General features: G+C 37.4%; 1 protein-coding gene across 2 annotated transcripts; it reads left to right on the top strand.

Annotated features, from left to right (window-relative positions):
- Positions 1–12,333: 12,333 nt before the first annotated feature.
- On the top strand, positions 12,334–58,226 carry LOC145987594 (uncharacterized). 2 transcript variants are annotated; one of them, XM_083121951.1, is made up of 12 exons: positions 12,334–12,421; positions 15,398–15,580; positions 22,538–22,741; positions 29,715–35,605; positions 41,079–41,319; positions 42,617–42,794; positions 44,368–44,559; positions 45,054–45,217; positions 46,286–46,460; positions 47,266–47,457; positions 48,894–49,292; positions 52,359–58,226. In XM_083121951.1, exons 2-12 carry the CDS (start codon positions 15,456–15,458, stop codon positions 53,520–53,522), a joined length of 8,925 nt encoding a protein of 2,974 aa, XP_082978077.1. In that variant the 5' UTR covers positions 12,334–12,421; positions 15,398–15,455; the 3' UTR covers positions 53,523–58,226. The 2 variants fall into 2 exon arrangements, with proteins under 2 accessions (XP_082978077.1, XP_082978078.1); XM_083121952.1 differs by lacking the exon at positions 12,334–12,421 and adding an exon at positions 18,997–19,086 and having other exon boundaries at positions 15,507–15,580; positions 22,538–22,619.
- Positions 58,227–60,948: the final 2,722 nt, after the last annotated feature.

Consider the following 60,948-nt stretch of genomic DNA (forward strand, 5'->3'; position numbering starts at 1 on the left):
AAGAAGGACCACGTATAATTCAATACGTTAGCAGATCTCTTAAAGGCAATGAGTTATCATACAATACTCACGAGATTGAATGCTTAGCGATATTATTTGCTTTCGAAAAATTCTACATTTACATAGCTGGAACTAAGGTGAAATTGTTTACCGATCACCAATCTTTATCTTGGCTAGAATCTACTAAAACTTTGAATCCACGATTAAATCGTTGGAGTTTGAAATTACAAATGTTTGATTATAATGTATATCACGTGCCGGGAAAATCTAATGAAGCTGCAGATGCTTTAAGCAGATATCCTGATTTAAGTACAGGTTTTCCAACTGTATCGGAACTATATGTAAATAACATAAGTCTTGATTTTCTTGACGAAGATAGTGTAACATTTTGGCAAGAAAGTCAAAATTCGGATTCTTATTGCAGTGCCATTGTACAAAAGTTACAAAATGGGAATTTGTCGAAGAATATAAAAAGGCAATATTCGATTCAAGATAATATATTATTCCTGAAACATTTGAAAGAAGACAAGTGGAAACTTGTAGTACCTATTATTGTTGTACCCAAAATTCTTCATAAATTACATGACTTACAAGGTCATTTTGGATACTATAAACTATTTAATAAGTGCAGAAGTTTATATTATTGGCCTAAAATGAAAGTTAGTATCAAGCAGTATTTGAACGACTGTCTAACATGCGCAAAAACTAAACAAGCTCACACAAAAATTAGTAAGGATGAATTGCATGTATATTCTACTACTCCACATGATATGTTATCAATAGATCTTGTTGGACCGTTACCCAAATCACAAGGATATAGTTACATATTAACAATAGTTGACACGATGTCCAAATTTCTAATGGCTTATCCGTTAAGGAAGGCAACGTCACGTGAAATAATTAACAAATTCAAGCTCCAGTATTTTTACCACTATCCAGCATGTAAGGTAATATTATCAGATAACGGTTCCCAATTTAAATCACAAGAGTGGAAGTTATATATGGATGACTGTAACATAAAACATATCACCACGTCAGTTTATTCGCCTTTCGCAAATCCTGTGGAAAGGTACAACAAAGAGTTAATACGATTGTTACGATTATATACTTCGCAAAATCATCAGGACTGGGTAAAATATTTGAATCATGTAACAGGACTTCTTAATAATTCCGTTTCGGAAATAACAAGTTTCACACCTAGTGAACTTTTTCTTCATCACGAATTAAAAGATTCAATTATCAGTCAAATTAACTGGCCAGATGATTTAAAGTTTGTGCCCTGGAAACATAAGTATTTTATCGCCAAAGGACGTATTAAGGAAAGATATAAGCCCAAAACTATTGAGTGTGATGCTAATAAATTAAAGATAGTCCCAGGTGATATTGTTTTAGTGAAAAATCATGAACATAGTAGTGCAATTAACAAGAAAATTCATAAGTTTATGGAATTATGGCTTGGACCCTATATAGTTGATGCTGTGAAAAACAATTATACAATTTTGATGTCTATGGACGGAAAGAAGATAACAACAAGGCAGAACTTGTCAAATATCAAGAAATTTAATTGTTCTGATGAGAAAAAAGAAGAATTGATTAAACTAATGTAATTGTCATGAAGTGATGCATAAGTAGCTGTAAATTCGAACACTAAGATGACATTTTCAGAACTTTAGTAAAAAGAGTATTGTAAATTTGTGAATTGGTTCATTATGTCAAGTGACCTCTTTCATTATCCTGACGAGTGTATATTAAAAGCAGGACTCAAATCTTATATATTATATAAAAAAAAAAATGTTATGTTCATTTTTTTTTCCAGGAGAAGGGGAGAGATTGAGACTGTCCTATTCTCAAACTGTCATGTTCAAAGTTAATATTATTTATGTTATTGATGTTGTTTTTAACTTATGCATGTTTATTTTATATATATTGTTATAATCATCTTATCACGCTGTATAAAATACAAGAAATGAAACTGATGTAACCATAGCAACGAAAAATAATAAGTACTAAATATGGTGATGGAAGTTGTGAGATTTTCTGCGCCTGTATTGTATTTATTTTAAATATAACGGTTATCGTTAATTACGCAATTTTATTTGCATTGATAATTGTTCTGCAAGTTTAAGCGCAGCGACGGTTATCAAGAGACAGCTAGGAGGGGCAGCGTGTGGCATGAAATCAAAGGATAAAGATTTGCCACAGTTATTCAAAACATGAGATGCATTTTCTTCTGTACGTAATCGTGATACAAAAATACATACATTAAAAAGATGCAGTTAGCTGATGTTAGCTGTGTTTCAGAATAAAAACAGAACAGTGGTTCCTTCAATTAAAGTTTTCAGTTAATACTGGTCGGCTATGGAGAACAGAAAGAGGAAAATATACATGCTTGACCAGAAAGTAATATTTATGCAGGAAGTGTATTCTTTAAATGTAATGTATTTATGAATCAAACTCTTAGATTCATTAATTTTGCACTTTATGACAGAAATAACCTATATTATACTGTATCTCATTCTTCAAAATAGATACAATTTCAGTATTTTAATAATAATATGACATGGTATATAAATCTGATTTGTAAGTAATTCTCAGTTATACATATTATTTTATCTTCACCTTGACATACGTATAGCTCAGGTTCAACTGTATATGCAGTATTATTATGAATGGCTTGGGAGTAAAACTCCATTCAAAATTGAGTTAACATTGGATTCAGTTGCTGCAGAGTCTCCAGTTGCTGTTCCATAGTTAATAAAGTTCCTTCAGTAGCCGGTGATAATCAAAAACATGCAGGAACATCTGGGTCCCCATAAGCCACAATGCAATGAAGGAACTTTCACCTGCGATTTTCTCAGTTTCATACTTTTGTGAGTTGTCAAGTTTTACTCCTGAGCCAATCTTGTATGTTTACACCATATATTATGAAATGAAAAAGCTTATATCACAAAAATTAGCTACATAGCAACCTTCTTTTTTTCCCCCTCTAGTTACCAAACCTACGGACCATAATTTCTTTCAAAAGAGAATTGATGCCAACCAGTGATTTCACTAACAAAGGAGGTTATCTAAGTGTCCCCCTCCGATTTCCATGAAACTTGGCAGGTATATAGATGGGCCCAAAGGAAGAAATACGTGTTTTTTTTTTTTGTTTCGGCTAAAAAACTGTTTTAGGGGGCAAAACCTCCCCTCTAATGTCAAGATGAGTACAAAATGAAGTGGGGATCTGACCCCTGTTCCCCTCCGATTTCCATGAAACTTGGAAGATGTATAGAAGGGCCCAAAGGAAGAAATAAGTGGTTTTTTTTGTTTTGGCTAAAAATACGGTTTTAGGGGGCAAAACCCCCCTCAAATGTCAAGATGAGGACAAATTGAAGTGGGGAACTGACCCCTGTGTCCCCCTCAGATTTCATGAAACATGTCAGATGTATAGAGGGGCCCAATGGAAGAAATACATGTTTTTTGTTTCAGCTAAAAACAGTTTTAGGGGGCAACCCCCCCCCCTCAAATGTCAAGATGAGGACAGATTGAAGTGGGGATCTGACCCCTGTCTCCCTCCTCAGGTTTCCATGCTCTGCTATTGGATTCGTGGAGTGGACATAGTGATATTGTTATGCGAGAGACGACACCACGGAACAAAAACATTATTCTGTTGACAATACCTAAAGGATTGACTGGCACTCTCCAACCATTAGATGTGTATGGATTTAGGATTTGCAAAAATTTCGTGTGACGGTTTTTCCGATCTTGTCCTGTTACTACACAGTGACATTAATCTCCAACTACGCAATAACATTATCAAACTACATTCACTCACACATAACCAGTTGTCCTCAGCCAGGTTTTGACACGTCTTCCAATACCCATGGTATAAGAGTTGGTATCTTCCCGAAAGGCCACCTCCATTTGAGAATCCGATGGCATTCTGTTTTGGTGGTGACAGTAATCCGATATGTGATGTTTGTGGTGCAGTGGCAGTAATCAGATGTGCATGGTGTAACCGAACATTATGTTTAAATCATTTTTTTAGGAGTACCATTACTGTGACGAGTATGTACATTGACACTGTGGAAGCAACAATAGGGTTGGTTTTCAATGTGATGCATGGGTGCTTGTCTTTACTTTGTGTTGGCAGATCGGTTACCGTAACGTTGTTTCGTGTTACTTCCTGGTGGTAATAAACGTTTTATACATGCTGTGTATTCATCTGTGGAACTATCCTCTTGTGTCCTTGGCTATGGATATCACCTATATGATATCTAGGTCATGCTTGATAGGGTTATGGTTCCCGTGTGCGGTTATTTTGATGCTCCGTTACCCTGCTTTAATCCATCTATTGTTATGCCCATGCCTATCCGGGAACAACGGTGTCTATGAATTCGGCATCTCTCTACATTTGCACTGCGTTTGGTACCAACAATCCTACAGTTCTGTGCTGTGTGTGTTCCAATTGCAATTATATGAGCGTGTTGTTCCTATGCCAGATTTACGTGGTTTCGGAGTCAGATCCCCACTTCAATCTGGCCTCATCTTTACATTTGAGGGCAGTGTTTAACCCCTAAAACAATTTTTTAGCCGAAACAAAAAAACAGGTATTTCTTCCTTTGGCTCCCTCTATACACCTGCCACGTTTCATGGAAATCGGAGGGTGACACAGGGGTCAGATCCGCACTTCACTTTGTCCTCATCTTGATATTAGAGGGGAAGTTTTGTCCCCTAAAACAGTTTTTTAGCCGAAACAAAATAACACATATTTCTTCCTTTGGGCCCCTCTATACACCTGCCAAGTGCTTAATCCCAGCATTTGCGAGTGTCCCTTCATCAATTTCACCACATCAACACTCGTCCTCATCTTTGCGATTAGCCAAAAGTGGCAGCAAAGCGAAATAAAATAAACCAAATCAAGCAATCAATGTTTTGCTACAGCTACATTTCTTCTCAGTGTTTTCAGGTAAATTTTGTATGTGGCAACAGTATCAAAAAACTGTCAACAATGATGCTTGCTTACTTATGCAGGAAGCTCATGAAGGGCTATTACAAGATAATGGCAATACGGAAACATAGATGGTAGATAGTCTGATATCCCAAATTATAGATATCTGTGTAATCAAAGTATTGAGAGGAGCTGGGCGGTTGACCCCCCCCCCCCTGAGGCAGAAAGCTTCTTTTTTTATTGTTAATAACAGAAAATAATTCAGTTTGTTAGTACTTTAAAAGAATAACATAGTAAAATATGTGTTAGATAAAAAAAGTGGGTGTAAAATGCAAGTACTCAATTAATCCAAAGAATAAATGGCTCCATACTTTACAAAATTAAAAAAAAATTACAGTTTTATGCGAGAGGTCACATAACTTTATGCTTAAATTTCCCCCTAACTGTTAATGTTTATTCTTGTATGATGTGTGTAAAAAAAATGTCAAAACAAAATAGAATAATTAGCAAAGATAATAAAGAATGTCAATAATATAAATTGTCAAGTATAATATCTTTATATGCAAGGGTTATAAAACACCAATGTATATGTGTGTATCTTATGTTAAAATTACCAAACTTTATTATCATTTACTTCTATTTGACATGTCCTATACTACAGATGTACCTACTTGTACAAAATTGATTGGACGCAAATAAATCATATTATATGAACATAGGACAACATTATCAAGAAAAATAAAGCAAGAAAATAACAATTACCAAACTTCAACAACTGAAACTTATTACTAATAACATAACTTTGGAATTACATAAGAATGGGCAAACATTTTCCCATTTTTTAAATCCTTGTCCCACCAGCTGATATATGAACTTGCATGTCAAAAAATATGATAATTCAACATATTACAATCATTCAAGTGTGATTACTCTCATCTATGTAATTTGATAAGCAATTTGTAATTAAATACTTCTTAAATGAACATTTTTTCTCCTGAATAGGAAACCGTTGTTAATAAAATTAATGCTTGTACTGCGGGCAGTGCGTGTGACAGCCAAACTGATAAAAATCACAATATGCAATTTCACTTTTATTTCTGGAAATTAAATATTATTGTGTAAATAAAATATATTGACTGAACACACCTGTTTCCAACTTTTGAAAGCCCTCTTCTGTTTGACACACATTTACCTGCAATTCTTTGGTTCTAGATGATTCTTTTGTTTCATTTTTTTCATCTGAAAATATAAGAATCAAATACATATATGTGCCACTATTTTCTGTCAGAGCTGTTAAAATCACAATCATACTACAAACAACTTTATTAGCTGAGAACGTTGAATGGTGGATTCCAGGTTTGAATTCTGGCCAGGGTGTGGGCACTCCTGTGTGAATTTACCTTTATTAAGGTATTATCATTTGTCCTCATCGTCATGTATCAGAAGAAATAACAAAAGAAGAAAAATATTATATATATACTCTATGTGATCAAAAGTATCCGGACACACCACTAAACGTGTGTTTATCAAAGAGGGCGAGACAGTACTGCGATCTACCATGTGGAACACATAGTGAGCGAACTCAGTAGTCTGCAGACAGTGTGAGACAGCAGTATGGGATGGTCTGAGGAACTCACAGACTTTCAACATGGTCAGTTGGTTGGGTGCCACTTGTGTAGGAAGTCTGTGTGTGAGATTTCCACCCCCCTAAACATCCCTCTGTCCACTGTTTCCAATGTTATAGTGAAGTAATGTGTACAACCCAAAAGCATGCAGGCCAAACTCCCATGTTGACCTCCAGAGACCATCGAGTGTTGAAGAGGCCCCTTACAGCATTATCGTCAATCATCCATCGCCACCATCACACAGGAATTCCGAACTGCATCAGGGTCTACTCCAAGCACCATTACTGTTTGGTGCAAGGTGCGGCAACTTGGTTTCCATGGCTGAGCAGCTGCCCATAAGTCAAACATCACACAGACAAATGCCAAACCCTGCCTTGTGTGGTGCAAGGAGCGTGGAAACTGGACCGTAGAACAGTGGAAAACTGTTGTGTGGAGCGATGAATCATAGTACACAATGTGGCGATCCGATGGTAGGGTGTGGGTATTGCGAATGCCAGGTGAACGACATCTACCAGCCTGTAAAGTGCCGACAGTGAAATTCGAAGGTTTTTGGGTTACAGTGTGGTCATGTTTCTCCTGGAGGGGGCTTGGCCCCCCTGTTGCTTTACATGGCAGTGCCACGGCACAAGCTTACATTGACATTTTAACAGCTTTCATGCTGCCTACCGTCGAAGACCAGTTCGGGGATGACCATTGTGTCTTTCAACACTACCGAGCACCTGTCAATACTGCAGGGCTTGTGGGGGAGTGGTTTGATGACAACATCATTCCACTAATGGACTGGCCTGCGCAGAGTCCTGATTTGAATCCCACAAAACATCTCTGGGATGTTTTGGAATGCCGACTTCGTGCTACACCACACCGATCCACCACATCAATACCTCTTCTCATTTTGGTGTCCTGCTTGGAATGGGCTGCCGTTCCTCAGGAAACCTTCCGGCACCTGATTGAAAGTATGCCTGTGAGAGTGAACACTGTCATGATACTAAGGGTGGGCCAACATTGTGTTGACTGCCAGTGTCCCCTATAGAGAGTTGCCCAAACTTATACTTTATTTTCAGGTGGGTGTCTGGATATTTCTGATCACATAGAGTATATATATTATTTGAAACATGGGGACACAAATAAGACACATATATGGCAATACCAAATCTTTTATTTTCTCTTGGGGGAAGTATGTTTCCTATTAATCCATGAGTAACATCTCGCATGTTGTTTGATGAAATAAGTTGCATCATGCTAATTAAGTGACATTCATTCACTAAGTAGATATACATGGTGAGTCAAAAGTCTGGTTACATAGGGATGTATAGTATATCTTAAATGTGTGGACCTTGAACATCAATGCATTTATGCATGCGACATATGCATAAATGTTTGGCATAATCATGTCTTCACAATACACATTGCATTCCTTTAGATGCTGGATGTTCTGAATCTTAACTGAGTAGACAAGCACCTTTAAATGACCCCAGAGGACAAAATCCATTGGTCTGGAGACCACAGTGGCCACTCAACAACACCATGGTGACCAATCCATGCCCAGGAAACTGGACATTCAACCATACACAGACAATTAACGAGACAAGAAAAACTTCCCGTGTAACTTGACTTTTGACTCACCCTGTATATGATATGGACACTCAACACAATTACAAGAACTCATATATACTATATCTTCAAGAAATCAACGATCTATTATCTGCAAATATTGCAATGCTGCAGTCACAATGCATAATACTGAGTTTGTTGATTCTCTGGCATGGATGCCATTTGCAGACACTTGAACAGCGTTGATACATCATGCGGAGTGTTTATAATATTTAAGTAAATCAAGAAACCCGCAGCATGTGAATGAAGTCAGTAAATTGTTTCTTGAACAAGGAACATTAAATGGACTGAAATTTACCGTCAATTTTTGAGCTGTATGAAGAACATGCCACAAGGGATCCAATGGTATGGTTCAAGTCCTGATTTGAATGCCACTTTACTTCAAGGAAAGTTCTGAAAGCTCAGTTTTTCTCTGACAATCATATATCAAGTCCACGTGGAGCCCAGTAAGTCCTCCCCTCAAACCTTTCCCACCAATAGCATTTGTTTTAGGAACTAACAGCTCTTGACAAGTCACGTGGAGTAAATGTGAAGAAAACAGGTGCTGGCTCAAAACCAGATATACGTCTGGTTGGCTTCCTCTAGGGGTGTGTCAAAGATACTGAACTGGAGTTCAAATCAGGACTCGAACTTTACAGAGATGGGTGTGACTCTTAAATGAATGATATGGAAATATGCATAATGATCCGTGCAACAGCCCACATCTGGTGGCAACAGGTTCTTCGGAGAAGTTATTAGGGCAGGCTCCAACAAGATTGAAGCTGAAGGATGACGTAAAATTTCTCTGGATGAAAGAACTTAATTTGAATAAGTTTTCTTCAAAGCAATGCTCAAGAACATTTGATTTCTTTTCATCAGAATATATTAATACCATTCCTTTATAGCTTGTGATGAAACAGTTTAGGCCATTTTGGTAGCCAACGAACTCATCAAGTGTTCAACTATTTCACCACTGAATGTTCTGGATTGGAGTTTCAGTTCAGGCAAGTTTGTTCTTTTGTGTTAGTTCAGGATTTAAACTTCATCTGATCATTCATTTTCACTGTCATATTTTCCTTAAGAAGTTAGAAAGTTGATACCCAACACAAGGGTTGATTTATGGGCAGACCCATTGCTCATTCTGAGTATATCATTAATAATAAAATCTGCATAGGCGATGGGAGGAGAGTGTGTCAAACCGGTCCATCGATTCCCTGGAAATTTGCATAATTTATTCCAAGTTTTAAAGAAATGTTACTTTTTACTCTTGATAACATAATAAGTATACAGTTGGTTAGTATTAAAAAAGAATAACCAAAAAACTGCATTAGATTGAAAAAAAATGAGTGCAAAATACATGAACCAGGTTACGTTTTCATATTCTACCATTTAATCACAAAGAATAAGTGGTTCCTCAGTTTTCAAAAATTAAAATAAAAATAGAGTTTCAGACAACATAAACTTTGGTAAAAATTTCCCTCAAACTTTTGAAGCTTTTTCTCGAACGAGGTGTGTTAAAGTTAATAACAGAATAGAATAACTATGCATTTCAATACACTCTACCTGTATGAATTATTTTTTAAAATAACAGTTGTGCTGCATGTTCACTCATCTGGTGGATCAAGTAGAATAGTGTCGTCAAGGATGTAATAATAAATTTGGAATAAAATTTTCATATTTTTATTAGTTTACAATAATCATTATTGTAGAATACGAATCATAATCATTATTATTTCTGCTAATCAATTTTTATTAATTTCCTGACCATGTCTACAAAAATTTCTGGCAACATCCATGCATTATGCAGATAGTAAACAGACCAGTCCTACAGGTTGAAGTGCAAACTGGCCAAGTGACTAATTGCATTACAAGCAGATGTTGAAAATCGTTTGCTTACGTTACAACAAAGGATAATTGAAGGTCTCATCTCATAACACCGTCAGCTGTGGTGATTTGTTAGGAGTGCCATGGCTAGCTTATGCTTAGAATATGCTGTTAGGAAGGTAAAAGAAACTAAATAAGGACTAAAATTAAATGGTGTGACTCAGTTGTTAGCATATGCAGATGATGTAGACTTACTGGGGGATGATGTGAATACAATTAAGAATAATGCTAAAATATTTTTTAAAACTGCTAAAGAGATAGGTTTGGAAGTTAACGAAGAGAAAACTAAATATATATGCTTATAGGCCTAAACCAAGTGTTAGGTAATAATCAAAATCGAATTATTGATAACAACTCGTTTGAACCAGTTTCCAAATTCAAATACTTAGGAGTAATATTAACAAATGAAAATTATATTAAAGAGGAAATAAAAAGTAGGCTTAATTCAGGAAATGCATGTTACTTCTCTCTTCATAAACTTTTGTCTTCTCATTTAATATCTAAGAAACTAAAAGTTAAAATATACAAAACCGTAATTTTGCCTGTAGTATTATATGGATGTGAAACTTGGTCCTTTACATTGAAAGAGGAACATAAATTGAGAGTATTTGAAAATAAGATCCTTAGGAAAATCTTTGGACCTAAAAGGGATGAGGAGACAGGTGAGTGGAGAAGGTTACATAATTTAGAACTACATAATTTGTATCCATGTCCAGATATTATTAGAATAATTAAATCAAGAAGACTTAGGTGGGCAGTTCACGTGGCACGAATTGGAGAGGAAAGAAGAGTTTACAGGATTCTTGTTGGGAAACCTGATGGTAAGAGACCTGTAGGAAGGCCAAGACGAAGATGGAGGGACAACTTTGAGATGGACCTAAAGGAAATCGGTAGGGATGGAAAAGAGTATATAGATCTGGCTCAAGATAGGAAAAGATGGAAGGCCTGTGTTGCTGCAGCCATGAACCTTCGGGTTTAAGAAGGCTAGAGAGTTAGTTAGTTAGCCATGGCTGTCTAGAGCAGTGGCACTACAAGTAGCATGCTACTTCCAACAACTGTATGGCTTCATCAGAATGGGAATGCTCCAAAGGATAATTGAAGGTCTCATCTCATAACACCCTCAGCTGTGGTAATTTAGTACCATGAATAAAATGTAAAACCATGATTGAAATATATAGGATATAATATAGGTAACCATTGAGGATCTATCGAGTGAGAGCTTTAACAAGCAACTACAGGAAATAATTTACTATCTTGGGGCTCGCCATGCATACTTTTCTGGATGTGCCATTGATTTGAAAGTCCAGTTTATGCACAAAGACAAATCAAGACAGCCTTACAGTAACTAGGATCCAAAGCAGGAAATACCATTTGAACCTAAAACCAAACAAGCAAAATAAACAAACAGAATAAATACTTAAATAAAATATATGCACAGCAATGTCTTTGTGTACGTGCGTGTGCGCGCATGGAGGGGAAAGAGGGAGATGGCTTGCATAGCAATAAAAAATGTATATTTACTCTACGCCTTCCTAACTTACCGTTTTTTTGGTCTGAGTAGCAACACAATGTAGATGTAAGTGCTCGTTGAAACCCACGTAAACAAGCACCGCAAGGCATGATAAAAATTAATAAATTTGATTCTTTTGTAAATATAATAGAAATGCTGTACTAATAGGAGGTCCAACTTATTCCCCGCAGGGAAAAGCTTACAGATGTTTAGGTCCACAGCAGATTATTTTAGTAACATAGCAACACAAATTAAATTATTCTAAACTAACGATGTTTATTTTTTCTTAGTCAAAGAGCTCATACTATGTAAGAGTTGCGTTGTACGAATAAAATTCGAATTTGAATTAGCGGGGAAATTTAGAGGCGCGAGCTATTTGTGATTAAACAGTGTGAAGGTTTAATAAAGCTTTGATATTCCATTTAGATATTGCTAATTAGCTATAATTACATGTTCTAAATAGTGAAATAATTGTTTTTTTCAAATTATATTGGATTTGCAATAAAGGAAAGGTAAAGAAAAGAGAACAAAAGTTGCACCAGACAAGAAACACGTCGTAGCTTAGAGCTCTGTGTTTTTTCCGGCCATAGCAGGCAACACTGTTAAACGGAAATAGTCAAAATATAACTTCCCTTCCTGCATATAAAGCTCACTCACTATCAATAAATATTATTAGTATAAAGAAAATTGATGCTAATTAATTTTCTTGTAATATTGATATTATTTAAATAATTTCTATGTTAATTTTCTGATAAAATGTGAAAGATATTTGATTAACGTTGTAGCGCAGACGGCTTATGTCAAAATGAAGGTAGCAGACAGAAATTAATAATGTGTTAAATTAATGTGTGCGGAATATGTGGTGCCCTTGGGATTTGTGTAAGTTTGCATATTTATGTAGCATAACATTTCCTATATACGATATTATTTGGCTTGTAGTCGCTAATTATAGACTGATAACAATCTACCAAAAACATGACAGTTTTCGCTGTCATTGATTACATTCACTCAAAAGGAGTGTTGGTAAAATTGTGATCTTATTCGTTATTCTGATAAATTGTTTCGCCGTCGTTTTCATTAGTTTCGTGTACGAATTATGTACCATTTTACAATATTATTTTCGCTATAATTTGAATCGCATTTGAACGAGATTATTATTTTTTTGCGGACACATGGGGAAAGGAGGGGGTGGATGTTGGTTGTTAGGCACGCATACTATTACAATTAATATGAAATGTTGGTATTTCGCCCCACAGTTCTTTGAGAGTTTGGAGGTTGGTTTTCTGATGTGCAAAACTGAATCGCAACTTGAAACTTCATTATTCACGAACCCTATGCAGTAGCTGCCTTGGTGTTTTAATGGTCGACCCACCACTGATTGAAAGTTACATGATCGAGTACCGCCAGTGCTCAAAGTGGAAATTGTTAGGCAAAGAGATGTATGTTTGATGCCAACTGGATATGGGTGGCGGAGGGGGTCGAGCTTCCACTTCAATCATAGAGCATCAACATAGGTGTTCCTTTGTGAATGTTCCATTCATTTTATCGGTATCAATTACAACTCCGAACAACACCTCTCACTCGTTTATTTCGTCATGTTTTACTTTCGTACTTACAGATTGATTGTGCATTGTGGAACATTGTGTAGTGTGTCATTTTACTTTTCTCACGAAAATAATGTCCATAACAGTAATTATTGTTCGTCCTTTTTTCGCTTCTGTAACACACACTATGGCGGGCACAGCATCGTGGATCAGTGGCTGTACAGTGTTTCCAACCTTCTTAACCGAAAAATGCCCCAAAAAACCATTGATGGATAGCCCCAAATACCATTCACGCATAGCCCCAAAAATCATTCACGGATAGCCCCGAAAAACATTTACGATATCCCCAGGAACCATTTCCGGCAAGGTTAGGTTCAGTTCGGTTAGGCAAACATAGTTAAAATTTTGAGTCGTCGTTATATCAGGAATGTATATTTTTGTTTTTTTCATCTTCTTGCATCACAACGGTGTAGTTGGAAACACTGACAGGAGGTTACGTCATCAAACGGGAGCAACATCCGGCTCTCGTACAGGAAGGAAAGAGCAGCAATGGCAATTGTGCGTCGGAGAGATATTTTTCGTGAAAAACACATGAATTCCTGCCCAAGCACATTCAACGACGAAAGAAAATTCCTCCAGGAACTATCTAAATGCTAGAAAAACTCATTTCAGTAAGTACTTTCTTGTGTAAAAATGAAGAAATCCGTTGTTTGGAGATGCAAATGTTACCATTTTATCTAACCACAATTTATCCACATCATCATGGTTAGCCAGAACTGGCAGGAAAAAAATGTGAAATAAGCAATATGTAGACAGGCCGAGTGTGATGGCCACGGTGGCTCAGTCGGTAACGTGTCTGACTACCATGCTATAGGTTCCGGGTTCGATCCCCGGCCGGTTCAAATCCGGGAACTTTTCTAAACGATGGAAGCGGCCCCGGTGCTGGGGGAAACCCTGGGGGGTAAAGGCGGTCAGGGGCGTGATGCTGATCACATCACCCCCACTCACGACCGGATCAAGAAAGTGTGGGGCGTTACCCCCACACCCCCTATACGCCTTCATGGCGTGGTGCTATGCACAGGGGAGCGCTTTACCTTTTTAGACAGGCCGAGTGTAGATATACAGGGTATCTGTAAAGGAACTCATGTGTTTTGAATTCATGTTATTTTATTACATTCCGAATCAAATGTGTATTTAACATATTGTTATCGAACTACCATGTTCGAAGTTTCATTATCTTTGGTATAATTCAATGTGTGCACATTTACAACCCTACAGACATCAAGCCACACTTCATTCCACACACTGATAAGCATATCTATAGGAATTTCATCTGTAGTTGTGGTTATCCTTTGGTGCAGGTGGTCAAATGACTGGATTTTTTTATTGATACGCAATGCCTTTTACTTAACCCCAAAAAGGATAGCGCTAAATCGGGACTTCACAGTGCCCAAGAAAATGGGACCTGCCGTCGCTATACATTTTCCTGGGAATTGGTTGCATGGCTTCAATGATCAACTTAGCCTCTAGAGCTATATGACTGTTGTTGCTATCTGGTGAGGATTGTGTTAAGTAAAAATTGTTTGTTGACGCTTCATGATTATACTCAAAATACCATTGTATACTTCAGCAAAAATGATGCATGTGTCTTTGAAACCCAGGAGTTCTTTTTCAGACATACTGAGCACATAGACAGGCCAAGGAATTTATATTAAATTTGCAAAATTTTTGAGTAGAGCAATGATGGTAATTTGAGTGAGTCCATCAAATACAAGAGGTTTTTAATCTGTAGGTTTCTGCGTTTCACTTTGTGGAAAGCACTAGTACTTGTGGAAGATACAGGCCTGCGAAGAAACACCCGTTGCATAAAATAAGGATGATAAATATTAAATATCGCTAACTTAGCCAACTCTAAACAGATAAATACTAATACCATTATGCAAAATTTCCTGGATAATTTGAGCTTTCTGTCTCACGAGTACAGGAGAGGAAAATATGTCAGTTGGAGGAGCATATTTCATGGAAACACTGAGCATTTTGAGTGGATATGTTGAAGAATATTTCTAAATATATTATTGTGTGTATAGCCCATATAATTATTTTCACATAAAGTTGTCCAGATTGTATTGGTGGTAGAACACGTTCAGTGGTGAACTCTTACCCCTAAAATGATTCTTATTTTGAGTTGGCTTGACTTGCCATTCTAGTGGATCAAAAAAAGTAAGCTTTGTACTTTTCCATTTTAACAATGAATGAAGATTTCACAACATTTTCCATTGTAAAGTGTCTGACTAGAACATATTTCTTGCAGATCACGTGGGCAGAGCTTTTCCAATGCCCTGTTCTGAGGAGTGGTGTGACCATGCCACATGGCAGCAGTGACCCTGCCGAGAACAAGCACAGCTCCCACTGCAGCCTTCCACAGGAAATGCAATCACGAGTGGAGGAAGCTAAGAGCGAGGCTTGAACAGCAATTGCAACAGGATATTGAACGGTAAATTTTCTGATAGCTTTGGTTACATGCATGAGAAAATGTACTCAAAGTAAGCGTGGGCTGAAATCAGTGTATGGTATCAACCAATAGCACTGTTTCAGTATAGGAATGTATCAGTTTAAATTTAAATACAGGTACTAGTTACTTCTTTTCCTATTCTGGACACATTCCAAATGTGCAATTACCATATTTGCCGGCGTAGAAGATGCACTTTTTTTCCTTTAAAAATAGGTCTGAAAAGCAGGGTGCGTCTTATATGCTGATACTCAGTTTTTGATAAGCTTTACTTCTGGAAATTTTCTCTGTTCTGAGTTAGACAATTTCTTTCTTGCTTCCTTGTGTTGTGTGATGAAGAATATTAAAATGTATTCTTTCCTAGTTAGATTAGCTAAGTTTTTCATTGAAAGTAGACCTACATATTACTTTATATTTGAAATACTATAAATTAATTATAAATTCAGTGATAAAGCTTTTTCCTCAAAAATGTGTACAAAAAAGAGCAAATATGGTAATTCTCTACAATTTTTTTGTGCCATATATTTTGACCTAAAAATGGGACATCCCGAGGAGATCAATTTAGCCCCCCCCCCTTTTCCTGAAAAATTGGTTAAGTCTAATTATAAAATTATTGTTATTATTGACATTATTATTATTTATTAAAGGATGGATCTCATAAATGATAAACAATAAATGAAATATGATTTCCCGTTGTAAAAAGGTATTAATTATTACAATCTCAGTATGATTTACATAGCGTTTCTCATCCTTTCTGATCACCCCTTGATGTTAGTCCTACGCTAAAGTTCAGTAATGCCAGAAGTATTAAGCAGAAGAACAAATCTTGAAGGCAGCTTTATTCTTCATAAACCACGTTCATAAATCTCCCCGAAAACCTTACCTCACATATCAGACACACAACTCTAGATTTTTCATTTCAGTTTGTGTCAGTATGCAGAAACTTTGAATTCTTTATGCAATTCTGTAAAGAAACCGCATGCTTATTTATTCACTGTTCTACAAATAACTGAACACATACAAAACAATACAACATGTCTCTCAAATTTAGATTTCGTTTTCAAGATAACTCCTAGGCTTTTATAAAACTGGACAAATGGTGGCTTTTTAATAAAATGAACGGGACAACCAGGACATGCCTCTGAAACGGGACGTAAGATCACCCTAAGCAAAAGTACATTTTGATATTTGATTATGTCTGAATATTTTAAAGCAAAAGAAAGGGCAAGGGGTCAGTGAGTTAGTCAACAGGTGACAAATGGTTACTTGAAAATTACTAAATAGGGTACACACCTAAAACCATTATCTCTCATCATATCAACTGTATTTCTACACTTAAACCACCTCTTTTTCAGTGCCTCAAAACATGCAGCATAGCAGTCTTTGTAGAGAGATTTGTTGCATGTTTGGTTAATTCTTTGTTTCTGGATCGAATTTGTGAACACCTACTAAGAGCGCACTTTTTGGAAATTCAAATTATTGTATACATTAAGCTGTAGCAAAGTATCTCCCAACTGGGAATTCGTTGAATTCCTGGAATTATGTGTGAAATTGGCACTAGGAATTCTGCATGACATGAAAAATGACTAATTAAAATGCACATTTTGGAGATTTTTTTTTATTTCTTGCTGACTATCTTCATTAAAGGTATATATTATTTGTAAGGAGGGGGGGGGGGAGTTAGTCACTTTATTTTAGATGGCGAAAGAGGTGGGATGATTGCTATTATTTGTAGATCTTGAGGGTAATAATTTAATTCTAGATTTAAAAGGAAAGGAGGCCAGTTGACTATCATTCATTCATTGGGTGAGGTGATTGCTTGATTTGGATGTGAAAGAGGTACAGGATTTATCATAGATATGAAAAGGGGAAGCAAGTTGTTGATCACTCCTATGGTAGTTTTTGTCCTGTTAGCAGGGAGGGGTTTCTTTAAATTCTTCATGTACTTTGAAAATGTGCGAGGAACTACATATTCATTGTAAAATGTTAATACAAATTAATTTTTAATATAATATTTACAGTGGAACCTCAATTTTATGTTTTTCAGGGGGCCAAGTTGCAAAATCTTAAAATGGAGGAAAGTTTTATAGCATTTTGCTCTATTGGAATCATGAATATTGAATGTATAATGCGGGAAAATGTAAAACCGGGGTTCCACTGTATTATTCTTTTTTTATTTTTGGAAATCACTTTGAAAACATGGAATTATTAAATAAGTATTTTTTTTTAAATCTTAGCAATTAGCCAAGAGTGGTAGAGAAATGAAGCAAAATAAACCAAATCAATCAGTGATTTAAACCCTAAAAATCGGGCAAATTGATTTTGATTGAAAGTCATTGTTTGGGGTTTCATAAATATAGAACCCACGCCCAAGGGTAGAAAATTACAGGGTGCCCGGTTGCCATGGCACCTGAAAATTTTCACCTGCCACCTGAATTTTCAAATTCAGTTCTAAAAAAAATATATGGTATTTTAATATTTCAAGTTCACTTATGGAAATTTCAGTTACCTTTTTTTAAATAGCTAGTGCAGTATGTGTTTTTTAATGTATTTGTGGTTGCTGTATCATGTGTATAATTAAATATAAATAATAAACATGCTATTAAAAATTTCCTCAATGTTGATAGCCAAATTTTAACATATGTGATATGGTAGGGAAGGCCACTCCAGCACAATGATTAATTACTTTTAATTCAGTCTTGTATTAATCAATAAATTAAATGTTTTAAGATCATGTTTCATAATATGTGGCTTTATCTTAGTTGGATTCATGGCTTTCTTACACCGTATTTGCAAAGAAAGAGAAAGGAAAAATACAAAAACTTACTCCTGAGAAAAAGGGGCTGGCACTTGAATTATTTTAATTTTTTTCTACCTCTGCCCACAGCTGTCTGATTTGATGTGGAATCATCTGTAGCATATTTCGTTAAGGTTATATATGGAAACACTACTTACATTTTTTAAATAACCAACAAAGTCTACTTTCCTTTCTCACATATTATAGATTTTTGGAAGGGGAAGGGGAGAGGATGCTAGGTTTGTCACTGCTGAACCAAATTAATCGTAAACCCTGTTGTACCAAGACTTTCAAGTAAAATCTAGCATGCTATACATATTATGTACTTGAAGTTTTTTTAAATGTTGTAGATAAAATCAGTTAAGATTATTTTTGTGGCATTGAAAGTGCTGTTTTATTTAATTAAATTAGATTAATTTGTTGAAGCATAATTCCATCAATTTTTTTTTTACTATGATAACACTTCCTTTGGCACAGTTTTCATTGATTATGGAAATTTTATTTGAAATATTTCTAGTTTTTAGTCCATTCATGAATGCTTAGTAATTTTGATAGGAATCTCTGTTTCTCCCTCTTTTTTATTCCAACCTCCAATACTTTTCAGGTACATTTAGTACACTTTCAGTGAAGAATAAGCATATGCTCTTATGAAAAGTATATTTTCATTATGAAGCTTTTATGGATGTTCTACATGGTAAGCAGCAAGAGAGGGCTTGCTTATTTCATGTACATGTTGCCGCACACACATATGGAAGTTTTACTAACACATGTAGAAGTTTGCATCTTAATTTTTCACCATTTAATGTACATTTTTTTGTGACATCAAATTTATTTCTAATTAACTAATATTACCTTCACATGAAAATTGTTCTGAAAGTAATGTGTGTTTGCATGTCAGGCCATATCCCATGAACATTTCACTACCATATTCAAGTATTGGATGTACAATCGTGACACACAAAGTTTCCGATTTGTTAAAAGAAGAACTCAAATTAAAAATATTAACTTGGTAACTTTTTAGCTTATTTACAAGTTTATTTTATATGCCCATAAAATGAAAGGGGTGAATCAATAATTATTCAAAGATCTTCATAATGCAGTAGAACTTAAGTTTAATAAAATAGTTGGAAAGAAGGAAGTGTGTTTTTCCTGTGCAACTCATCCTTTGCATTTATTAAGATTAATTAACATTCCATTGTTTTCACAGCATTCTACCACTCTCTGAAAAATATATCGCAACTTTAAAACATTTGAATTGCTTTTTATTTCCCTAAAAATGTCATCAGCATGTAAAAGACAAGTTAGTGAATAACACTATTTACAATATCATTAATAAAAATTACAAATACAAGTGGACGAAGAGTAGATCCTTGTGACACTCGACAAATTATATTTGCTTTCTCGGAGGTTGTTTGCCCAATTTAAACTGAAAAATTTCTATTCAGTAAGTAACTCTCAAAGCATATCAAAAATCTGGGGAACATTCCAAGAATATCCAGTTTTTATAATAATAAATTATGGTTCACTGCGTCAAAAGCTTTTGATAAGTCTATAAATGTAAAATCTGTTTGCGATTTCTTAATTCGGGTTCATTTTATAGAATCTATTAAAACTAACCGTACATGGACCTTTCATAAAGCCATGCTCATTAACATTAATATCTTGCGGGGTGTAAGGGGAAGCCTTCTGACAAGGCACCAAGACAACCTCACTTGCACGTAATGTACCCCGGTAATTACAGTGTTGCATGCTCTTCCATCTGGAGCTAAGGCCTTCATAAAGCTGTGTTTGTCCTGTGTGCCAAGTCCCTCTTTACAGCCTCAGCGTTTAATAAGTAAGGATATTTTAGTCCTCAGAGAGAGTATAGTTTTAGCTCGTGTTAAGGAATGAAATTTAAAATATGAATAATGAAGTTTTTAATAGAGATATTTTATTTTCTTGTCAAAGTCTGTCCTCAGTTTTATTTTAGTTAAGGGCATATCCCCATATTGCGTGATGAGCAAATATAATCTATGTGTTGAAGTGCCCACAATTTCAAAATCAATCAATTAATTAATATATTGCTAGATAATTTGCAATTACATGTTCAAACATTTTAGATATTGCATTTAAGATGGCTAATGCAAAGTAGTGATTGCTGTCCAGCTTCCTGTTATGCTGTTATGGTTCAACACTGGTTTTACCTTCTCCTAACTTTGTCATGTTGTCTACAATTTCTGATTCTTTTGTTGATGTCAAGAACCAGTTAGCAGCTCTTTCTTTTCACTTCATATGCCAACCTTAGAATTACTGAAATTATGACAATCATGCTAGTGGAAGGGCATCACATTTGAGTTATGTGGCCGCGGTGGCTCAGTCGGTAACGCGTCTGACCACCATACTCAAGGTCCCGGGTTCGATCCCCGGCCGGTTCAAATCCGGGAACTTTTCTAACGTTGGATAACGGCCCCGGCGCCCACCCAGCGTCGAATGACATGGGTACCTGGGGGAAACCCTGGGGAGTAAAGGCGGTCAGGGGCGTGATGCTGATCACATCACCCCCACTCATGACCGGATCAAGAAAGTGTGGGGTGTTACCCCCACACCCCCTATACGCCTTCATGGCATGGTGCTATGCACAGGGGAGCACTTTACCTTTTTTTTACTTTATTTCAGAGAAAACAGCAAACAGGCATTGCATTCAGAACAAACTTTGCATATGTATTGTGAAACTAACTCATTACATTGTTAGTAAAATTAATGCATTGTTTAGAGTAGCAAAATATTAACAACTAATATATCCAAAGTAGCATGCATTTATCCAAATTTATGATGATAATCAGTGCACTTTTCTTAAAAATATATATATATGTATATATAAAATAGATGTGGGGGTTACTCTCAGGTAAACCTCCCCATCTCATAGGCAGTTTCAAAGGCTGCTTTTAAATTTTCCTTGTGTAATATAAAGTACATATTTTTTGCCTCAATTGAGTTTCAAGACAACATGTGAGGTATGACCAATAAAAGTTCAAGACATGAGATTCAAGGAATCAGTTAAAGAAAGTCAAATTATTTTCTCCAACTTTTACTTTTAACTGAACATTACCTTCATTGAGTGGCTTTGTTTTGCCTTGAGGTCCAGCAGGATGCAGACTGTACAGAAGACCGCCAAGAAGTGTTCGATAGTATATAAAAATACTATTTGTGGCAGACTTTTCAAACTCCAAGCTCTGTTTTCATGTTTGGGGGAAAGCAATAGCTGGACACGGCTAATCAAAAGAATGGGGAAGGGGGGGGGTTTGTATTGCAACCATGAGGATGATATTAATTTAATAGGGTACCAATGCTTTTCAATGCTCATGTCAACTGCCTGCTTATGCTCCCACCCTCTATGACAGTCCTCTGGACACACTTGTGGTACTGCTATCCAGCTGTTGCCTAGGATTCTACACATTTCCAGTATTTCATTTTCAAGTTGTCCAGCTTGTTATCTACATGGCAATGTGCCTCATCTGTAGCCAGGCCCTTTAAGTGGCTGACTTGTCACCAATGGCTCTGGATTTTGAGTCTGGGCCAGGGTGTTCCTTTGTGAGTGTTCTGTCATCAGTTTTCTGTAATAACAATTTATTCATGTCGTGACAATTAGCCTACTGAAACACAAAAAAACAACATGTGAAACAAAAAATGTCTAGTATTGTGCTGTTTTTGTGTTTTGTGTTTTAACAAGAATGTTGCCAGCACGTGATGCAAGAATGTTTTTAACATCATACAAGAAATTATGCATACTAATAACATGGATGCAGTTATAAAACTAACATCTCTTTATAGTTAGAATAATAAAATATTTTATCAGTTGGCACCAGTTGGAAAGTAAGTATTCCAGTTTTTATTTCTTTCAGTAGCCAGCCAGGAAATGTAGTTCCATAAGCAACACAATTCCCCTTGTTAAAAAGTTTCTGCAGCAAGTTGAAAACTTTCAATTGGCATTGTGCAATGTATTTTTTTGGGGGGGGGGGGTTGTGAAATGTTGATGTCGAAAGTGTTTGATTATTCTAACTAAAAAGATTTGGGCTTTCTTCAGAGATTGACATTTCAAAATTGTGCAGAATGTTCCCATTTTGAAAAATGTAATTCATTACCATAGTCATTTTTTATAATTCCAGGATCTACACGCACTCACTCTACTGGGATCTGGAGCTTGTATTTAACTCAAAGACTATCAGGACACATCAGAGTATCTTGCAGGTCAGGGCAGCTAGGTTTTTTGCCGAATTTTGCACCAGTTTTATTGCTACACCAAATAATAATGGCTTCCAGTCTATTTCATTTCAAAAGTGCCCAGTTGGATTTGTAGAGGCATTTATAAGGTAAGACCATTTGTTAACTATTGATATTAAAGCTGGGCTTATTCCATTTTATCCGTTGTATTATTCCCTGAGAATATCTATTTGAATTTAATTCTCTAGTGCAGGTGTTTCTAAATGGTGATGGCTTGACTTTGCATAAAATTATTATGTTTATTGTCTTAACCTGATTTCATCACATGGCCCTAACAGGACATGATGCCCTACACATTGCACATCTGGTCCAGGACTTCCAACAGACCCCTCCCCAGCAGTCAACAACACATGATAGTTTTAAATGCAATTTTAATCTGTTTTAACCCTTAAAGAGAAACATCGATCTGTGAGACCTTTAGTGTTTTGCACGAGGGGCGTATCATAAAGAATTACACTTTATTGTTTTAATGCAAAATGAAATGGCGTAATTCCACGCACTGCGCAGGATGGGCGCATAGGTACCTTGTCTACCGCCAGGTGGCAGCACCGTGTGACAGTGCATAGTCTGGGGCCTGTGCAGCCGTCGAAGCACAACGTCACGAGTGCTGTTGCGGACAACATGAAACAAGATGAACGTGGTCAACGATGGACGAGTTGGTTTTTGTGGAAGGAAGGGGAAACAATGGCACGTATCCATAGATGGTTAGTGGCTGTGTGTGGCGAGTATGCAGTGTCACGGAAAATGGTGTATAATTGGGTAACTGGCTGGAAAAACGGTCAAACGTCGACGGAGAAGGGAAAGAGTCCAGGGCGACATGTGAGTGTGAAAACAGACGCAAACATCGCGCATGTGGAAAATGTCATACTGGAGACAGGCGTGTGATGTTTACGGAACTGGAGAGGATTACGGGATTAAGCAGACAAACCCTGCAACGCATTGTGCACAGTGACTTGAAAATGGGTAAAGTGTCAGCTCGGTGGGTACCGAAATGTCTTAACGCATGCCACAAACAACAACGTGTAGACATTTCCAGGGAGCTTTTGGAACTTTACGACCAGAATCCAGCTGATTTCATGGGGAAGCTTGTGACAGGTGATGAAGTGTGGCTGCATTACCACGAACCGGAAACCAAATCCCAATCCATGGAGTGGAAATATAAGGGTAGCCCTCCACCCAAGAAATTCAAAACAGCACCCACGGCTGGGAAACAAATGGCCACTGTGTTTTGGGATAGTGATGGCATCATCCTCATTGATTGGCTACCGAGGGGAACCACCATTAACAGTGCAGTCTACGTGGCAACACTGACGCGGTTGCGTCGTGCAATTCAAAAGAAGAGGCAAGGCAAATGGGGCAAAGGTGTGCTTCTCCAACATGACAATGCCCGGCCGCACACGAGTCGTGAAACAACAGCTGCTATTGACCGACTGGGTTTCAAGGTGTTACCACATCCAGCATACTCTCCCGATTTGGCACCATCCGATTTTCACTTGAAGAAGCCCCTGCGTGGTCACCATTTCAACAATTGTGAGGAACTCCATGAGGCTGTCGAGCGATGGGTGCACACAACTGAAAGAACTGGTTTCAAAATGGTCTCGAACGACTTCCACACCGCTGGCGTAAGTGTCTACAGCTCCAGGGGGACTATGTTGAGAAAGTGCATATAGTCAATTAAATGTATCTATGTCTGTATGTAACGAATACAATAAAGTGTAATTCTTTATGATACGCCCCTCGTAGTTCTACAGTGTGGCAACACTGATTGAGCTGTCTCCCCCCCCTCCATAGTACCTTATTATCACCCACTTGCCTACACTCTGCACATGTTACTGCTCAATTTGTGACTGTTGTTACGAGAGACTTATTGTTGTTTGAAAACATGCAGGTCTAACAGACCGGGTGTTTTGCATTACATATTCGATGCCAAGGTTGGAAGTGATTTACATAATACATTTTCTTCGTTTTGTTCCCATGTAATTTTAGTTTTCAATAAATTTGAGTTATTAATCATAATTTTGCCCTTTTATTGTCTAAAAAAACTTTAAAAAAATGTAATAACAAATATTAAACAATAAGGTGTCTCAGACCGGATGTTTCTAATTTTGAAGTAGAGACCTATGTTTCTGTTTAAGGGTTACCATGGGGTACATCTGCCAGTACCTAAGATCTAAAACTGAAACTATGTGAAACGTGAATAAGTAACTTTTTGTGGGCCTTCAAAAGGAAGATGTTAGCAAATTTTATCGAAGTACTACAAACTCTAAGTACAGGCTGGGGAAGAAAAACTTTATGATTTTTAAAATGATATAACACAGTGAATAAAAAGAGCTCATCTTTATTCATATGCTAGCCTTACAGCCATATGTATGCCATTATTATTGAAAAAAATATATTATAATTTACACCAACATTAAGTACGGAAAATATCTTGCAAATGGTGCCCATTTTGGTCCACACTCTGTTGGAGTCGGTTGCTGAAACTTCTCTTTTCTGGGGAAGAAAAACCTACCAATTGTTATTTTGTTATTACGTCGCGTCACGTGGTGGGGTCATGGGAGGGGAGGGTTGGGGGATTCAACTCCTCACTAGCTGCCATTTCAGTCACCATGGAACGCAACACACCGTGCTTTCATTGTTGAAACACCTTTTGCAAGATGTTATTTTCCGCACTTAATGTTGGTGTAAATATTTTTTTTCCCAATAATAACAGCATACATTTGGCTGTAAGGATAGCACATGAATAAAGACAACGCTTTTTATTTACTGTGTTATATCATTTAAAAATCATCATTTTTTTTCTGCCCACCCTGTACATGAGTGGAAAAAATTAACTTTAATTTGTTCATGATAAATTAGTATATTAATGATTTTCTGAACATCTTTTATGCTTGCCACTATTTCGTGTAATCTAGTAAATGAAATATGGATGTAATAATAAATTTGTTAATTTGGGCAAATACCAGGAAATAATGCCCATAGTGCATTGTCAAATAACTGTATTATGAATCTTGAAGTGGCTCAGAATGTTTAAATGTAATTGAATGGGTGAGAGAAAGAAGGAACAGATTCCACAGAGTGTAAGTGTTTGGGAAATCAATGAAATAGTTCTGGGGCTCAAAATATTGTATTAATTAAAAAACTTTCTATTGTGAAATTATACAGGGTGAACAGAAACTATAAGGACAAACTTCAGGAGGTGATTCCTGACAAGAAAAGGAACAAAAATGTTCATATCAACATATGTCCAGAAACGCATATTTGCCATGGTAGATGGCACTGAAGAACGACATCATCCTCTCATAACAACACTCACTGTGCTTTTTTGTGTTGTAGATTGTATGATTAGAGCTACGTCGAAGCACCATGGTCCGTTATTCATACCAGGATGGTATTTGTATGGTATTTGTAGTTTGTATGGTTTTCGTATACGGTCAAGTAGATGAAAACGGTCGAAAGGACGCACAGAATTATCGAGCCACGTACCTGGACAGACAGCACCACTTGGGCCTTTCATACAGCAGAACATGGAGGGCAGCCGTGGCATGTCCGTACACCAGAGGAACATGTGCTACACAATATTGAGAACAAGCTCCAGGCAAGTGGCCCGCCAGCATGGTGTAAGCCAAGCGATGGTCTTGTGTATCCTACATGAAAACTGCTACTATCCCTATCACCTGCAACGTGTGCAGAGATTATCACCAGCGGATTTTCCTCCAAGGGAACGGTTTTGTCGCTGGTTTTTGCTATATACCACCAGCATATTGGGTTTTCTGTCGTCAGTCCTCTTCACCGATGAAGCGACCTTTGGTAGAGATTGCATCATCAACCTACACAATCGTCATCTGTAGGTTACAGCCAATCCTCGGGGAAGGTTGAATCATCTCATCAGCAACGGTTCAGCATCAATGTTTGGGCAGGGATTATTGGCGACCACCTACTTGGACCATTTGTTCTTCCACAACGCCTTAACGGACAGATGTATCTGGAATTCCTGCAGAACACTTTGCCTCCTTTGCTTCAGAATGTGCCTTTGGCAATACGATGGATGCATGATGGAGCGCCAGCCCACTTTCGCATTATTCTTCAACACCTCAACAACCTCTTCCCCAGAAGATAGATCGGACGAGGAGGCCTTGTAGCATGGCCCACTTGATCACCGGACTTAAACCCCTTGATTTTTCCTTGTGGGGGCATCTAAAAAGTGTTGTGTATGCTGAGCCAGTTCCTGATGTGCAGACCCTTGAAGAGCGTGTCCGTGTAGCCTGTGACGCTATTCGGGTACAGACTGGACCATTCGAACAAGTGAGGCATCCACGATGCAACGTGTGGACGCTTGCCTTGCATCCCATGGAGGCCACTATGAACACCTGTAGTAACATGGATGAAAGTCATGTCATGTAATGTGTACCGGTACTAATTGCTTTATTGCAGGCTCACCGCCCATTTCCGGACTTATATTGATGTGAACTTTTTTGTTTCTCTACCTGTCAGGAATCACCTCCTGATGTTTGTCCCTATAGTTTCTGTTCACCCTGTATACAAAGCTCTGACAATAATTCTAAAGCAATACTTTTTGTAAATTGTTAATACGTAATTAAACACAGTTATAAAAGCATTGTGGAATGTTTTCCTTTTGGTTCTCACTTGAACGTAGCAACAAATAAATGGACCTTTTTAAAATTACAGCCCAGTTATTACTTGATATAACATTACTATGAATGCAAGGAGAGTGTTCTGACCAACATTAACAATTCTACATAATAAATTTTAAGTAACACAACATTTTCTTCAAATAGGTGTAAATCTGCAATGTGAATATTACTTTGAACAGTACTGTCTGTATAGCACCGCTAGTTGCCATCAGAATGTTCATAATATGCAGACTGCATGGATGTAGGCCATGATAAAATGCTGTCATACAACTCTTTACAGTCATCTGGTACATAATGCGCAATTTTAGCCACATCCTCAATTTTTATTTCTGGTTTATTGGAACTTTCCCACCATAAGCATTACTAGTAGGAAGCACAATCTCACCGTCTTTGTAGAGCTTGAATACTTCACCCCTAAAGCAGTCTATAACTCTTGTGCTGTCATAAATGCTTTTTCTTCTTCTTTGTGTATGAAATTCCTGTACTTGCTAATTTGAAACACTTCTCCACTTTGCAAGCTCTTAGTGCTCTTCTTATACAGCGTAGGCCACCATTGCTTAAAGTTGATTATATGTTGATTTTCAACACTTTTTACTTCAACTGTTGGCTCCTTTTGTCGTTGCTGAGAGCTAAAAGGCAAACATTGCATGAATGTTTTCCTTCTTCCCGTCAATGATAGTCCCTACTGACTGCTACTACAAGCTGAGAGGGAGAATGTTTGCTTCCTCTGTGTCAGTTGGTGCAGCTTAGCTAAAGTAATAAAAGGGCTATCTCAGTTCAAAATTACCAAAAAGTGGAATATTTACCTTCTTTCTCTCATCCATTCGATTCTTCTGTGACATTCTGTCAAGATTTTATGTAAGGGGTTTTCAAAGTAAATGACCAAAGTTTAAACTTGCGATGTACACATGTTATGTTTGTTAGGACTAGTGTGGGCTATCCAGTGCCTGATATGAATGAACTCTCTTTTATCTCTTTAGCACTGGAGACACATTTCTAATGAATATTGTTTGTACAATCTCATGGTCATATGTGAGCGTCTACTCATACATTAATATGATGTAGTGTGGATATTAATTGGTTGACGGTATTTAGTGATGTAATAACTGTATTTTTGTTTCTCTACACGAGGTATCTTGGTGACACAAGTGCACTTCTCCCTTCCCTCCAGAACCTCCTAACAAGAGTGTGACATAAAAAATTACAGCAACATAGCACACAATCCACATATGCATTGGATTTGACTGATAGGTTGAGTTGGTGTTTTAAGTCCACTTTATGCACAGTAAGGCTAATCGGTTGTGGATTAAAGAGGGATCCGAACCACTGTGCCATGTGCCTCCACCGGTTATCGAACCCAGAACACCTTGATTACAAGGTGACGACACTACCACTGCACCATCGGGGAGGCCCACATATGAATTGGAGTCCATCGTGAAGCACAAAAACAAAGAAATGAAATGCATACCTGCACCATCACGATTCCCCGATGGGAAAGGGTTATGCAAGGATTCCAAATTATTACACAAACTAACTACATATCCTGAGACCTCCGTGGCATAGTGGTTATCACACTGTGTTTCGACAGGGGTCCTGGGTTTGAATCCTAGCCTGAGCATGGCTGTTCTGTTTGATTGTCCCTTCATCAATCATCCTCAGCTTCACGATTAACCAAAAGTGGCAGAACAGTGAAGTAAAATTAATCAAGTCAAACTAACTACAGTTCCCACATTTTAAGTTTCCAGTCATGCGCCCCTTAAGAACACTATAAGTCTTGAAATTTCCAATAGCACAAGGGTCAACAATGTTGCCTTGTCATCATATAGCTCGTTGAGTACACTTCCAATCCAAATGTGAACTGGATTGTGTCCCGATTTCATTGATCCATATCCCTCATTCACATTAGGGATAGCAGCAAAATCCAGATAATGGATATCTGGATTTCAAATTATCCGATATCCATTTCGGATGCAACATATAATCTGGATAATTTGGATAATTAGGTGGAACAGATTTGATGAAGGATTTGTGGAAAATATATACAGTGAAATACAAAAATGACGAATAAAAGAATATGTGGATAGCCTGTAAAATGGATAAACAATAAAACTGTCTGAATAATGCACACATTGGAATATCTGAACATTTTGGATAATCCAGATATATGGGTAATCCAGATAATCTGAATATTGTATATCTGGATAATCTGATTATTGAATATCTGGATAATCCAGAAAATTCTGTTATTTGAAATCCACATAGAAAATTATACAATATAAAATTTTATCCAGATTTGGCCATCCCTAATTCACAAACCCACACCAATGTCAATGTACTTTCTGCTGAATTATTATGCAATAAATATTATATTTCAATTTCTTTATCATTGTGTTTGTTTCTGTTTCAGAAACCTATATGCAAAGAATCTCATTCTTGAGGAAGAAGAAAATATTCTTCAGCATTTGCAGAAGCAGCTGTGTACTAATGGACTTCAGAGGCACATTAGTAACTCCATTGAAAAAGCAAGCAGCTTGGATTCTATAATAAGTCCAGAATCAGTGTATTTAACTCCAGACTGCTCCCCGATTGACGTCTGTGATCCTTTTTATGTTGCTGAGAATGGAAGTGACTGTGTTGTTAAGCCCACAAGTGAAAACTTGTATGATGTGCAGCAAGAAATTGAAGTGAAGGTCAACAGTGACACAAGTGATATTGATGCTTCTGCACGTAATAAAACTGCTTGTAAAGCAAATTCTTCTTCTTATTCGTTAGTACCAGTAGATGAAGTGTACAGCAGAGAGAGCCCTGTTCACAGCAGGAGATCGGAGAACAAAAAACATAAATTTGTATCTCGTAAGAACAAAATATTAGAGAAAGAACTTGCGGAACAAGATGAACTTTTGAAGTGCTTTCAATCCATAATCTCTAAAGAAAACAAAAAACATAGGAAAAGAAATACTAAACCATTGTCACTCGTACCTTCTAGTCATAATACCAAAGGACAAAGACCAGGTTGTGATTCATTACATTATAAAGAAGCGAGTCACAAAGCTAAAAGTAATTATAACATTCGCAGAGAAAGTTTTAAGAAAACCAGACCAAAGCTAGAATTAACGTACTCTTCTGGTTCAACAAATATTAATGTTACAAAAGCAAGAAAGCGTTCTAGTGGACTAGTTAAAAGTGACAGTTTTACATTCAAAAATTGCAGAGACAGTCTTTATCAGGATAATGTACCGACGAGTTGTGAATCTACGGAAATTCCTAGGGTAGGAAGTAAAGTTAGCGAACTTACGAGAGAAGATTCAAAAGATACAGACAATGAATTTTTTGAAAGTAGAAGTGATTTTGCTGAAGAAAAGCAAAATACTAACATGGATTGTGTGATATGCTGTAGGTCCAACAAAGCCCACATCAGAGACAACCCTAGCCCTGCCCCTTCCCTTAGTGATGAGGAATTCCTCGACAGCCCTTTGAGTCCCGACATCATGGAAAACCATTTAGATACGAAAGGCGTTGACTCTGGCACGGAACTCACCATCAGTTACCATGGCACCGGTAGCGATATAACAACTTCCCCTCATGGAGGAGAAGTGTCGGTGAGTCCTCTTCCTGGAAGAGAACACACCGTATCCGAGACATCGGGTGTTGACTTGACTCTTTCGACCGAGGCAGTAACAGAAGATTTTCCAGATGATGACACGGGTACGAAGCAGAAGTTGACCACCTTAAGACCTTCAAACACTCCAGATGAAGCATCAGATAAAGAGGATGGGGCTTTCCCCATAGACGACGATACCACCACAACAAGTGACGATACTCGTCAAGAAGTATATGTAGATGCAGTGGTCAGTGAGTCCGTAGATGAACGAAGTACAAAGCCTTGCGATGGTGAAGTGATATCTGTCTCTGAGTCCAGTAAGCAGATGGGTTTAGATACAAATCATGAATGCTGTGATGCAGGTATCCTTGAAGCCATGCTTATTTCGAGTGATGTAACTAGTGGCCAGGTTTCAACTGAGGAACAGTTTGCATCATACGAAAGCCATACAGCTGACAAGGAAGAAATTAATTTACAGAATGAGGAAGTGGCAGCAGTTAGTGTTGTGGAAAAGGACACAGGAATAGAATGCCATGAAGAAGATAAGACTGAACTTGGTTTGGGCAGCCTGAACATTGAACTTGCAGCTGAAGATAAAACTGTTGAATTGTCTAGTGATGCTTTGGTAACGCAGAAAGATGATGATAATGAAGTGATAATTTCCCAAAGAGAACCAGATGCTCCTGTTACACATCCTGGAAATTTTTTCATTGATGCAGCTTCTTTGTTAGATGAAGATGAAATAGTTACTCAGTTCCCTGCATCTCATGACACAAATGTTAAAACCCAAAGTACAGGCGCTGATTGTACTGAACCAACAGTTGGAGAAGAAACAGAGACTATCTTAAGCAATCCTACAGATGAACCTTTATTGATTACTCCTTCGTATTCTGCTTTTATTAACCAAGATGTAACAGTACCTTCGACTGAGGATACTCAATTCAAGGATAATACTGAGATTTCAGAGCAACATATAGGAGTTTGTGCAGTGCAATCTTGTTCCTCTGAAAACGTGCAAGATCAGTCCGTTACCCTTTCAGATGCCAAAGCAGACAAGGTATCCATATGCAGAGACAGTTCAGAAGATAGCTTCTCAACGGTTACGCTCAGTGGAGAAACACCTGTAGCAGCTGATATCTCTCCGCCAAAAGAAAATAAGTTTACGAATGTTAAGAGCAATGGCGACAAACATGTTTCAAACGGTAAAGAAATGATTGCTGAGTTCTTTAAAGAAATTAAAATGACAGATTTTGTTACACCGGTGCCTCTTAAAAATAATGAAGAAGAGAAAGATGAAACAGATTTACATGACTGCGGTGAAGAGGGAGCCGGTGCTTTCGAAAGCTCAGAACAAACGTGCAGTGAGTTACGTAGAGAAATATACCCATCGATGGAAATTTGCAATTCCGAACAATATGATACTATAGAAAAGCCAGAGAAAGGGGAAGAGGAACAGCTGGAGAAAGAACACACTCCTTTGTCGTGTGATGCTTATTGGGCTGGAGAGAGAACTGAAGATGGTCACGAACCCACAAACTTCGATGAAGACACTAACAGGTACACAACAGTCGTGCCTGAAGGTGATACTTACACGAGGTTTCCTCCACTGTTAGATGATCAAGCAGACATTCGCCCTTTGTCTCGTGAAAGTGAACTAACAAATGCAACAACCAAAGAAACAATATCTGAGACCGACAGCGTTAAGGAATCTACCAGTAGCCCAGAAGGCTCTGAATCGCATCCCCCTCTCATAAGAAGAAAAACGTTTGAACTTGATCCAGACGATGAGCAGGTTGCATGGCTGAGGCAGGAGTACGAGCGCAGACAGGGGAGTCTCCTGTTCCAAAGCTGCATTCCTCAGTACTCGCAACATGTTACAGGAAGCGAGGGAGCGTACAACGGCCGCAGCATAGAGGATAGCATTGGAATGAATTCAGCAGCCTCTCAGGACACTGAACTCTCAGAAAATATGAGTGATATAATGGAGGTTATCGTGCAAGATAAACCGATGGAAGAAAAGGACAAGATTCAACGTTTTTTTAATACTCAAAATATAGTCCAGACAACTTCTGTGGCCGATAAACATCCCAGTGTTATACTACCCCAGTCTTCTTTAACTTCTAATGTTGTTCTTCCTGTTGTGGAAGCTGAAATCACACAGAAAAACGCCCACCATTTTCCTCTCCTTGAAGATGATATTCATTCTCCTGATTCGTTGAATAATGATGGCCCGATGGAGGCATTCTTCCCAGAGACGGTCACAGTTAACGAGACTGAGGACACCATTCAGTCAAAGTATTCAATGTTCACTAAGAAGAATTGGAAACCTAATATGGACACAGCAAGTCCCATGGATAGTTTCTTTAACAACAATGTAACCAATGAAGAGAAAGAATGTGATGAAAATGGTGGAATAATTGAAAAGCAAGTTAACGAATATCTTGAAAAGGAATGCATAAATCAGCAAAATATTCAAGTATCCAGAAGCTGCCACGAACAACAGGATGATGCCTACAAAGAAAATTTCAAAAGATTATCTAGTAGCTATGATAATTCCTCAAGACCTGTAGTTTCAGGAGCCCTAACGTGCAGTGACATAATTGATCCAAAAGTTTACGAGAGCCCTAAAAGACAAAAGCGAACAGAATCTACCCCAATTGTTTCCGGAGGTGTGTCTACCGAAGACTTCGTTGCACCTGTCATAAAAGCAAGAGACAGTCCACAAACTCGAAGAAGAACCGAATCAACTCCGATTCTGTCAGGTGCTAACACTCTTGTTATTGAATCCGAGAAACCAAAATACAAGGGAAGTCCAAAGTGTCCACGAAAATGGGATGCAACTCCCGTACTTTCAGCGTGGGTCGTGGATATGAGCGATTGTGGGGGCAAATCACCCGAAACCAGGAGACGGCGAAGGCAGAGTGACTGTGTTCCGATAATATCTGGAGGCTTACAAGCTGTGGAGTTTGTGGAACAGCCCGTAGAAAGCCCCGGAAAGGTGTCAGAGCGAGAACTTGCAGATGCGAAAGGAAAGAATAGTTCTCTGGGCTTTTTTGTTGATTTATCAGATGACGTATCTACAGAAGACAGTTCAGGGAGTAAGGCAAAATGTAAGCAAGAAACAACAGCTCAGAAACGAAACATGTTCTCAATGTTCATTGATATCAGTGACGTTAAAAATGAATCTTCCAAGGCAAGTTGCTCGGATGAATCTGTTAAAGAGAGAGCTCCATCCACTGCTGCAATGCAAATACCTCCTAGGAAACCAGCTGGGCTCAGTTCTGATCCTATTCCATGCAGAGCAATAAACACACAGTCTCAAAGACTGACCAATGTATCTACTGACAGTGATGAACCTACGCCGAAAGTGTGTGAACAATCGAAAGGCGTTTTCATGTTCATTGATGCGAGCGTGCCCCCACCAGAGAAGCAGCCTGCGAAAGAACCTCAGGAGAAGCCTCAGAAGGAGAAACAAGGCTTCTTCATGTTTATTGAAGCCGATCCACCAGTCGTACGAAGGCAGACACACTCTGGGTCCAGACCGACTGTGAAACGCCATTCTTGGAATTTGGATGCTCAAATAACTGAGGAGCAACGTAAACACAAACGAGCACAAAGCTTATGTGTGGATAAAAATATGTTATTTTTGTCTGAAGATGGAATTGTCAAATCATCGAGTGAGGAGCGATCCACGATGAAACTTAAGACTGACAGCACTCAGTCCTTGCATGAAGGTGAAGGAAGTCCATCAAGTAGTTTCAAGGGTTCGCCACTCAGCAGAGACAAAAGCAGTTCCACAAAGCAGCTCTCATCGTATGCAAAACTGAGAGAGAAGATAACACGAAGATGTTCCAGCTTTGATAGTAAAGTCAGCTGTTGTAAGCTTATGGAAACAGAACAGTTTACAAGGACAACAGAGAAATTTGAAGATGCACCAAGTGCATATGATGCCAGTGAAACCAAGAGAGAATTTTCTGCAAGTGATAATAGCAAATTGGTGAAAGTAACTCCTAAGGAGCAAAGTGATGTGTCAGACGAGAAAGATGTTGATGATAGTAAAGAAATTCAGGATGGTCCAGTTAATGAACATGGAGATGCCAAATGCTGCATGCAGCATCTTCCAGGCAAAGCCGTTGATGAACATCTTGAAGTGTCTAAAGATGAAGCAGTTATTAATAATGAAATATCAGGTACAGAAACAGCACAGAAAATAGAAGATAAAGAAAAAGAAATTAATATTGAAAAGGAAGCGAAACCTAGCCAAGATGTTACTAAGACAGAAGATACTTGTACTTCTCATGTGCTAGATAGCATGATGACAAAATCCACAGACAGTCAGGTGTCCAACAAAGACACGGACAAAATGAAATCATCAGATGATGGATCCTCAAGAACCGAAGGCAGGCCTCTCGTTAGATCTGCCGTATTGTCTCACGGTAGATCGGGGAAATTGTTGCCGCACGCAGCCCAATCTCCGTTACCTGGAGCCAGAAGCCAGTCGCCATCGAGCCTTGCCAGCAGCACTGTGCTCACCAGAGGAAGGAGCAAATCCCCTACGAGTCAGTCGCAAACGAGCACCAGCACCAGTTTCCCTTCGTGCCACAGCCCTAGTCAAGACACGGATGATGTTGAAACGCAGTTCTCGGAGACTTCCGACATGAGCAGCATGCAAAGCAGTGTGGAAAGATCAGGCTTAGGTGAGTACATGTGGTTGTTACTAAGGCTGAGACAACTCCATGGTGCAGCTGCCTCTGAGAGCCTGCCAACGAGTTTTTGCATTCAGAAACATGTTTTTTTTTTAGACTTGAGTCCGTACTTTCTCTTTTCAAGTAGCTCCCCATCATGTTGACCCATCATGAAATTTTGGAGGCTCCCACTTTGAATTGAACCAAGACAATTTGCATCCAAGACGAGAGCTCTCTAACCATTTGGCTACATGGTAGCCCTGGATCAGCTGTGCTGATACTAAAGTCCAACCGGCCAAAGAAAAAACTTCAGGAAACCCAGACTTTTCGCACCCAGTTGTGGGAGTTTCAAGGGGGGAGGGGGAGTGGTGTTGCTACATGCCTGATTTTTGTCCAGTCGTACGCACCTTTTGCTGTCAACATGCACTCTTCGCTCGCATTTCAGGGAGAGGCATGAAATCGGAGACCCGTTTGCTTGCTGCCACCTGTTCCAAAAACGAGTCGAAACGAAAAATTTGGCAATGCAGATTACTACGAGAATTTCCCCTCACCACGGCAACTTGACCAAGCCGATAGGTTCAGCTGTTCATGTGACCCTCCCTGGCTTTTGACAGAAAAGACAAAAATAGAATTTTGAAGTTTATTCTTTTGCCGAAAAAGTTTTCATGTATGGGTACTGATTTCCATGTAAGCACCAATGCCAGCCAATAATTTTCTGGAGTAATCTCATTGGGTATTCACAAAATGCCACACAACATTTTCAAGCAGTCTGTATGTCCTGAAAATTATGCAAAATTCATGTCAAATAACTTCTGGTAAATTGATATGGTATACTTCCAATTGAGTACTTATGTGTATTAACATATATAAATACGCTAAACTACTTCAAATTGTTACAAAACTCAAGTGTTGGTATCAGTGGGAATGCAATAAGAGTAATGTTCAAGGTGGTATTGTCTCAGCCTTAGTTCATATGAGAACTTCCATTTTTATGATTTACAGAAATTTGTTATAATTACAAGTTTTTGAGCAGACACTATCTGTGTGGAACATTGTTCAGCATGTGACAGTAGTTTTCATAATACTGTGTTCTGTAACTTGAAGGTGGAAGAATAAAAATATATTTCAGTTTTTGCTTTAGCTGCGTTCCTGGAGATATTTCATGTTTATATTTTAAATTTGTATTTTTTTGTTCATTTATTTTTCAACAGTGTTTAAAAAAAATTGAACATTAACTTGGAAATTCAATTTATAAAACTGGAAAAGTCAGGGAATTTATTTTAGAAAACAAGTGCAAATGCTGATCTTAATATGTAAGATTTGAAAGTTCTTTATTGCGTATATACTTCTTGTGTTGAAGTATTAAGCATTAAATATGCTCGTATTTATTGCATTATATACCCTATTGCCATGGGCTTCACCAGAATTTTTTCCAGGAGGGGGAGGGGTCGGGCAAATGATAAAAGTTTAATAGAAAAATAATAAGTAATATTACCACGGTTATAAATGTTATTATACAGGGCTACTACAAAAGAATTACACTTTCAATGCTTTATAAATCCAAAACTATTTATGTTATCAGGAAACCCTTTTCACTGTTGTATAAAGTAATTCTTTAAGTTTTGTTTCAGATCTCTCAGATGTTCAATATGTGCTCCTTGTGTCACATGGCACACATCAAGATGATAATCAAATTCAACCCAAACCCGGTGTAAGATACCTGCATGTACACTTTTCACAGCTGTCGTGATGTGTTGTTTCAACTCGTCTAAATCATTAGGAAGTGGGGGACGTGCATCTTGTCTTTGACAAATCCCCAAAGAAAAAAGTTGCATGGTGTGAGATCAGGGCTCAGTGGTGGACACCGTGCGAGAGCGCAGTTATCGTCTTTTGCACGACCGATCCAGCGCTATGGAAGGGTTTCATCCAGAAACGTCCGAACATCTCGGTGCCAGTGAGGTGGTGCTCCGTCCCATTGGCAGATGAAGTTTCCCCTTCCTGATGCAGTTGAGGCATCAACCAATTCATTAGATTTTGGTGATATGCAACTCCTGTTACCGTGTCTTCTTCAAAGAAGAAGGTTTCATAAACCTTCGTGCAGGATAGAGCACAGAACACATTCACTTTTGGAGAATCCTGCAGATGTTCAACCATCGCCCTCGGACGTTCAGTATTCGGACGTTTTGTTTATTCACTTTACCACTCACGTGAAAAGTTGATTCATCACTGAAAATTATCTGCTCGATGAAGCCATCTTCTTTTTCATTACGTTCCTGCATTTCAATGCAGAAATCTCGACGTTTAACCTTGTCATCTTCCTTTAGATGCTGTAATAACTGCAATCTGTAAGGCTTCATTTTCAGTCTCTTCCGTAACATTTTCCACACAGTTTGTTGTGGCATTTGTAGTTCCAAACTCGCCCTTGCTGTGGACTTTTGTGGACTTCACTGGAAAACAGCATGGACACGATCCACTTTTTCTTCTGACATGATGGGTCTTCCCGGACTTTTGCCTTTACATAAACACCCTGTTGTTTCAAATTTCCTGTACCAAGCGTAGATCGACTGTCTAGTAGGTGCTAGGTTTTCCAAAACGTGTTCGAAAATGTCGTTGTACGACAGTAACGGAGTTTGTTTTGGCTAGTTCAATAACACACTGATTTTTCAACAGGGTTTGCAGCCATCTTAGCAATTGTTGCGCCAGAACAACAATCAGCAACAACAACAAACACCAACAATGTGTCCTATCGAAACTTCCACAGTTCCTCAACCTAACAGCGCAAAATTCATGTCGATATTATGAATAGTTTTTGTTTTATTAGACATTGAAAGTGCATATTTCTTTTGTAGTACAATAAAAAATATTATAAACTAACAAAAATAAATTTTATTCAAAATAATAAAAAGGTAAAGGTAAAGGTAAAGTGCTCCCCTGTGCATAGCACCACGCCATGAAGGTGTATAGGGGGTGTGGGGGTAACGCCCCACGCTTTCTTGATCCGGTCGTGAGTGGGGGTGATGTGATCAGCATCATGCCCCTGACCGCCTTTACCCCCCAGGGTTTCCCCCAGGTACCCATGTTATTCGACGCTGGGTGGGCGCCGGGGCTGCTTCCAAAATAATAATAATAATTATTATTATTAGATAAATAATATAAATATACTCGATCTGCCAAATGAGTGAATACTAGCAAAACTATTTTCCATTATTTATTTTGCATTTTATGCAGTTAGTATCTGAAGTACATTTTGATATTAACTTTTGTACATCTTGTTCAAGAAAAGGCTTTATATGTTAGGTTTTTTTTGCATAAAGTTTGTTGTGTGACCTCTCACCTACAACTGTAATTCTTATAGTTTTGAAAACTGTAGAACCATTTGTTCTTTGGATGAAGTGGTAAAATATAACCTTCTTCGTGTATTTTTTTCACTTGATGTTTTCCATCCAATGCAGTTTTACTTTGATTATTCTCTTCGAATACTAGCTAAATGAACTTTTTCTGTTCTTAATAAGAGTAACAACTTTCAACTTTCTTGTATCTTTATATGAACAATGTCAATTTCCAGGGGAGCCACCAACCCATTCGACCCCCCACCCTCCACCCATGCTTAATGCAGTGGCATCATGTGGAGTAAATTGTTGGGTGTTCACAGCCAGCTTAAAATCAGAAAATTTACACCCCTCCCCCGGACCAACGCTACAACCACAATTATTGATCTCATATCGCAGAGAAGAAAACAGTGGACCTAAGTGACATTGGTTAATCAAGCATACAAAAGTCGAAATTTTAGTCAAGAATCGAAGCTAATGTTTCTTTATTTTCAGAGTGCCTTTGCGAAATGTTGAAGAAAAGGGACATAAAAGTATGAATATAACAGTGCATGTTTTACCGAGGAAAAGAACCTGGGACCTTGCATTTGCAGTTCATTGTGCTAGATGCTACGCAGAGTACTTGGCAAAAATATATTTACAAAATACAGGTCAATTTTCATTCATTGTGAATTATCGTGTCGTCTTACCCCCCCTCCCCCCAGACGCCCCTAAAAACCCCCTCAAAAATGGAAAATTACCAAGTTAAACAATGCAAAAATTCTTTTCCAAGTTGTGAATTATTGAAATTCCTTACTTTTCTTCTCGCCGACCTCTGTGGCAGATTGATTAGCACAGCATGCTACAATGACAGGAGTCCAGAGTTCAAATCCCGGCCAGGGCATGAATGTTCTTTGTCAATGTCCCTTTATCAGTTTCATCATATCATCACTCATCTTCATCTTCGTGATGCGATTACCCAAAAGTGTCAGAAAAGCAAAGTAAAATAAACCAAACCAATAAAAAAAATACTTTTCATTACAGTGTTGGAAATTCCTTTTCTTGCTCCTAAGAAGAAAAATGCCCCCATTTTCGCTAATCTTGATACAGTCGAATATATGATTTTTATTTTATTTTAATAGCTATTTGTAATTTCACAGCAGCTTCCCTATATTTCATTCGTAAGTCTCTGACAATGCTCAAATTTCATGATGAGAATTGAACTTGCGAAACTCAAAAAGATTTTCAATATAAATGTAATTGGTAATTATCCATACTTGTTTTACATGTCTACCAAGATAAAATATTATTTTCTGCTAGCAGTGTCTACGTCTTCTTTCGTTTTAACTCATCTACATTATCTAAAAGTTTAAGCAACAGATGTAAGTGTGAATCTGTTCATTTTCGTGAAATGGTGGTTGAAAACGTAAAACCTTTCCCACCACGTCTTTGGGTGTGCGACAACTACTTGCAGTGGAGTTGTTGAGGGAGTTTGCAGCCTTAATTTTTGGCAACATGTATTGCAAAGGGAAGATATTAGGCAAAAACATCGAACATCTTAGGAATTACTATAATAATGCAAACAGTGCTTGCATTTTATCTTAACTGCTGCTTACTTTCCCGCAATACAGAATCCAAATGAAACTAAAAATAGTATACTCCTCTGCCCCCGTCCAAACTATTAACAGTTGATGCCATCTGTTGAGAAACCAAGAAGACTTTCAGGAGGTTCACATGCTCCAATTTCCACTTGTTTCGACGGATTCCCCTGGTTTCTCTTGGCTTCTTCAGTGGAGATAGCACCAGAAGAGTTTTGCATCGCCAGATGTGCACTGGGTTCTCACTGCCTAATCTGGTGAGCTTTTCTTGCCAACAGTCTGAGGAAATTGGGAAATTTGAATCATTGTGAAGACTATAAATTAAAAAAGCTGCTTTGTAAAATTAGTATGTAGAAATTTAGTGGTTTATTGTGCAGAAAAGAAAACAAATTGAAAATTTTCGATTTTTGGTTTGGGGTTCGTCTGCTCTGTGAACCCCCTTCAGGCGATGCCTCTGCCCTAAAGCTGAAACACTAACTGTGTCATATAAAAGAACAATGCATTGTGTAATTTCATTGTGTTAGTTGAATACTTCACCGTTACTTGTATTTCAATGTTTCATGCAAATCTGTATTTCAGAGGGAAGTACGGAGGAAACAGATGTGTCGTCTTCATATCCCGGCAAAGGTCCATGTTCAAGACTAGGAGAGGATTTGTTGCGCATGTTTCTGGATGAAATCAACACAGACGTCAACGTGGAAGTTGCTGGCAGAAGAATAAAGGCCCACAAATGCATTCTCTCCTCACGGTGCCAGTACTTTGCTGCCATGCTTAGTGGTGGCTGGGTAGAAAGTGCCGGGAACATTATATCCTTACAAGGGTTAGTTTCATACATGAACATTTTTGTGGGGAAATAAAATTGAAAAATTATTTTAATACCATTTGTTGTGTAGAATTGAGTGTTTTTTTTTATATGTAGGGGGACAAATGTGAAAGTTTGATAGTATAGAATGTGTGAGGGTGTTTGTGGGGGGTATGTTTGACATAACAAATTGTTTACTAATGACAATTAAGGTAAGGTAAAGTTTCCTGTGCTTACAACACCATGCCTGGCCCCCGTGGCGGAATGGTTCGCACATCGTGCTATGACACCAGTGGTCCCGGGTTCAAATCCAGGCCTGAGCATGGGTGTTTGTGAGTGTTGAATTTCATAATATCATCACTCATCCCCATCTTCGGAATTAGCCAAAAGTGGCAGAAAAGCGAAGTAAAATAAACTAAATTGGTAAACAATAAACATATAGCACCATGCCATGAAGGCACATTTAGGGGAAAGAAGGGGAGGGGGGAATTGGTCCCCACACATTCTTGATATTGGCCATTTTGAAGGTGATGTGATCAGCACGAACAATTTCCAGCCACCTTTATCCCCCAGGTACCCATTGATTTGAGGCTGCCTGTGCCCCAGAGCCACTTTATGCATGGACAAGACAGGAAAAATTGCAACCTTAGATCGCTCACCCTCGGAATTGAACCCGAGTCTCTTGCATGACAGTCAGATGCCCTACCGATTAGACTACTGCAGCTCACAACATGACTCGATAGAAAATTAGAATATTTTTCTTTTTAAATTATACATTTTAGCTTTGTATTATTCCTGGTTTTCAGTGGATTCTTCCCCCAACTTTTTATTCCATGGTGGTGTGTTTTCATAAACACACACAAGTTTTTTTTTTTTTTAAAAAAAAAAATCAGGGTGGCTATAATCTATCTATTTTGAACAGTGAACACTTGTTTGTTCAAGACGTAAATATTTCAAACCTCTCTTTTTTCCCTACCCCCACATCCACTAAATGTGCTGTATGCACGGAGAACTCTACCTTACTTTACCATTTTTCATTTGATTTTTTATCAAATATTCCCATAAGCAGCTCTCTAGCTTGTAAACTAACTCTTTGACGTTCCTCAGCTCCAAGGTTTATTGCTGCATCAACATAAATCTCCATCTTCTTTAGCTTCAGTTGTTCGTTTTATAATCCTCTTAACACACTTGACTGAAATTATTAAGTTTGCAATATTAAATGAAGAAATAGCAAGATTAACTTCCTCGTTTATATACACTTATAATCATTTGTGAATGTAGAATTTGTGTAAGTAAATATATTTTAATTTTTCAGATTTTCATACAATGCAGTTCATTTTGCGTTGTGCCATATATACAGTGGAACCAGCAACATACCAGACTCCATCAACATTGTGGAATTAGCCACCTTGGCTGACATGCTTGGGCTGGAAGGTCTGAAAGAAGTAATCATGTACACTTTGAAAGTGAAGTACTGCCATTTCTTCCATAAAGTAAGTTTGGTTTCATTTAGCAAGTGATAAGTGTGTGGTGTCAGGATATTTTGTATTTGTATTTTTGCTATTTAGCATTGCTTTTCTCCCAGGTTCGAATCGCAGCCTGGACATGGGTGTTCTTTGTGAGTGTCCCTTCATCAGTGTTTCCACGATGGTGCAGTGGTAGTGTCGTTGTCTTGTAATCAAGGGGTCCTGGGTTTGATACCCAGTGGAGGCACATAGTGGTTCGGATCCCACTTTAAACTGTAGGTTCAGTCCCGATTAGCCTACTGTGCATAAAGTAGACTTAAAACACCAAATCAATCAATCGGTCAGTGTCATCATTATCATCACTCATCCTCATCTTTGCCATTAGCCAAAAGTGGCAGACAAGCGAAGTAAAATAAACCAAATCAAAAAAGCACCATTTTGTGACCACTTTTGGTGCATGGTAAAGATGAGGATGGGTGATAATTAGATGAAATTGGTGAAAGAACACATCCGCTGAACCAGCTTACGGAATTTTGTAATAATGAGAAATTGAGCATGTTTTGGAGCCTTGTGTCCATGTAGAAATATACTCCTAGAAAAGTGAACATCGTAGATGTTACCTTGCAAGATTTATTTAACATTTCTATAAACATGAATATATGAATTATTACCTTTTGTTACCAACAAAATGTTATTTTGAAGTTTAATGTCATGTGTGTGTAACAAAAACCACTCGTCTGTTGCTACAGTGATGTCCGTTAAACCATGGATACTGCAGGCTGTCACTGCGAGTGGTGTCACAACGTTCAACACACGTCTTTACTATATTGAATAAAAATGTGTGTGAAATCGGTTTGTGAAATATGAATTGCCAATGATAATGTGTTTTAAAAGAAGCTGCAAAGAGCTTCAAAACAAGATGAAGATTGTATTAGTAGGACTACCCAGTACTAAGAAAAAGTTTTTTCACAAAATTGATAAGAACCTTTTTTTTGGCCGATTTAAAAAATCTGAAAATTAAGAATTGTATTTAAAACCTTTCTACCTGCACTGTATTTAAATTTCATCATGATCGGACCACAAGTTTTTTTTATAGAATTTCAAAGAGAGCAGTTGTTTCAAAATCACCAAATAACCAGCACTTTTTTTGTTCTCATTGCCATAAAAAATGAAAGGCATAATAAGAAAAATTAGTTACCGTAGCTTAAAGCAGAATTGAATATTTATTGGTTTAAACCAAATTTTGATGTTTTTACATAACACTACTGGTTAATTTTTACTTGAAGTCCAAACTCTAGTATCCATAATATTTAATCTGATAGTAGACATTTACTTTACAGAACCAAGACATATGAATTGTATGTTTATATTCGTGTTAACAAAGTGATAGAATTTTGCAGTAAATTACAATATAAATATCAGTTTGGTAAGATTATCTGTAATTGTACTGTTAAACCTGCATTCGTGAATAGACCAATAGACTTCTCCTCTCTCCAATAGATAAATCTCTCTCATTACTAATTTCTAGTATTTTTTTGTAATTTGTTCATGTCCTTTTTTGTCTCTCCATAGTTCACAAAATCCCTTTTGCTTGTTTCAGCCATGCACGATGTGCGCAGTTGGTGTACTCGAGTGCCTGCCACTTGCTGCAGCCTATGGACTTGATGAGATCTACAGGAAGAGCTTGAAATGGATCACTAAGTACTTTGTAAGGATATGGCCAACAAAATCGTTTGCTTCCTTACCACGAGAATTGATAGAAAAATGCTATCATCAGCATATTGTACATATGGTATGTATATGTTGCTTTTTCAGTACAGTCTCTTCTTACTGTTATGTACATAGCAAGTAGTGATGAATCATTCCTACTTGCACAGCATATCATGTATCACTTTTCTAAACAGTGTGAGTACCCAATGAGATCTGCAGTATCGAAAATACTTGTAATTTTTAGAGAAAACACTTAAAATGTGAAGGCGCATAGTGGTTCGGATCCCACTTAAAACAGTAGGTCCAATCCCGATTAGCCTGTCTGTGCGTAAAGTGGGCTTAAAGCTTGAAAAATATCTTTTTAATACATTATATTCCCAAAAAAGTCAATTGTGTAGTCGTTTCGTATCTGCATGTGAGTTCCCCCCTTTTCCTTATACTTTCTCGCAGTTTAAATTTCCTTCATTTGATGTTTATTATTTATGAGACCTTGAAAAATGTAAATCAGTGTTCCACCATAGCAAAGTATATGTGTGTGTTTGTTTATAATCTAAATTTGCTACCTGTTTGTTTCAGACTGTGGAGAATGTTTTAGACACTGTAATGTCTTGTGACAAGCTCCTGGCTACGCTTCCCAACGTTAGGTGGGCGGAGCCTCTCTTTGGGCTAACTTCGCAACTTCTAGAGGCATCCATTAAGTTCATAGCTGACAACTTCAGTGCAGTGCTCACAAGTGAAAAGTAAGCACATACATTTGACCTTCCAAGAGTTTCTCACAGCAATTATTGTCAGACAAAGCATGTTCATATTTAATAAGACTATCCACTCAACTTGTAGTTGGTTATATTGCAAACTAAGGCCATTTCAGCATTATGTGGTGACATTCACACACAAAATGTAAGGTTGTAGACCTGAGATTGCATTAAAATATTCATAATGAACTGACTCCATAGAATTATGAAGAACTCTGTGGTGTCTGCTGAAAGACCACTTTTCTTGGAATGCTCCAATAATTTTGTAAGGAATAAATTTAACACAGTCTATAGGATCCACCCAGAAGCATGCATTAAAATTGAACATTGAAAATAATGTTTCCAAAACTGTGGGTGTGTTCTCCTGCAAGAGAGATGACATTGGTGGACATACATTTCACACATTAACCAGTGTGCGCAAGTGTTAGACTTTTTCTAAAATGACAAATTGTTAGTTTATGCACAGTATATACAATATTTAAGCAATGCAAAAAGAGACTGTGAAATCTTTGCACTAAGGATGACACAGAAGAATTGACTATAAGTTGATATTAGTGTATTGGTAAAATTGTTGATATGAATATACTCATCCAATATATGCATAAATGACCTGTAGTTTAGTGAAAAATGTTAATATTTTTTTTATATTTTTAATTCATGTACTGTGGTTTGTAAGGTAACTTTCCAATTTATTGTAGCCTAACCTAGGGAAGTGAATACACAATTCAAGTTTTTTGCAAACATTGCAATTTTATATTGGAATGCTAGAATATCAGGTATTCATTGGTAAAATTTATGTCAAAACTATATTGGTATTGACAGATATTTCATATTGGTTAATCTTTACTGTGGGAATAAAAGAGAATAGTGTTAGATTACTGATATTGTTTGCTTGCAAAAGATATCAAAGCTTCCTTTTTGTAGTCTAAGATGGTCTTACAGGAGTGAAAATATGGTATGGAAACTCGAAGTTTAGAAAATATTGGTAATTTAAATGAAACATTGTTATTAATGCTAGAGCAAGAAAATGTATTAATTTATTCACCCTCATCATAGGTTTGTGTGCCTGGGCAAGGAACTGAGTTGGAACATCAGCCGCCTAGAGGACAGCATCATGGCTGCCACAGAGAGTCTTCCTGCAGAGCAAGCTTGCCAGAGCCACATGCGGCTGCACAGAATTTTGGCTGTAGTGAAGTCGGAAGATCCTCCACCTGAAATGCAGTGGAGTACAGTGAGTATTGAACATTCAGTGTGTACTTTAATCCCTGCCTTTTTTTTCATTCTTTGTATTAAAACAGGAGTAACTTTTCCCTTTATATCATTATTAACACATTGCACACGTTCATTTTATTAACAACCTCAGGAGGTTAAATATTCAATGAAGTACAGGGTTATTCAAAATGATTGTCGTGGTTTCAATATTTTTTCCTGGTCAGGTCATGAAACATTTGCCATTTATAACAGCACCAATTTGTGAAGACACTCGCAAAGTGTTTTTCTTAATAGGCAGTGTCATGTAGTTACACATTTGGCTATTCCATCAAAGTTGGTGCCTCGTGATATTGATCAACTCAAAATAAACATCGCATGTGTATTACATTAAATTATGTGCACACAATTGTGACCATGTTTGTAAACTTGCAGGATCACTATGAAAAATGTTTGATCTTGGAACATGTATACTGATGGTTCTGTTTATGTTCAAATGTTCTGTGTACAGTACCTGTTGTTGTATTGATACAGATGTTGTTATTATTTATTAGTTAAACACAGGATACATCTCCCATTTATGTTGAACAAATATACTATGCATAGAAAAGAGGAAAGAAAATATAAAATGAACATCTATAAACACAATATTTACATACATGTTGATCATCAGAGTTGTGTTGATAGAGGTAACATTTTGCATTATACTTACAAAATTAAATAAAATAGCACATGTTCTACATTTCAGTATACTTTTTTTCCACCATAAGGGCCCTGACACACCTTTACTCTTGTGTACAAGTTCATAATTTGTCTCTCCTTCGCAGAGTTTTGTGGAATTGCTTCAGCGAATACAAGATCGGGTGCAATCAAGTTTGATTCGCCAAGCTCCCAAAGCTGCAAGGTGCAAATCTTGGAACCAGATGGATGCAGAGCTCAGGGAGAAGATCCAGGAAGCTGCTTGCCTTGTTCTGGACTCCGAGGATGGGCAGAAGTCTCGCCATTCGAGCTTGATGAGGGTATGTAGACCTTTTGCTGTTTTGAGTTCTGCTTTTGTAATCTACAAAGTAAATTTTACACTATAAAGCAAGAAAATACATCTTGAAAGGTTAATCAGGTCTGTTGCATGATACAAACATTTTCAGTTCTGACTTTTTTTCTTTTTGTGCACGACAAAAGGTATGTGAAGCGAATTTCCACATTTCTCATTCATATGAAATTACATACATGATCTCAAACAAATAATGTGTCAGAATAACCAACAAATGGTTACAAGGGGACTGAAAGAGTTGAGTCTCATAGTGTATGATCCTTATCAGAGAATTCAACTCTCAAGGATTGAGAGAATAGTTTTGAGATAACACTGCTTTGCACGTTGCTGCCTCCTCATTGTAAATATTTTATTGCATTGGTTAAAAGCATTAAACATTGTTGTTTGTTGTGAGATAGTGTATACAACAGCATTGAATAATAATTTTTAAGTATCCCCTATAATCTAACAATGAAAGCTATTTATTTTCATTTAATGAAGGGGATTCCAAATATTTCATTTTTTTATGTGAGTATGTCATTTTTTACTGCAGAAATCATCATTTGTCCATATTTCATGGAAACTTTGTCAACACTGTTTTATAATTCTTCCTTATTTTAAGGAAGTATTCAACAAAAGATACACAATTCTTAGAACTTTCACCAAGGTGACCTCAAAACTGTAAAATTGAGATTTGGTTGTATTTATAATTATTCTAATTATAAATATTCTGGCCATAAAAAACATTCGTGAGTAGTATTATTGGGGCCAGATTATGCCTTGGTGTAGGGGTGCACAAATTTGGGCAAAATCGGACACACCATTCTGTCCATTTTATGAACACTTAAGCTGACCTCCATGGCAGAGTGGTTAGCACCGAGCTAGGTTCTTTGCGAGTGTCCCTTTATTAATTTCACATCATCAATGCTTCCAAAATTAAATAAACTTAAAGATAAGACTAAAATATTTTATATTATTTTACAAATAGATCCTAATTACAAATCATTATAATGATTATTTTTTTGTACGTGTACTTTTTTATGTGATTAGGCAAAGGTGGCAGAGAAGCGAAGTAAAATATACCATATCACTCAATTATAATCACTTCAACCTATTGTGAATAGTTTAGTTTGAGTTTGTTATTTTATGTTGAATTAAATGGCCAAGGATAACTGTATCAGTGAACATAGTAATATACTTATTCCCTGACTGACCTTGCTCTTAAAAAAAATAACAGCATCCAAGACTATCGTTAAGAATTTGTGCCGAAAATCGTGACATTTAATAAAACCAGATTTCAGGTTTCTGTTTTAAAAACCCTTCTCATTTTCTGTTCTTCGTTGATGTTCATTTTTTTTTATTTCATATTAGTGTGTTTATTCAGCTGCCCTGTGTTTCTGTCATTCGTGCATAATTGTATTCCAGCGTTCCGGAAGACCCAAGAGCCAAACATCGAGCACACTGTACTGCACTACACCTCGAAATGCAGGGCGTGGCTACTCATCGCATGCGGTGTCGGCCACGGTTGACATGCGGCAGGTGAAACTGGCCATGGCACAAAGGAGCAAGTTCCAGAGGGTGCAGTCTGGAGGCTCCTCCACGAGGTCTTCCGCCAACAAGGCTGATCACATCCCCATGGCTGACAGTGAAAGCGTGGCAAAGGAGACTCCCGTGCAGAGGAGGAGAACGGCTCCTTTGGCATCCAGGTCACAGAAGGAGAACCAGAGGCCTGCAAGCATGGGGCAACGCTTTAAGAAGTCCTCAGATGCAAAATCGACTGAACAAGCACCACGGCCGAAGACATGGCCAATGAGAATGCTCGAGGTAAGAACTGTCTTTGTTGCCTTCAATTCAGCAGATTTTTCTGTTCAGTAGATCCATTTTTCTGTTTCCCACAGCCACAGTAGCTTTTTTCCCATCACACCTTTCCTCACAATTTCTTTATTCCAGTACAGCACAGGCCATTGAAATCATGACAGATGCTACTAAAAATAATAGAAAAAGGAGTGACAAAATGAAGACCAAAATGTGCCCTAATCTAGGATTGTCACTGTATAGATCAGTTGTATTTTGTCTGGTATCCACTGACCTAGAAATCAATATAGGAGTAACAAGGAGTCATACAAAAGTTGAGAATCTTTCCTAAAAACAATGAAAAACATGAACAAAATGTTAACTAACACATGTTTGTTTAAAGAAAGATAATTCTCAAGAATATCCATGATAGCACAATTGATTTTTACTTGAGTCTGTAGGTTAATTTGCAGTTAGCCACTTTGTGGATTAAATGGTGTAAAACAAGCTTTTTCAATCAACAAGTGAAGCTAATTTCTTCAAAATAATTACCGATTTTTTGCAAGTAAAGGTTGAATCTCTCAGCTGCATTTCCTACTGGAATGTCCTAGTTGGCACCGTACTGGCTCCCTTGCTGGAAATGGTGGCTGCTGAACTGTTTTTGGCAACTTGACTATGTTCTAATTGCAACTTGCCTCTCTGCTACTGTGGTAACAACCAATCAGAGCAAACATTTGGTCATGTGAGTTTGGCAAGGTAAACTGTTTTTTGTTCACTTCTCGATAAAAAAAGTAACAGAAATGAGATACATTTGTGTTTATTAATATTTAGGAATTTATCAATAGCAATGAGACATGTTCGCGACAGATGTGGTTAGTCAACAATGAAAATATTTATTATTACCAGGGTATTTAATGTTTGGCACATTACCAGAGTTCATTAAAAAGCAAGTTGAGTATACATTGATTACAATATTTTCTTTCGAGCCAGTTTCTAGCCCATGCTTTAATTTTGGCAATTGCAAGGAAAATAGCAGCAGTATTCTCCTGTGATGTTCTTCCTCAAGTCACTCGTCCATGTTTTTAGCTTGTCTGCTCTCGGCAATCCCTTGTGGGAACAAAAGTCTACAAACAAGTACGGTAACGAGCATTGTGTGATGAAAACAAGCAGATGAGAAAGTACCTCACGAGTTGCAGTCCAGCTGTCAAATCCAGCAGAAATCTAGCCTTATGTGATTCAGCCTTAACTGCCTACTATTCTGTTGATTAGCCTTCTGCATGAACCAACATGCAAAGAAGCATCAATTAACACCACCCCAAAGTTAAATAAATTGTGATCATACTAAGCATGTACGTATTACTATTTAGAAATAATGTGGGTAAAAGTGCTACCAGTGAGGGGAAAGACTTGCAGCATCACTTCTTATGCTTTCTTGAATCTTCAAGTAGCAGTTTGCTGCCATCCTTTTAAGCCTTTTGCCTTTTAACCAATGTTATGCTTTAAACTTCTGGGGAAGCCTGAAGAAGGCTGTGCAAATGGGGCTGAAATATTTTGTACGAGAGCAAATCGAAAAGTCTTTGCCCCATTTTTTTTTTCGACCGAAATAATAAACATGCAGGGAAATCAAAATATAGGAATTGTTCTACAAACTCTGACAATAAAGTTCAGTGCATGATCCTGAATATCAAAAGTATACGAATTCTTAATGAAACCTGCCTTACTGTCCTTCGAAGTAGTCCCCTCCCATGGCTATGCACCGTTGAGAATGGCTGTACATGTCCTGGAAACTTTTACAAAAGTCTTTTTTTGGGTTGGTGTTCAAGACCCTCATCACGCTCCGTTGGATGTCCGGAATATCCTCAAATCTCTGACCTTTCAAAGTGATTTTGAGGCGTGGGAAAAGAAATAAATCTGGAGGATTCAGATCTGGCGAGTATGATGGATGGTCAATTTGCACCACCCCCTTCTTAGTCAGAAACTGTCGGACGATAGTAGCTGTGTGAGGGCGAGCATTGTTGTGTACGAGAAACCATGAACCTTGTTGTGAGTACAGTTAGTGTGTGCCACAATAGCTGTCAGCGTTGACCGTGTCACTTCGTGGCATGAAATCCAGCAGGAGTGGTCCCAGAAGATCGTGAGCAATGTTTTCAGTTGTGAGCAACAAGCGAGCATTGTCATGAAGGTTTTCTCAACCATTTTCAAACTCACAACTCCACCACCACACACTTCTCAACGTGAGACACTTGTCCCCATACTCCGGCTGCATTTCCCTACGGATCTCGATGTGCATTCGTCCCTTGCTCCACAGAAAACAAATAACACTTTGCTGCTCATACGGTGTGGACGTGTTGAGTACTACAGTCATCTTTGCAAACTGACAGCATCGCTGTGCCACGGAGCAGTCGAGAGTTAATGCTGGGCCGTTCCAAGAAAAACCTATTGCATTGAATGTATATCTTGCTTTCTCAATCGCACTAATATTTTGCCCGAAAAATAAAATAGGGGCAACGACTTTTAGATTTTCCCTCGTATTCCAAATAGAACCACTTATAAGAACAGTTTTACATTTTTCTTATTACTAACGTACATTGCCTTAGATTTAGTTTTCAGGTTGGTTATGGCTAGTTGGAATTCTTCTAAACTTAATCACCACAGCACCTCCCATGTTCCTCTCCCCCTTTTTTTTGCACAAATTTGAAAAAAAACTTTAAAAGTTTTAATAATGCTCCATTATTTTTATTGTGCTCCCTCACACACACATGTGTACAACCCCAATTGTATGTTCCACAATATTAAATTTTCCCACATTATACATTCAATCGTCATGGTCCCAATAGAGCAAGATGCTAATGTAGATTTTTCTGAATTTTACATTTTCCTGTATTATAAGTTTTGCAGCTTGGTCCCCTGATAAACATAAAATTGAGGTTCCTCTGTATATTGGAATTTATTCATTTACCTTCTCCCAACGTGTTTGAATCTTCATTTTACAATAAAAAACATTTATCAAAAAGAAGTTATATCATTTCCTAATGTGTTTCTATCATTGTACAGACATATTTAAAAGTTGTTCATTTGCATGGTATTTCATTTCAGGGTAAAAGTTCCACTCCACAGAAATCAAGTCCGGCAGGAACCTCCAGCACAAGTGTGTCTCGTACGGCCACTCCCGAAAAGTCTGCTGTCCCTTCAAGGATGAAAGCTTCTTCATCCGACTCTTCCCGAACATCATCGCCAGCTTTCCACAGGGTTCCCCGTGTAGCTAGAGACATAGCACTGTACGGCTCCAACACTCGGCCTGTTACTCCGACGCAAATAAGGAAGCGGGAGACCCCTAAGGAGAAAGGCAGCTCCTTAGATTTACCTCAGAGAACAAGGAGCGAGCAAGATGCCTCAGGGAAACCCAAAGTTTCCCCAGGGAGCTCGCAGATCCCTGTAGCAAGGACACTCTCTCCTGAAGCTAAGACTGCAAAGCTCCTTGCCAGCAAGGAGTTGAAGCCGGAGTGTGAATCAAATGACACTACGGCAAGATCCGATTTTGTCAGGGCTCGCAATTCTCCATCTTTAGGGCGAACGCCAGGTGTGGGGAGATTCGTAAGCGATCGAGCACCTTTCAGTCCATTGAAAGACAACAGACTGAAATCGTCTGCTGTTTCTTCTCCCACGAAACTGCGCATTCCTTCGCATACGAATTCGCCAATGAGGAAAACTGCAAAGCCCAACGAGGCTGCATCGGGAGGACGGGCAGCCAACAAGGCATCTGTACCAGATTCTTCCAAAAAGCAAGCTGCAAAGACTGATGGGAAAAGTGCAATCGTAGAAAGAGCAAAGGTAGCTCGGTCGTCGAGTGCCACCGTAACCAAACGAGCTACAAACTCAAAGAATCAAAGTGTCGTTGAGAAATCTCGATGGCCATTGTCACCGAAAGTAACGGAACCAAAGAACCGAAACCAAGTCAGTCCCAAAGGCCCCCGAGATGGAAGAAACCTTAAGGATTCAGGTAGGCCCTCGACTCCTTCCGAGAAGGGAACAAGGGGTGGAAAGCAAGGTGCAGGTAAGGGAAGGCATGTTGCCAACGGAATGGTTTCAAGCGGGGCCGTGAAGACAAAAAACAAGCAAAACAACACTTCTGCGTCGTCATCTTCGGAAAAGCAGGAAGCGAAGCCTCCGACTGTAGGTTCAAGGTCAGGAACCTTTCTTAAAGATGAGCCGACGATCTTGAAGAAGCCGGAAGTTGAAAACGTGCAGGAACAGTCATAAATAGAAGTAATATTTATTATAGAATTATTAATTTTAGAGCATTTATCTGCTGCTTTCCTATGCAGGCTGCAGTGAATGTTATTTTGGTGCCATATATATGTGAGTGTGGAAGGGACACGCTGACTGAATGTACAGGAAGCAGCTTCTGGGGATTCCTTTTGATCCCCTCAGAAAGCAGCTGGCTAATTTACCAAAGCTGGAGATGTGCAGATAATTTATTTAAATTGTATTTATCACTATTTTTGTTGTTACACAGTGTAATATGACATAAAATATACTTGTACATATTATATATATATATATAAAGTAAATAGTACGTAGCATTATAATGCATTCAGTGCATGAGCAGGTAAAATTGTTAACTCTTGTTTCGGTTCTAACATATCCATGCAATCATTGCTGTATGCCAGTGCGTCATTTGCCATATTCGTGTGGGTTATTTATCATATTTATTTTGTTATATCCTGTATATGTATGGCCAAAAGTATCCAGTTTTTTTTATTTTATATTTATTTTTATTATACGTCTGTATTGTATGCATTTACATTTTTGGGGAACAATCACCTTAGTTTTGCCATTGTGACAGTTTGTTTACTGTCCTCCAAACAGGGAATGTTAGTGATAAAGTGAAGTTCAAATATCTGAGAAGATAACCATAAACAAAAAATAGCATTATTCTTTGTTGCTAATTTTAGTGCAAATATTTACATGTAAACAGACATGTAGATAACCTGTTGATTTTTTTAAATGCAGAAAGGCCAGAGAAGATATGTTTGTGTGTGTATTACAAAAACAAATTGCATTTATTTGCATTTCGTAGATTATGTTTTCATTATTTTTGCAAGCCTATCTTAAATATGTTTATTCACATAGCTTGTCAGTTATCAATGCATATTTCTTGATGTGGTTTTTACGTAAAAGTACAAGTTTGCACTGGAGTTGATATTCTCGTTATGTATTTAGTATCCTTTTGTGTTAATCACTAGTCATTGTATCTGTAAGTTAGTCAATACAGATGTTTAAGATAAATAACAGAGAATGACAAATTAGTACAAAAGAGCCAGTTTAGAATATGGATCTTTAAAAAATAATAATATTAAAAATCGAGAAACACATATTGGGGAATTGTATGTAATGCAGATTTTTTTTTTGTTGTTTACATCACGCTTATCACCATATTTATTTTTCATTGTTATTATTTATTTTCTCTTTTGAGTAGACTGGAATTGATTTCATTATTTATAATATTATTTAGGGGATGTATTATTTTAAAATGAAATCTATGCTGCTTATTACATTATCAGTGGAAGAATCTTTTGAGATTCCTATAGCATTTCATTATGTAATGTTCATTGGCACAATAACAGATTTTGTGTAAAAGACTCAAGAATACTGTTACAAAAAATTTTAGATTTTTTTTAAAAAACAAAAGTAATGGATATACATTAAAATATGCAAAAGTTTGTGTGACTAAACATTCCATAGTGCACATTTCATGAAACTGTTTTCTTCACTCGTGAAGGATAAAGTAATTAATTAATGATAAAAATATGGAGAATGAAACTTTCAGCAAATTTTAATCCTACAAATGACAGTTGTTGGTATGGTAGGTCAGTGAACGTTTTTTCTAATTTATTTATTTATTTACATATAAGGAATCATTTTACTAACTTTTGAGAGTGGTATCGTTGCTAGCAGCTACAATAAATATAAAATATGTGTTTGTGTTGATGTTTATGTTAGGGACTTATTTGTTCTTATTTTATCTCTGCCTTGTTCTGTTGGAAGCTTATTATAGAAGGTTACAAGGATTTTTATATATTACTTTTACAGATTTTTATGTTCAAGTAGGTTCACTGCCAATAGGTGCATTTACTGGGAGAATGCAATAGAGGTTTTCCATTGTTTGAACAATAAGAGAAAAAAGTTATGAATAGGATTTGTTAATGGAAGTTTGGGATGTGTAAACACAGAAGTAAGTCCATTTTTGCACATTCTTAAAGGTATCCCCCCGAAGCCTGTTATTGTATTTTAGTAAAGAGGTCTTGGATTCAGTTGCCAGTGTTCGTCCACGTTCTTTAGGTTCAAGTGTTATGTGGTTAGTCAAACTTTGTTTTAAGACCGCTTTATGCTCAGATAGGCAAGTTTCGACGGCTTACAGTTTAAATTGGGTTCCAAAACAATGTCTAATGTAACTCCATCGGGGATATAGGATTTTTATGATACAAAAATCACCAAAGTGTGGAAACAAGGCACTTACGACCTAAAATTTCCATAACTATGTCCTAAAAACAATATAAATTTGTTGGGCGAACATGTGTTCTCAGGTTACCAGCCAGGTTAAGTTGCCATTATCTTCCAACATTTCGAGCACATACATTGCTCTCATCATCAGAGAATGTAAAAAATCGAGGCCAGTGTAGGGTTAAATACACTGCTATGGTGGGGCAGAGCTTGGACGCTGTGGCTCGCTGCAATTTGAATCCAATTTTAAAATAGTTAAGCATTTAGAGAAAGTTCTTTACGCCTTGAAGAAGCAAAAATATGCCAAATATAACTGAAGAATGGGTATTATGTGCTCGGTCAAGCAGAAAATGACCAAATATCCATACATATACCTTAATGAAGCATCTTAATGTATTTTCTCTACATTACAAGGACATATCACCCCCCCAAAAAAAAATACATGCAAAATCATCAAAATCCTGGTTCTACTGATTAGTGGACTTTAAACCCCAGGGTGATGTCAGTCACTCTGAATACACGCAAATAGGGTTATACATTCAAAAATATTTGTAATATTTGTTTGCATTTAATTACTATCCTGATATGTAGGCAAAATCCCAATAATGTTTTGTCCTGGAGGTCTGATATTGTTGAAATTGTGTAGACAAAATCTGTTTTATTTGGCAATCACATATGTAATTTGTTTTATTCTGCCATTAAGATTGTAATGGAATTGATTTTTATTGAAATGTTGTTTTTACTGCTAGGAATGACATTTTTTAGCCTCTTGCCTTGCCTTGTAGTACGAGTTTAATTATGTATGGTCACTACTTAGTGGTATTGAATATAATAGAGGTAAAAATACAAGATATGCAAAAAAATGGGAGTTTTCAAAGGAAAATACACAAAGATTTCTCAATTGTTTTTTGGATGAAAATTGAATTTGCCTACAAAATCCTTGCCTTTCAGAACATCAGAATCAAAATCAATTTACAAACAAATTGATAATTCAGCTGTGGAACTATATATTAAAAAATTATAATTCATGTGGGGTATGTTCTTGTATATTATTTTTTTAGAATCTGGCTTTGTCAAAAAGTTGTATTGATTCACCATCTTTTACAAAAGTTTGTGGCAGCTTATAATGTGTTGCAATCTGTTAATGACACCAAACATTTTCCTGCTCTAGTAAGTTGAATGTCATGGATACAAGATAGAATGGACTTTTTGTTATACCCCTTATAAAATAGAAAAGTGTTTATGTAGTACAATGTGGTTATATTTGACATGAACAAGCTCAACTTGTTAGCTTCGTAAAAGCCATAGATTTTGCTCTCTGTTGAGGGTTTTTCTTTAGCATAAATTTTTACAGTTCTTAATGTCAGTAATAAATATTGAAAAAGAAACTGGTGGTAAAATAATCTAGTGCATGAGAATAACAGCCACAATAACATTACTGTAGACTTCCACTTAGGCATTTGTTGTTGTGTTTCCCAAAGCCCCTGATAATGTGTAACGAGCGACTCGGAAGCAGCTTGTTCGGATTTCCAGTCTGCCAATGCCTTTTGCATCAATAGAAGTACAATAAAAAATGTCAAGACATTAAATAGGTATTTAGTTTTGTAATTTTGATGTTTGCCACTTGTAATCAAATATTTGTGACTATACAAAGTGTTAGTACAATATGAGACATTGTCGTGGCTTTATTAATCTATATTTATCTTTATGGTTTAATGCATATTTCTTCATCTAGAATGTGTGAAGTAATGGTATGTAGAAAGCATGTACCATATTTTAATCTAGGATTTATTGTAACAAAATAATTTATAAATTTGCAGATTCATGTAAAATTAAATATGTTAACTTTAAAATAATGGTAAATGAAAAATAATACAAGGGCAATTCAAAAAGTAAGTGTTCCTATTCTGGAAGAATGTATTTTGCAACAGAAAAAACTAAGAACATACAGGATGCCCATTATCAAACTCCAATGTTTTTCTTTTTGTATTACAGGTTATAAAACTGTGATTTTGAACAGGATGGATACAGAATCTCACAAAGTCAGATGAAAATTTTGCTAAAGTGGTTCTGCAGCCATACTCGATTGTGTGGTATACAGGGACAAAATTGGTTATTCAGGTACCGAAACTTCTGCCCTATCTTCAATAACAACCAATTTTAAGACTGCCAAAAAGTTGTGTGGTCGGTTTACAGGGCATTGTGATGGAAGAGGTAACTTATGAAAATCATTCTGCTACCGAGATTCTCACTTCCAGTTGCCAACTAATTACACTGTCTTTTGGTGATCTTAAATGGGCAGAAGTTTCATTGCCCGTAATAGATTTTGTTTGTGCATATCATACAACTTGTGCTCCCTAGCTCAATTGCCCTTTTAGAAAACTATAGCTCTGATGAGCAATATACATGTAAAATGTTCATTTCAGTGCAGGACACCCTGTATGGTCACATACAGTACCATCGGAAATATTTCGTGAACAGCAATAAATATTGGAAAAACTGCTTTCACAGATATATAGGTATGAGAGGGGTTCATGAAATTAGTGGACACAATAAGTTCAACTACGAAAGGAAATATGGTTTTCAACACAGTTTTTTTTTTTAAATGGAAACCCTCATTTTATTTTTAGCTCATTTGAAAGTATGGAAAAATTCATTAAGAATGGCGTTTGTTACATTGTAATATGTCAAGTAGTTCTCAAGTGATTATAACGTGAAGTTGACGCTTGAAACGAACATTCTCACCAGTCGATTCGTATGTCGTAACGGCGCAGTGGTAGCATCGTCGCCTTGTAATGAAGGGGTCCCGGGTTCGATACCCGGTGGAGGCACATAGTGTTTCGGATCCCACTTTAAACTGTAGGCCCAGTCCCGATTAGTCTTGCTGTGCATAAAGTGGACTTAAAACAACAAATCAATCAATCAATCATATGTCGTAACATACATAACCCCCTTTTGATGACATTCGGGTATCGTAACAAACATGTTACTCTTCTGCAAACTATGCTTTGTGCTTAGGAAAGTTGTTATGGCGAGTGTAGGAAAAATGCAGTGCAAGCGTGTGGGCTGCATGCACAACAGTATTTACGCTCGACTCTGCCGACAGGCATAGTGGGGATGTGCATTCACGCTCAACTTCACGTTACAATTACTTGAGAACTACTTGACGTATTACAATGTAACAAATGCTATTCTTAATGAATTTTTCCATACTTTCAAATGAGCTAAAAATAAAATGTGGTTTCTGTTTATAATAAACTAAATTTGTGTTGAAAACCATATTTCCTTATGTATTTGAACGTATTGTGTCCACTAATTTCATGAGCCCCTCTCATACCTATATATCTGCAAAAGCAGTTTTTCCAATATTTATTGCTGTTCACGAAATATTTCCGGTGGTATTTTCAGGTGCCCCACCTGGTATAGTGCACATGATATCGACCTTTATACATGGCATAATATTGCAGTCTGTGTCCTGATTCAACGTGTGTTTTACAAATCGGACCCACTGTGGACTAACCGTTGAACTGAAAAGGCAAATGGAAAATCTGCTGCCCTCTCTTTCTTTTTGTTGCTTCATTTTTCAGAATGGCCATATGAAAACTTACTTTTTGAATGATTCTTGTATAAAATAAATCCTTTATCAGTTTCGTCAACTGTTGTCTGAAACAGCCAATGGTGCATGCTCGAGTACATGTAAATCATTTTAAGAAATTGAAATTTCAAACCATAGGTCGTGAACATTGTTAATTTAACTGTACAGTGCAGTCAGTGGCAAAACAATGGGACACCTAGGTTCTAAAATAGCTTCATGCATGCTCCCTAACTCTGTAGCAATGAACAAACCTCGACAGCAAATCAATGGCAAGTTTAAACTCTGCCATATTTCAGGATCGCAGCGTCGCATTTTTATTTCAAGTGACTACCTTTATTTTTGGACCTTCATTCTTCGAGTTAAAATGTTTAAAAGCAACACATGATAAAAGGTTAAGACAAGGCTAAAATTGTTGTTGTTGCTATTATTAATGGGTATACCCTTAAATGCAGGTTTATGTGAATTTCTTTGATTTGTCATTGCTTCTTTTTCTGTATTTGAGCAGCCTATGGCTGAATGATTATAATCATGCAAGATCACATTGGTAGAAAGGCCAACCATTTCCTGATCTTCCACAAGGTGCCCAGCTGCATCAACAGTTACGAGCCATGTAGTGGCACCGTCGTTGCCTTGTAATCAAGAGGTTCCAGGTTCAATACCCAGTGGAGGCACATAGTGGTTCGGATCCCACTTTATACTGTAATTTGTCCCAATTAGCCTATCTGTACATAAAGTGGAGTTAAAACAAAACTCAACAGTTGCAGAAAATCCTTGTCCTAACCTTTTATCTTGTTTTGCTGAGAGATGTTCGAGGCCAAACTAAAGCTTTAGAGATCCAAGAAAGAAGGTATACATTGTGACTTGTTCTTATTTTTACTACATCAAAAGACACACATATGATAGATTGAGTGGTTCTTGTCTTTCTTTTCCCATATGTACTCGACCAAAGCCCAATTTGCTCCTGTCATTGAAATTCACATGATCTAAGATGGAATTAAATTATCCATACTGACCACAATAATTTTCAATAAAATATTGCTTGACTTTGTATTATTCCATAACACTTGTGCATTTATGAGAGGCATTTAATGTTCCTTTATATAGAATACATGATTTTCAAGTGTTTTTTTTTTAACCCACCCGTTGCCAAGCTTTTCGACACTTTTATTTTACGAAGCAGGGTATTTTGACTACCCCAATACAATTTTGTGATTTAGTGTAATATTTGTTTTTAGATTGTTATTTTCAATGAATAGCTTTATTTAGTATTGAAATACAGTTTTTCAAATTATTAAAAGTATTTAAACTGTACATAAACACCGTATGGTGACACTAGTGCAGTGTTGCCATGTATGCGTGCTCTAATTCAACTCAACAATAGTAACCTGAAACAATAGAGAACAATATATGTTATTTGAGCTAAACAATGGATGTATGGTAAAACTCAACAATGGAAAAATTAAATAGCGAAGATGAATGAGAAACATATTTCGTAAAACCTTCATTTTTGACAAATAAGAAGATAAGACATTTCATACCAAGTGGGGTAGTCTCACAACCCCACCAATATATCCCGTCAATAATAAC

This window comes from Lepisma saccharinum, chromosome 5, assembly GCF_977018435.1.
Source record: "Lepisma saccharinum chromosome 5, izLepSacc3.1, whole genome shotgun sequence".
NCBI lineage: Eukaryota > Metazoa > Arthropoda > Insecta > Zygentoma > Lepismatidae > Lepisma > Lepisma saccharinum.

Bases quoted from the DNA above. Each gene is read 5' to 3' on its own strand.
- LOC145987594 (XM_083121951.1), top strand. From the start codon at position 15,456: ATGGCAGCAGTGACCCTGCCGAGAACAAGCACAGCTCCCACTGCAGCC. The intron at 42,795-44,367 runs GTAAGTTTGGTT...TGCTTGTTTCAG, and splicing joins ACTGCCATTTCTTCCATAAA to CCATGCACGATGTGCGCAGT. The intron at 49,293-52,358 runs GTAAGAACTGTC...ATTTCATTTCAG, and splicing joins GGCCAATGAGAATGCTCGAG to GGTAAAAGTTCCACTCCACA.